Raw genomic sequence first — 72,089 nt, 5'->3', positions numbered from 1 at the left:
ACCTAAGATAATTTCCTAGCAACACACCCACACTAAAGGAAACACTTGAGGGTATTCTTCAGGCAGAAGACAAACAGATGAAATCTCAAAAAGAGTGAAAAGAGAGTATGGAAGAGGTAAATCTGAATAAATATTGGCTATATAAAGCTATAATAATATTTTACAGGACTTAAAATATATATTGAATTAAAATGAATAATTTAGGAGGACAGCAAATGGAATATTATAAAGTAATATAACTGCTAACTTATTTTAGTCAAGAAGAGGAGTTGTAGTCTCTGCAGTACTACTCTCAGAACTTTTTAAAATTTAAATTTAAATAGCCACACATGTCTAGTGGCTGCTATTTGACAAAGCAATTTTAGGGTACACATACGCAAAAGAAGAGTAGAGTAACTACTAAGCTAATAGAAAATATTATATTAAAAAAGTGAAATATAACAAGAAACAAAATAATAAAATATGCATAAAACAATAAAATACAAGGTAAGAGATGAAGGAAACTGGAAGAGAAGAGACAAACAGAAACAAATAATATGATGGTATATATACAGTGAAATATATCAGTAATTACACTAAATGAACAAATTAAAGATTATCAATCTGCATTTAAAAACTATATGTATGCATAGTTGCATACTGTTAAATGAAAGAACAGAAAAGTTTAAAAGTAAAAAGGGTAGAAATAACTGACTATGTGAGGATTAGTTTAAAAAAAAGCTGACAGAGCTAAATTAATACCAGACAACTAGACTTTAAGCCAAAAATATTACCAAAGATAATGAAAAGCATTTCATAATGATAAAATGTTTATTAGGAAGATACAGCAATTCTAAATTAGTATACTTTAGTTTGCACCTAATAACATAGTTTTAAAATATGCATAGCAAAAGCTGACAGAGAGTAGATAAATCTGTAATCATAGCAAATTTTAAGAGATCTCCCTCATTAACTGACAGAACAAACAAGAAAGTGGCAAGGTTTGGAATATTTAAACAATGAAGACAGATCACTTAATCACTTCTGGTGATTAGATTAGATTAGAAGTCTTCCTCCTCTTCCATGTTCCCACATGGTAAATTTTAAGAGACATTTCTTATTTGTAACTGTGAGATTGAAATGGCTTTTAGGAGCTGATATTGGTACTGCAGCTAAATTTTTACAGTTGTTTATTTTTTTTTTTTTACAAAATTCCAGTATCTGTGGTGATTGTCCTTTTTTAGATTAGAAAATGTCATCTTAGATAGACTAAATTCCCATCAGTTCCACAAATGTTTGTGCTAATGGTAAGACTTAAGTCTTCTGACTCCAAATCTTCTGTTCTTTCTCCCAAGGCTTTTAAGAACATTTCATCAGGAACTTTCTGGTTCAATAGTCATGTCACTCTTCATGGGCACCTGCTTCATGCCTTCTTCTGGAAGGGCTGCTGTATAATGGAATAAAGTGGATGTGGAACCTGATGACCAGGGTTTGGGGATTATCCAGTTGCTATAATCAGTACACATAAATCTCCCTGATTCTTGGTTTCCTCATTTATAGAATTATTATGAATCTTAAGGAGAAGACCTATGCATTTCTCAGGTCACACAAGGGGATGGCAAGAATGCCATCACAAATCAACATTTCTCTGACTCCACCTTGCATTGTTTCTGTGAGAATCCTGACATCTTTAGTTCTGGATGCCACTAAAATACCAGGAAAAGGACATAACCTGGGTAGGGATATAAAATAACAATTAAGTAGAATAAAAATATAAAAAGTCACCATATATAAAATGATTTGTGAATTCTAAATCAATGTACTAGAAAGCACTGGGTTCCTCTTTAGTGTTGAGATCCTAGAAGGATACAAAGGATACTAGAAAGATACAGGGCCCTGCCTGCATGAATATTAGCATAATGTTCCATTTTCCTAGGGCTCTAGGTATGAATTAAACTGAAACAAATTTTTGAGCTAATAATATCTGAAGAAGTGATAATCTGTAACTCAGTGTGTGTGCTGAACTTAATTTTATGCTTCAAAAGAGATTAATGCTTTTCAAACATTAATGTATATATGAACCATCTGGGGATCTTGTTAAAATGCAGATTCTGGTTGAGAAGGTCTGGGATAGGGCCTGAGATTCTGCATTTCTAACCAGGTCCCAGGTGGCCCATTGCTGCTGGTCCAAGGGCCACACTCCAAAAAGTGAGATGCTGCACCTTCTAAAGAAAATGATTTTTTTTTCTGGTAAAGGTCTTATTTATTCTGGTTAGGGTGCTTCATTACAAACAATTTCAACCTAACTCTCTCTGGTAATGTTAAGTAAAAAGGAATTTATTGGAAGGATATCAGATAGTTCACATCATTGATAGAGATGCTGGGAAACCATGTTCAAGAAAGTGAGCAGGATAAAAGAGAAGGGAGGGCCATGATCATGTCAGGAAGTCTGCTTAAGACTGTACTGCTAGCACAGTGATGCTGGGTCTTGGCTGCCATAAATGTGGCCACTTCCTCTTTGGTTTTGAATCTGTACATTGCTCTCTGAACAGGTTCAAAGTCACAGGCTTGAGATACTGATTCACTATGCAGAGATAGAATCCTTCCCCTGACTGCTGGTACTGCCCTCCCTTCAAAGTATGGCCTTGTTCCCACCTTAGAATTACCCACAAATGGGAGGGGCCTTTGGATGTTGGCATTGGACAGCCCCAAATGGCAAATGTCATTATACTTTAAAATCTTAGAGAGTTATAATCAATAAGTGACCATGGAGTCCAAATGCATCCTTTTGATAAATGAAAAATGTAGTTCCCAGAGATGATATGAACCTTGCTAAAGTTTTCATATAAAGTTGGAGGGGAGAGATAAGACTAGAATTTTCAAATTATATCCAGTTTCCACTCTGTCCCATCTCCTGAATCCCCTGAGGACTTCTCCTTTGTTGATTTAATTCATACATTTTATAGATGTTTAAGAGAAAAGATGAACAGATGGTAGATTTTAAAAGCCAGTGTCATTTTATAGCTTATGTTGTGGATACTTTTGGATAAAACAGATTAGTTTGTGTTACACAGACAATCAAATAACTATGACGATAGAGGAATAAAACTGGATTTAACTAGACAGAAATTAGCAAGACACTGGAAGAGAGAACAATGGGTAAAGGAAAAGATATTTCTATGTTGCACTGACAGGTAAGGTGTTTTAAATGAATTTGTCTTCAGTGGGGTACAGATGAAATTTTGAGGTAAAAACTTCACACTTTAATCAGAGGGAAAATGTTTTACAGTGTCTCTTTAAGAATTGTCGAGTGAATTTCTTTTTAAAGGTGCATAAACACACACTCACACACAACTATTTCCTTCATGGCTGAGCCTTAGAGATTCCAAGTTATTTTTGGTGCCAGATTTTTAACCCAGAGGAAGTTTTATGCCTGAGTTAAAACCCCCTGAAAGCAAAGGTTACAGTGGAAATGTTGACACAGTCCATGCCATGGCAACATTTGTGAGTATAGTTTTATTAAAACAATAAACAACTTTTGTTCAAGTGCAAGTGAATGCAAAAACAACAGAAAAAGGGCCTCTTCCTGCCGTCTAGTGCCTAATCTCTCTCTGCTATTTCCTTGCTGGGGCTCTGATCTGGAGGTTGCTGGGTTGCAAATGCAATTATCAATCTAAAATCAACCCTTGCACCTCAGCTCCTTATACAAAGGCCAATAAATCACCAGGCAAGGGAACTTACCTCTGTACTCATTAAAGGGGGTACTGAGTGTATATTCAATCAGGGCATTGGGTATATTTATAACTGGCACCAGAATTGGGTTTTTAATTTCCTAATTGACTTTGTATATACTTCTGTGCCAGATTATTATCTAACAAATTGTGTTTGCTCCTTTATTGCCAAGTAACACATCAAGGTCTAAATAATACCTTATGTGGTACACACTGTGCATGCTCAGGGACAGATGAGGAAAACAGGGAGGCCAGAATGCTCACCGCCTTACACAATGCAGTCAGCAGACCAGGCAGAGCCGGTTAATGCTTTTCACATTGAACGTCTACAAAGAGAGTCTCAGCGACCCTGGGAGGTGTGCGGCTGTGGGGAAAATAAGAGTTCTCTAGTCTCCACCCCTTCTCTTTAAAATGATGCACAATGTTTGCAAATGATGTGAATCTAGCAGGAGAATAAGGACCATCCAGAAACATTTTCAAAAAATGAACACAAGGAATAAATATCACTGAAGCCAAACTAAAATATGAAGGCAATCAGATCCAATATGATGAAATTCTCCCAAGAAGACATTAAAAAGAACCTTTGCATTTACAGAAAAGTGCTGAACATAAAAGGGAATGAGATGTTTGAGAAGTAACAGTAGGCTGGAGGCAAAAGGGCAATGGACTGGTGAGCAATTTTCCATTGCCCAGAGAACTGTCTGAACTTAACAGAACAAATGAGCCCAAATTTGCTTTGCTGATTAAATTATATTGGGAGGCTCTGGGCTCACATCTCCCAGCTACCAAGTCCTATCAGTTTAGAACAGGCATTCTGAAGCTAGCTGAAGCTTCGAATCACCTGGGGGTGAGAAGCGGTGGTTAAAAAATTCATGATAACCAGGGCACACCCCAGAACAGTGAAATGAAGAGTTTCTGGGGGCTGTGGGTGAGATGGGCATCAGTATTTGTTAAAGCTCCTAGGTGATTCCAGGGTATAACTTAGGTGGTGGACCACACTGACTTAGCGGAACTCAGTTGCCCCAGAATAAATGACCTTTCAACTGAAGAAAAACTACAGATGTTTGGGGCAGGACGTTTCCTCTAGGCAATTTATTGGGCCCCTTTGTTACCAGTGTTCACAATTTGGTTCTCTGGCTCATAGTCTGTTTGGTAGAATGTCTATAGCAGATGTTTGAATGACATTAACAAATGGAAGCTTCCAAGCCAGTCTCGTTTAACAAGTAACAGCAGGACGTTGTTTAAATAGTGATCAGTAGTGATCATTTAATCTTCTTAAGATGTTTAATCTCCTTAAAATTGCCATTTCTTTCTCTCTTCTATAAGCTAGCTGACCTTTGGATGCACAAAGCCCACATTGTAGACACAGCAAGTTGGTTTCAGTAGTAACTGAGCAGTCAGTTGAGTTGCTACATACTGCATCTCATTTAGTTATTAAGACTGAAATTATGGAAGGTGGTTGATGATACCAGCCATCTGAAAAACTGTGCTGAATTCAATCAACTCTTTCTTCATCAGCCATTCTCAGGGCCAACATGCTGGATAGAGTGGATAACATTTGGAATGTGGAAAGGCCAAAGCAAACCCAATTGGGACTCAGCAAAGCCTGTGGAAAATCTTTTCCTCATGTGCTTTTAATGTTTCACATTTTAGTCACATTTTCGTGATTATAAACTGTTACTTTGGGCAAAGAGTTGTTTCTAAGTAGCCAATGAATCGCATATATGTACACAGGCTGGGATCCTGATTGATTTATAGGAAACATCTTTCAGCCCTCTTGTGTCTTTACTATTCCCTCTGCTCCTTTTTAGTACACATGCAGGAGTAGCATGTGTGGGCCCCCTCTGAGCCAGAGGTTCCCAGCCCTGGCTGCACCCTTAGAATCTGAAGCAGAACCAAGACCTCTTGAGGAATGTTGGTCACTATCCACCTGCAATTGACTACCAAATGCTAGCGTCTAGCAAAGAAGCTGCCCCTTCTGTGCACTCCAATCCAGATACAAGGCTAATGGAAGCAGAATGCATAACAGGTTTGGTTCTCATTCTTCTTGGAAGACATCTCATAAAACTCGGGACAGAACTCCTTTCAATCTCTTTACAAGTAGTTGTTAAGCAGTCAATGGTTCTTGGGGAGAGTTTTTTTAAAAGTGAAAATCATGGCTTCTCTTTTAAACTACCCTAATCTTTGAAGCATAATTTAAGTGAGACAATTGATGTGATAAGTCTGTTTGTTATGATTTATCATTCACAAAATATTTATATATGTAATCTCATTTATTCTCACAACTTTGTGAAATTTTTGGAGCAGAAATTGCTAGCCCTTCCAGATAGATAGGGAAACAACTGATTTAGTAAGAGACTTGCCTAACCAAATATACTTTTAGATGTGCTTTACATATTTTATGAGATTTTTGTTATGTTTTGTTTTCAACAATGGAAAGGTGCTAGCCACTGGGATCTCAGAATATATTATTTTGAGCAAAAGAAACCCAGGTAAAACGTGGTCTCATGACATTTGAATTCCTATTATAACTTTTGAACTTGAGTTGAGACTCCCTGTTTGACACCTGATCGCACCCCCTGGCTAGTGCTGTGGATCACCCAGTTCCAGTCCATGGTCCTGAGTCAGCCTCAGTCCCCAGGAGTGTTCTAAGTTACAGGTTTCCTGCTTCTTTACACTGAACCACCCATTACTGTAGGTGAACTTTCAGCTACATGGCCCAACTTGTTTTCAAACCAAACAGCTCTAAGTGGCTTCACTCTCTTAAGCCAAGGGAAAGCATAGTGGCAGCAAGACAGAGGGTATCATCTAGACCCGTGAGTGGGTGTAACCCGTGGCTAGTGGGTCTCCTTAAAAGCATGTGGCCAAGTAGATCTTGGTCAAAGGAGCAGGGAAACAGTGGTAACAAGGGTGGAGAGGGGAAGTTCAGGGCAGAGATTTGAGAGGGTCTCTTGTTTCCAAGTTCTCAGTATGCATGAGTACAAAGCCCATCCAGAGACCAAAATCATCTGCTCATACCTTGTGTCTTGGAGGGAAGAAAGTCAACTGCAGAGGAGTTCTGGATGAAGGTGGGATGCACACAGCAGTGGGTGACGAGTCTGCCAAGTCATCTGGAAAATGCAGTTTCCATGACTGGAAGTAAGTGGGTGATCTCAGAGGCCAGTACTGCCCAGGCCTCCTCAGGCTCTGCTTGCAGCTGTCTACTTTAACTTATTTTGTCCTTAATTATTTTAAAACATTTCTGATTGATTAAATTTATCTGCAGAGCTCCAAAAAGGGGTGAAAAACATTTTCATATTATCTGGGAAATTATGGACAATGTGTTGCTTGCTGGCGGTGATATGCTAGGGATCCAAAAATACAATATTTTTGGTAATTATGATAAAACAGAGGATGATAAACATTCTTTAGGAGAAATAATATTTTTGGCTGTCATCTTCATGATAATGTTGTAGAAAGTGTACTTTGGGGAGTTCTGGGGCTCCCATATCTTTCTTTTATTTATAATAATACTGTAAATTTTTTTGTATTTTTTCTGTATCAGCTTCCTATATAAATGAGAAAGAGATGACTGAATATTAGAACCAGGCAAGGCATAATAACTAATCTAGCCAAAACTCCAGTTTTTCAGAGAGCAAATTGAGGATTAGAGAAGTTACATGATTTGGCCAAAGTCACGCACCTAGTTAGAGGCAGACCTGGGACTAAAACCAAGGAAAATATGCAGTGGATTCTTTATTCCTATTTATTCTTTTTTCTCAAGTCTTTGCAAATAAACATGTTGGGTGGAAACCATTCATAAAGTAGGTAAAAAAGAAGATGGAAAAGAAAGTTTGAAATACAGGGCTCTCTCAGAATGCCACAGACACTCAAAATCAGCAACGGCCACCTCTGGCTGACCTTAGTCTCCTCCAGATTTTCCTTCGGATGTCTTTTATAATTCTGGTTGGCATCTCTCTGAATTTTTTCTGCATTGTCAGTTTAGAAGTTGATGGAGCACCAGTATTTAATCACTCATTCTCTTCCAGTAAAATTAAAACAGGAGGTATAGGGATTTAAGAATTCTATTTACTGATATGTAGTCCCACTATTCTGTAAGACTTCATGAAAACCGGAAGTGGATTTTCTTGTTCACTGTTTTATTCCTGGGGCTTGGCACATAGTAAGTGTTCAGCAAACACTGGTGCATTTTGGAAGCCTTTACCTACCTGCCTTGAAAGCCAGTAAATAACTGGGCATGCACTTAAAATATCTGAGCACATAAAATATTTTTCAGGATAAATGAACTTTTAAGAATTTTCCTAAAGAGGCTTGCAAAAGCATCTTCCTCTCTGCATTTGTGTTAACGATTTGAGAGCAATTTTTCTAGTAGTGACAAAAATGTTCACTTGTAGACATGACATGATTTCACCTCGAACAGAATTGTGTTTTTGCAGTCATTCAGTAAACACTCATTGGTTATGTTTTCCAAAGTGATTTTTCATGCAACCTCATTTGATTTTTATAAAATCCCTATGAAAGGGATGAGACTGATATTATTTTATCATCATCTTTACGTAAGTAGGAAGCACAGTGACTTTGACCATTTCCTGTCAAAAAGGATTAAAAAAAATAAATTCTTTAGTTGTTGGGAATACAGACACAGACCTTCTGAATCTAAATCCTATATACTTCCCCAAACACCATGATTCCTCCTAGTTAGAAGCTATGGCTTTGGTAAGTTGCTCATAATAATTTGCCCCTTTTTAAGTGCATAGGAAATCATGGTCCTATTTCTTTACCTCCAGGGGACCAGAGAGGTTACTCAATAGAGATCAAACTGTTAGCAGTTTCGTGGGAGATTTCCCCTTCCATATGCAGTCTCATTCATTAATATGAACTTTGGTTATATGTTTTGATGTCAAGTCTATTCATTCAAATTTCACAATCCTAAAAAAATCTCTGGATAATAAACTATGCATTGGTCTTGGGAAAAATTTATTATGACCAAATGCTGAGATGACAATAGAATTTGGACAGTTCCTTTGAGTTTATAGTAATAAGACTTCAAGTCAATTCAACATATAATTGTTGAGTACTGTCTGTGATTATGGTAGACCTTCTGTTTGTAAACATCAGTAAGGCACATTCCCTGTCTTTAGGAAATATGCAGTTTTTTCTACTTAAATAGTAAAAGTCACATTAAAAATTTTCCTTGCAAATATGGTTAGAATGGTATTTCCTGAGAACTGATATTCATAATTCCAGAAAACTATATTTTATTCCAAAAAAACATATTTTTTTCCTAATTTTGATTAAAAAATTTATGAGCAATATTTTAAATTTCTAGCATATTATTGTTTTATAATTATATAAATTATAAAATATAATTATTTTATTATATATTATATATTTTTATTTTGTATATATTTTATAGACATATATTTTATTATATAAGTACATAACTATAATATTGTATTATAAATATAATTGCATGAAATAAGAGCACATATAATTACTTTGGCACATTATAGTTAAAATATTTGAATTGATGGTTTGATTCAGGGCTGAATCTTGCAGGCCACACTGCTGCCTTTCTGAAGGAAGGGTGATTATGCACAGTAGTGTGCTACATACGTGATGATAGTGTTTGTCACCTTCCCCACAGAGCATCTTGCTTCACACTCGGGATGATGAGCTGTGAGGTGCTCAAGTTGCTATTGCTTTCCCATTTTATAGGTGATGAAAGTAAGATCTGGAGAGCTGACATGATTAGCACAAAGTCACAATAAAAAAAGGCAAAGCCAGGGCAAACAGTCAGGTTGTAGACTTGAAGGGCAGTCGTGAAGTCCTCTTTTCTCTAGAACACACTCTCTCAGAGTAGAGGGTTGGCCCCTGTGTGCATGGCCTTTATATATGAGTTCTGAGCACTACTTTATTCCACTAAGTCAGTGATGGTAGACTATACCCCCTGACAAATCTTCTACCTCCTGCAATTAAAGTATCTGTTGATTCAATGAATAAATACTTTCAGAGTGTTTATAAGGAGACAGGCATTGTATTAGGCCCTGGGATATAAGCATAGACAAGATATATTTCCTGTTCCCAAGCAGCTTAACATCTACTAATTCTGGCCTGATACCTGCTTAGAGGTGTTTTTGGACATATGGTGTTTTTTTTCATTGAGGTAGAAAAGAAGGGATCTATTACACACTTGTTTTGAAATCTCAGATATAATTTCACTTAAGAATTGTGGTGATTCATAGGATACAAACTGTCAGGGTACACAGAGCATAAATGTGGAACCCCATCTTGCCAGGCTCTCATACTTACAACGAGTGGAGATGGAAGACAGGATAAAGTAGATTTTCAGAATGTTCTGATATTTTCCTGAAAACTAAGCAAACCCCCCAAATAGATAGCTGCATATCTCTTAATTCAAAGAGTGAATATTTTCCACATTATTATCTTGATAATATTTCTGCTCTAACATTTCAGTTTACGATTAAAGAGACTGGTTCACTTTTAGTACATGAATAGTGACATGGAGTAATGATTTTGTAATGACTGCATAACCAAAATATAGGAAGGCTCTGCAGGGTGCTAAAAAATTATTACAGATTAAGTGAAATGCTATCTCTGAGTTTAAAAAGCATATATGTTCTCAATTCTAAAACAAATGTCTATTTGTTTTAGAATTATGAGTTGCCCAAAATGTGCCAGTTAGAGCCAACTGTCACAGCTACAGCTGGAAAAGGCCCCTGACTTTAACTAATGTAATGATTGATGAGGGAGCCAGTCCTATTTGATTGAAATTCTATTTTCTTCATAGTGATTGGATCTAGACACTGAAATATATTCACTTTTCCTATTTGTTGATGGCTTATATGTCGGTATCAGGAGTTGACTCTTTCACTCAAGGACTATTAAAATGGCTTTATATGAACCAGGCTAACTAAATCCTATTCCAATCCAATGCTTTTATATAGGTCAGAACTGGCTTTAGACTGCTAATAATGCCTGCACAAGGTGTAGTAGGGTTTTTTTCTCTTAAGAATCAGATACATGTTCATTAAAGAGAAATGGGAAATAAGTCATCTTGTTTTCTTCACTGCTTTACCTTTCATTTCGATTAAAAATACTTAGCTAATTTCTAGAGGTCTAAATTTTTAAGGCGAATAGTAAAAGCATATAAAAGATGATGTAAATATTTTCCAGATACAACTTGATTATCAAAATGAACTTTTATGTGGGTGAGTGGAGTCTGTCATTGCATATTCTAAAGATATTACAAGATAACCTTATCATTAAATAATATGATGACTTACTTCAGAAATAATCAGTTGATCTCCAAAGGTACATAAATTAATAAGTACTTTTTATTGTCACATCTCTAAAAACAGGTAGCACCAACTGAGCCATGGTTTATCGCTCACATGCACAACTTCCTTTATGGTGACAACACTTCTATTTGGAATAAAACTGATTTTTGTTGTTATTGGCTTGGGTAACTCAGGACTTTGACTAGTAAGTTACATTGATGTGATTATTTTAGTCCATGAATAATATCCACTGCTATTGGAGGGAAAAAATATTAGATGTACTATCAAAAAGTATTATCTATAATTTAAAATTCTTTCCCAGCCCCTGAGATTAGATTTCAGATTATAAACAAGTTCCACATTTGCCGGCCGTAAGACAGCTTATAGTTTAAATATTCAGCAAAGATAATATTAAGAAGAGTTTAAAAAGATACATTTCCTTTTTTGCAAGCAAATATTTTAGAAGTTATTACTATTGGACTCTCTTATGGAGAAATTAGGTCACTTTTGGCCCATTTGGATGATTAAGAGAATAACTTGTTCTAGTTTTTTCCTTCAATGGGCTAAATTTTCTTCAAAGGGTCTATATACTGTAAACATAAGCATAATTCTAGCTATAACACTAGCTTCTGACATACAGAAAGGTTGATGAAGCCAGAATTCTTCCCAAATCTTTGAAGTTGTTTAGTCACCAACTTCTACAAATGTTTTGTAGTTTCTAGAATAAATATTTTTTGATCACTACAATTTTTTCCCATTAAAATAGTGTAAGTTACTCTAAATTAAAAAAATTAACTGTTTATTTGATTAATAATGAACAACAAAAAAATAAAGAACTTATTTTCAGAGGCAAGGAGAACATTTTAGGCTTCCACTTAAGAGTTCCACTTAGGCAAAGTAAACATCTATACTTCCCCTGTTCTCTCAGTCCAACATTCCTGACAAATATTGGTGAATTTATTTAACAGAATGAGATAATCGTAGACAATAGCACTGGCTAAAAGATAACAGTCTGATTGAGCTATCTATCAATTAATTCGTAATTGCAGATTGAATAGAGGCATGAAAGCTAGATACTGTGTGGTGTCCAGGCCATTGGTTATGAGATCTTGTAGGATCTTATTGCCTCCATCTTGTAGGCTGAAGTCGCAGGTCAAAGAAACCAAATATACGGGTGGTTTTCACTGAAATATGCTAATTAATTTTATGTTGGCAAAATGCTTGTATAATATTCTTGAATTATGTACAGTGGGGGTGGGTGAGAAGGAGGGATGCAAAGTTTTTCCCTTGAATCAAGAATTGGGTAAGGAGATGTTCTTGGATACTAATTGAAACTATTAAACCATAACTCCATGTGTTGGGTTCATCTATATATTTATATATATTTGTGTATATATATATATATATATATATATATATATATATATATATATTTAACCAACTCTTCACTTAATACAACACTTAAAAAGTGCTCAGTAAATATTTGTTGAATTATGTATTTCTATTTACAAAGATAGGAGGAGATTAGGGGGAAAAAAGATGAGAAAGAAAGAACACACATTCTGAAGAGGCTGAAACCCTGGGTTGTTCAAATGTTTGCTCTTTGTGACTTGATTTTCTGAATCTCAGTTTCCTCATTTGAGAAGTGGGGATGACAGGATAATCTCCTTCATATGATGGGTTGTCTGGAATAATGAGATAATACACAGAAAACTTCTTTGTCAGAGTGCTATTCAGACTTAATAAGTAATTGGTGTTATCAAAGTAATGGCAGTTGGAAAAATCTTGGTAGATGCCTCTTTTCATAATGTGTGTGAAAAGCTGCTGTATTAGAGGATTATTTTAAGTACTACCTAATGTAAACATCATGTCAGACCATGTTAACTATGAATCTAGTTCTCTTGGAGGAAGAGATGTACTCTGTATATTATCTCATCCACTTAGGCAAAGTTAGGTAGACAAACAAGCATCTGCTGTGCATTGGAAACAGTTTATTTGGTTTGCTGCCTACATGGTTTACATTCATTGTATTCAGCTTAGTTTTGACCTTTGCCAACCCAAAGACAAGTCTGCTTTTTTTTTTCTTACTCCCAAATCTGCCTTATTTAGATAACAGGCTATTAACCTGAGATTATTGCTTACATTTTTCTGTTCAGCAAGATGTCAAAGAATCCTAAAGAAAGCAGATTCTAGACATCTGAGCTGGTGGAGAGTTTATAAGTAAACAAACACACTCCCACATTATGTGGATGAGACAGCTAGTTGTGCAAAGTTCAAGTTGCTTACACACATTAACACAGTTATGCAATAGAGCTTGGAATAGAATCCAGGTGTATGGACTCCTAATTCATCTTTTCATTAAACTAAGTAAGTTTCCAAAATGATAGAAACCTGGAAATCTTACAGTGGAAAAAGTTAGATACTTGCTCGATATTTGGAAATATAATAGTATCACATTTATCCTTTCTTTTGTTCCAAGACGAGTGACAAAAGTTCACAAAACTTAAAAAAGATATTAACTATGCTTCAGAAAGAGATTATATACCAGCACCTTGATTTTACTTTGTATTATGAATATAAATTTACTCCTTTTGCTATTTCCAATTGTAGAACTAAGTCTAAACATAAAAAGTTCACCCCTGCCACTTGAGAGGATAAGCATTGATGTCATTGGGTATTTGGTTGATACTGACGGACAATACACTCTCAAGTTGCATTTTATTCAACATCTTTCAACCTGAAGACTAAATGCTTGTTTAACTTTGGGGTTTGAGGTCATCCATTGCCCTGATGTGAAAAGTATAGCTCTGTCTCCACTTCACAGATAAACCAGACAGCAGTATATTAGAAATAACTGGCAGGCAGGTTGAGCCCTGGAAACAGCATAGAGGGTGGGCATGTGTTGGAGACAGAGTATGCAGAGATCTTGCATCATGGCCCTGGCACACACTGTTGGCTCAACAGCTCGTCTTGGTGTGGGTTCTGCTAGGCGCAAGCCACTATCAGGGCCCTCTCTCCTTTTTCTGAAAAGCTAATCCTGGAAAACATTAGTCTGGAAAACATTAAAGAAGCAAGATAATTCTAAGGGAAAGAGGAAAAAACAGAATAACTTCAAGTCAGCACTGTGTCTGAGACCTCATCTTTATAGGCACATTATAAAACATCAAAGCCAAAACAGAATAAATGGAAAATGTGGTATTTATCGGTTATAGAGAAATAATTTCTACAATATAAACTCTTTGCACACACATATTGATATTTAAATATTGTTCCTTTTTTGTACCAATGGATAAGTTATAGTGAAATAAAGATTTTTAGCAATAGGCAACATTAAGAATAGCTCCTGAATGATTTATAGGAAAAATAATAATTTACACAAAGTTTTAATTAATGCCTGGAATCATGTTACTTGACATTTTAAGATGCTTGTTCTGAACTAAGCAGAAGAAACCAATTTTTCCCTGAAATATAAGTTTAGTGGGGGCAGAATGGTTTCAATTTTCCAATTAGAAGATCTGAGGCTAATTTTTTATAATTATCTAGTAATAAAAAGTAGCAGTTTATTACACCTTTTAAAAAGTAATACAAGGTACTTCATATACATCGCCTCACCTAATCCTCTCATAAGGATAAAGTAGGTATTATATCATTGTAATTTTTACATAAGAAAACTGAGTTTTATAAAACGGCACAACTTATAACTGGCAGAATCAAGAGTCAAATCCAAGATCCCAAGTTCTAAATTCTAGCTCTTCCCCTTCATTGTACTGATTCAATACCTCCCTTCACATTCAGATAGTCATTGTTCCTGTGATATTCTGGAAAATGTAGGGTCATCGCATCTTCCAGATGCTGTTACCCTAATATGTGACTTCCTTCCATAGTAGAGAGAGATGCTTGACAACATCAGTCAAGTTGTTTACATGACAGCCCGTTCTAGTAAACAGCTGTACTTTTTAGAATGTACGTTTTTAAACAGAAAGAAACGTGCTTCTCAGTAATTCCTGCTGTCTGCTTCCTGTTCTGCTCTCTGGACCAATTTGGGTGAAGCTTACTTCTTCCACATCATGACACTTTAAGGTGATATTATACCCTTTACCCCTTTGAGTCTTTTTTGGGCTTAATATTCTCAGTTCTCCAACTCTTTTTTTTTAATATGACTTTTCACATCCTCTTTTTTCTTGCTATTCTCCTTATATTGTTCATTTTTGCCATTTTCCCTGTAAAATTTGGTATATAAAATTAAGCAAACTACTCAAATGCATCCTAACCAGTAAGAAATCCTAACCACTATGCTGGATTTTTTTTTTTTTTTTGGCCAAGATTTTGAGGTTTAACATTAATGTGGCCCAGGTTTACACTTTGGCTTTTACTGAACTTAGGATTCAATGAAAACCTCAGGTCTATTTTTCATATGAAATATTACCAAACCAAATTTCCAAACATCTATCATTTAAAAATGTCTCTGGGACTTGTACTATTTTAGCTGCCTGAGATAATTTTGAGTTCTGATTTTGCTAACCACGCCCCCACCCCTACCAAATTAAAGAACTCCATATTTGATAAGATATCTTCAATGTCTTTATTCTAGGCACTGATAATAAAGCTGAACAGAAGTGAGGCAAGGTCAGAGCATTCTGACACCATAAGAAAACTGGAGAATCTAGTTAACACTGAGCCCTTCTCCATTCTCTGGTACTTTGGTTCTCTAGATCTCCTTATGGAGGTACTAAGAATGACAGCAATCACTTAATGCTCATTCCTCTCAACTCATTGCCACCTTTAGCAGTTAGCATAAACGCCAGCTTCAGATTCAGTTTTCCTCTAGACTGTAAGTATCTAGCAGAGTATTGACACAGTGTCATTAAATAAATATTTGCAGCTTTGTTCACTCTTATTTTCCCTTACCTCCTGCTGAATTAAAAGATGGTGTATTGGTGAATAACCCAGGAGTCTCTACTTCTTCATATTTCTTCATATTTTAAATAAAATTTTCAAAATTGAACTCATCTTCCTTTTGATTCCCTCCTCCTTTTTGGCCATGCTAGTGCTTGGCCCCACCTTCTCTGGCAGTCAGATTCTAGCCCTTACCATCATTTTGGACTGCTTTCTATTTCTTACATCCAACACAGCCGCATTCCCCAGTTTTATTTCTAAACATTTCCCATGCTGAATCCTATTCTGTATTCTCAATGTCTTTATCTTGCTCGGTTCTTCGTTTCCTTTCTTCTGGATTATGGCAAAACCATTATCTGCACCTGACGTATCTTCTACTTTATTTCCCACTGCCTCTTCCTGAAGCCCCATTCTGATCATGACATGTTATAATCACAGCAGTAGTAATCGCCACTGATGTATTACTTCATCTAATATGTCCCCAAAGCCCCCATGACCTGAGCAGAAGCTGCCTTCCCAGTCTCTTTTCTACTGTCCCCTCCATCTGCCTTTTGTTCTGGTTACTATCTACCCTCTCCAGTACTTCTTCAGATATGACCTTGACTTTTGTCTTTTTTTCTGAAACTTCCTTGAATGACTTTTCAACTTCATGAAAGTTGCATGCAGGACACTATTTGGTTTTAAATGTGAATTTGTGCAACTGAAGATTGATCTACTCAATCTTATATTTATTATGGCTTGAGGCATGTGGCATGGGGCTTGAGAGCACAGACTTCAGATTCAGACATGGGTTCTAATGGTATCTTATCACCTTTGAGTTGTGTTATATTGGGCATGTTGTTTAAACTTCAAAGTCTCAGTTTGTTCACTTGAAAACTTAAATAATTATACCTGCTTCATAGGGTTTTTGAGTTTTAGATGATATACATATCCCAGCATCTGGATTGTGTTTATAGGTCAACAAATGATAGAAATTATTTATATCATTAAGCTTTTACTGCAAGGTAGGCATTCTGCAAGAGACTGAAGAGATAAATAGGAAAGAGTGTTTATTCCTAAGGAATTTGAGACAAGACAGCATTATTAAGTATAATGTAATCATCAGAGACTTTTAAGCAATGTAATCAGGAAACTAATAGAGCTCCTGGTCAGTGCACAGCCCCAATTACAGTGGTAGCTGAGTGGAGAACCCAACCAGTGGCCCTCTGTCTGTGAGCCAACACTGGCCCCATGTGGCTAGGGACCTTAGTAACCAGTTCTGTTTGATGTGGTCTACAAAGAAAAAGAGATTTACTGGCTTTGGGATATGTTCTGCAGCTCTCACTGGGCAGAAAAGCTAATTTACAGCCCTCCACAAAGCAGAATACAGTTTCCAGCCCTGCCTGACTGGGAAACCTAACCAGCATTCTTGGGAATCCACAAAGTCCATCTGAATGGAGAACCTAGCTGGTAGTCCTGCCCATCTGCAGAACCAGGATGGTGACCCATCAGGCCAGGGGACTTGGTGCATAGTTCTGCCCAATTTGATCCCCAAAAAAGAGCCTTGTTGGCCTTGAGGCCTGTACAGTGGCCCCTCCCAGGCAGGGAAACTACTTTGTAGCCCTGTCCATTGCTGAATATAGCTGTCAGCCCACCTACCCAAGAAGAAGAAAAAAATCCTAAAATTTATATGGAACCACAAAGGAACCCAATTCTGAGAAAGAAGAACAAAACTGGAGGTATCATACATCCTGATTTCAAACTATATTACAAATCTATGATTATCAAAACAATATTGTACTGGCATTAAAAATAGGTACATAGACCAATGGAATAGAATTGAGAGCCTAGACATAAACCCAACTAATATTTGAGCATGAATACTCAAGCGGGCCAAGAATACCCAAAGGAGAAAAATTCTCTTCAATAAAAAGGGCTGGGAAAATTGGATTTTCACATGCAAAATAATAAAACAAGACCCTATCTTACACTGCTCACAAAAATTGACCCCAAAATGGATTAAAGACTTAAATGTAAGGCCCTAAAACATTAAATACTAGAAGAAAACATAGGAATGAACCTTCTTGACATGAGTCTTGGAAGTGATTTTTTTAAAATATGATATCTAAAGCACAAGTAATGAAATAAAAAATAGGAGGGATGGGAAATTCTCAAGATGGTGGCATGAGTAGGGTGGCAGAAATCTCCTCCCCAAACCATATATATTTAGAAAATACAGCAAATACAACTATGCCTAAAAGAGTAACCAGAAGATACAGTACACAAGCCAGGCTACATCTGTGAGAACCCAACATCTCACGGAAAAGTGTAAGATACAAAACCGTGACCCAGCAGGACCTGAACACTCCCCAAACCCAGCTCACCAGCAGGAGGAAACAAATCAGAATGGGGAGGGTGTGGAAGCACAAGGCTGCTAAATAACCAGCCCTAGTAATCTCTCCCAGGAGCACAGACACCCATTGAATGGTGCACTGGATATTAGAGGAGCGGAAAAGAAAAATCTGAGATTAAGAAGGTGAACAGGTTCCTACAGCCAGCTGCCCTGGGACAAAAGAAAAGCAGGTGCTTTAAAAGTCTTAAAGGGAAAAGGGTTTAACAGGTGGATGAAATGGTCCTGGCACACTCAGCATAGCAGGCTGGGAACTTTAAGGAACTTCATGTGCCTTAATCCCCTGGATGGCAGAGCAGCTCCAACCCCCCTCACGGCGATAAGTAATTCCTCCCACCCCCACCAGCACTGCAAGCAAACCAGCTGACCCGCCATTCCTGCAGAAAAGCCAGGGAGCAGCCGCACCTGCAGCAACCACACAGCTTAACACAGAGGCTTCTCCCTGCCCACAGCTAACTGGCCCAGACCCAGAGGCTGCTCCCTGTGCACTGTTGACCAGCACAGACAGTGGAGACAGGTGCGGAGACTGGGAGGCACAAAGGGGCTTTGCTCTTGTGGCAGAACATGTGCTGCTGGCCTGCAACGCTGCCATTGCTCTAGGCCATCTCGAAGGCCGCCCTGCCCATGGCAGCATAGGGGATTAACTCAGTGGCTGCTCCCTGTGTGCATTTAACTAGCACAGACAGTGGAGACAGGTAAGGTGACCAGCAAGCAGGAAGGGACTTTGTTCTCCCAGCTGATACATGCACCACTCACCAGCAACAACTCCCATTGCCATGAAAAGGCAGAAGAACCTGGTTCAGTCCAAAATCCCTCACACACCAGAGAGAGGGCCTGGTGAGACTGAAATCACTGGTATTCCTGAAAAAGAATTCAAAATAAAAGTCATAAGTATGCTGATGGAGCTACAGATATGCAAAAGCTAATGGATGAAGTCAGGAGGGAGATTACAGAAATGAAACAAACAATGGAAGGATTTAAGAGCAGACTGGATGAGGTGGAAGAGACTGTTAATGGAATAGAAATCAGAGAACAGGAATACAGAGAAGCTGAGGCAGAGAGAGATAAAAGGATCTCCAGGAATGAAAGAATATTAAGAGAACTGTGTGACCAATCCAAACGGAACAATATTTGCATTATAGGGGTACCAGAAGAAGAAGAAGAGAGAAAAAGGGATAGAAAGTGTCTTTGAAGAAATAATTGCTGAGAACTTCCCCAAGCTGTGGAAAGAAATAGTCTCTCAGACCATGGAAGTCCACAGATCTCCTAACACAAGGAACCCAAGGAGGACAATACCAAGACATATAATAATTAAAATAGCAAAGATCAAAGAAAATAACAGAGTATTAAAAGCAGCCAGAGAGAGAAAAAAGATCACCTGCAAAGGAAAACCCATCAAGCTAACATCAGAATTCTCAGCAGAAACCTTACAGGCCAGAAGGGAATGGCATGATGTATTTAATGCAATGAAACAAAAGGGCTCAAACCAAGAATACTGTATCCAGCAAGATTATTATTTAAATTTGAAGGAGGGATAAAACAATTCCCAGATAAGCAAAAGTTGAGAGAATTTACCTCCCATAAACCACATCTACAGTGTATTTTAAAGGGACTGCTATAGATGGAAGTATAGCTAAGGCTAAATAGATGTCACCAGAGAAAATAAAATCACAGCAAAGAAAGTAGACCAATCAAACACTAACGAAAGGCATAATAAAATCAGCTATCCATAAAATCAGTCAAGGGAAACACAAATACTACAGAATAAAATACCTAACATACAAAGAGTGGAGGAAGAAGAAAAAGAAGGAAGAGAAATAAAGAATCATCAGACTGTGTTTATAATAGCATAATAAATGAGTTAAGTTAGATGGTCAGATAATAAAGACGCTACCCTTGAAACTTTGGTAACCATGAATCCAAAGCTGGCAATGGCAATAAGTACATATCTATTGATAATCACCCTAAATGTATATGGACTGAATGCACCAATTAGAAGACACAGAGTAACTGAATGGATAAAAAAACAAGACCCATCTATATGCTGCCTACAAGAGACTCACTTCAAACCCAAAGACATACACAGACTAAAAGTGAAGGGATGGAAAAAGATATTTCATGCAACTAATAGGGAGAAAAAAGCAGGTGTTGCAGTAATTGTATCAGACAAAATAGACTTCAAAACAAAGAAAGTCACAAGAGACAAGAAGGACATTACATAATGATAAAGGGGTCAGTCCAACAAGAGGCTATAACCATTATAAATATCTATGCACCCAACACAGGAGTACCAGCATATGTGAAACAAATACTAACATAATTAAAGGAGGAAATAGAATGCAATGCATTCATTTTAGGAGACTTCAACACACCATTCACTCCAAAGGACTGATCAACTAGACAGAAAATATATAAGGAGACAGAAGCACTGAACAACACATTAAAACAGATGGACCTAACAGACATCTACAGAGCTCTACACCCAAATGCAGCAGAATACACATTCTTCTCAAGTGCACATGGAACATTTTCCAGAATAGACCACATACTAGGCCAAAAAAAGAGCCTCAGTAAATTCAAAAAGATTGAACTTGTACCAACCAACTTCTCAGATCACAAAGGTATAAAAGTAGAAATAAATTGTACAAGGAAAACAAAAAGGCTCACAAATACATGGAGGCTTAACAACATGCTCCTAAATAATCAATGGACCAATGATCAAATTAAAGCAGAGGTCAAGCAATATATGAAGACAAATGAAAACAACAGCAAAACACCCCAACTTCTGTGATATGCAGTGAAGGCAGTTCCAAGGCAAAAGTATATAGCAATCCAGGCCTATTTAAAGAAGGAAGAACAATCTCAAATGAATAGTTAAAATTCACAATTATTGAATTTTGAAAAAGAAGAATGAATGAGCCCAAAGTCAGCAGAAGGATGGACATAATAAAGATCAGAGAAGAAATAAATAAAATTGAGAAGAATAAAATAATAGAAAAAAAATGAATGAAACCAAGAGCTGGTTCTTCAAGAAAATAAACAAAATAGATAAACCCCTAGCCAGACTTAAAAGAGAATCTACACACATAAAAAGAATCAGAAATGAGAAAGGAAAAATCAAGACAGACACCACAGAAATACAAAGAATTATTAGAGAATACTATGAAAATATATATACTAAAAAACTGGATAACTTAGAAGAAATGCAAAACTTTCTAGAAAAATACAACCTTCCAAGACTGACCCAGGAAGAAACAGAAAATCTAAACAGATCAATTACCAGCAATAAAATTAAATCAGTAATCAAAAAACTACCCAAGAACAAAACCCCCGATCAGATGGATTCATCACGGAATTTTATCAGACATTTAGAGAAAACATAATACCCATCCTCCTTAAAGTTTTATCAAAAAAAGAAGAGGAGGGAATACTTCCAAACTCATTCTATCGAGCCAGCATCACTCTATTACCAAAACCAGGGAAAGACACCACAAAAAAAGAAAACTATAGACCAATATCTCTGATGAACATAGATGCAAAAATACTCAACAAAATATTAGCAAACCAAATTCAAAAATACATTTAGAGGATCATACACCATGACCAAGTGGGATTCATATCAGAGATGCAAGGATGGTACAACATTTGAAAATCCATCAACATCATCCACCACATAAACAAAAAGAAGGACAAAAACCACATGATCATCTCCATAGATGCTGAAAAAGTATTCAATAAAATTCAACATCCATTCATGATAAAAATTCTCAACAAAATGGGTATAAAGGGCAAGTACTCAACATCATAAAGGCCTTATATGACAAACGCACAGCCAACATTATACTTAACAGTGAGAAGCTGAAAGCTTTTCCCCTAAGACTGGGAAGAAAACTATCATGCCCACTCTCCCCTCTTTTATTCAACATAGTACTGGAGGTCCTAGCCACGACAATCAGACAACACAAAAAAATAAATGGCATCCAGATTGGTAAGGAAGAGGTTAAACTGTCATTGTTTGCAGATGACATGATATTGTACATAAAAAACCCTAAGGAATCCACTTCAAAGCCACTAGAACTAACATCTGAATTCAGCAAAGTTGCAAGATACAAAATTAATGCACAGAAATCTGTTGCATTCCTATACACTAATGATGAACTAGTAGAAAGAGAAATCAGGGAAACAATTCCATTCACAATTTTGTCAAAAATGATAAAAAACTTAGGAATAAACCTAACCAAGGAAGTGAAAAACCTATACCCTGAAAACTATAAGACACTCTTAAGAGAAATTAAAGAGGTCACTAATAAATGGAAATTCATCCCATGCTTTTGGCTAGGAAGAATTAATATTGTCAAAATGGCCATCCTGCCAAAAGCAATCTACAGATTCAATGCAATCCCTATCAAAATATTGACAGCATTCTTCAACCAACTGGAACAAATAGTTCTAAAATTCATATGGAACAACAAAAGACCTTGAATAGCCAGAGCAATCCTGAGAAGGAAGAATAAAGCAGAAGGCATCTCACTTCCCAACTTCAATCTCTACTACAAAGCCAAAAGCCACAGTAATCAAGACAATTTGGTACAGGCACAAGAACAGACCCATAGACTAGTGGAACAGCATAAAGAGTCCAGAGCATATATGGTCAATTAATATACAATAAAGGAGCCATGGACATACAATGGGGAAATGACAGCCTCTTCAACAAATGATGTTGCCAAAACTGGACAGCTACATGTAAGAGAATGAAACTGGATTACTGTTTAACTCCATACACAAAAGTAAACTCCAAATGGATCAAAGATCTGAATGTAAGGCATGAAACCATAAAACTCTTAGAAGAAAATGTAGGCAAAAGTCTGTTGAATATAAACATGAACAACTTCTTCATGAACATGTCTCCATGGGCAAGGGAAACAAAAGCAAAAATGAACAAGTGGGACTATATCAAACTGAAAAGCTTTTGTACAGCAAAGGACACCATCAGTGGAACAAAAAGGCCTCCTACAATATATTCATAAATGACATATCCGATAAGGGGTTGACATCCAAAATATACAAAAGCTCATGCACCTCAACAAACAAAAAGCAAATAATCCAATTAAAAAATGGGCAGAGGATCTGAACAGACACTTCTCCAAAGAAGAAATTTAGATGGCCAACAGGCACATGAAAAGGTGCTCCACATTGCTAATCATCAGAGGAATGCAAATTAAAACCACAATGAGATATCACCTCATACCAGTAAGGATCGCCACCACCCAAAAGACAAACAACAACAAATGTTGGCAAGGATGTGGAGAAAGGGGAACCCTCCTACACTACTATTGGGAATTTAAATTAGTTCAACCATTGTGGAAAACAGTATGGAGTTTCTGCAAAAAACTGAAAATAGAAATACCATTTGACCCAGGAATTCCACTTCTAGGAATTTACCCTAAGAATGCAGCAGCCCAGTTTGAAAAAAGACATATGAACCCCTATGTTTATTGCAGCACTATTTACTATAGCCAAGAAATGCAAGCAACCTAAGTGTCCATGAGTAGATGAATGGATAAAGAAGATGTGCTATGTATACACAATGGAATATTATTCAGCCATAAGAAGAAAACAAATCCTACCATTTGCAACAACATGGATGGAGCTAGAGGGTGTTATGCTCAGTGAAATAAGCCAGGTGGAGAAAGACAAGTACCAAATGATCTCATTCATCTGTGGAGTATAAGAACAAAGCAAAAACTGAAGAAACAAAACAGCAGCAGACTCACAGAACCCAAGAATGGAATAACAGTTACAAAAGGGAAAGGGACTAGAATGTTCAAAACAGAAAACATCAAGTTCAGGAATAATGATCAATTTGTAGCACAAAGATCAGGGGCTTTGGAATCAGACTACTCAGCTTCCAATACTTGTTGCACCTGTTACTAACTTAGAGCTATAGCAAAATATCACTGATTGGGTGGCAGTCTGGGAGTCTGAGATCAGGGTGCCAGCACAGTGGGGGCCCTTTTCTGGGTTGTGGACTTTTTATTGTATCCTCACATGGTGAAGGGTTGAGGGAGCTTGGTGGTATAAGGGCACTGATCCCGTTCATGGGCTCCACCCTCATGACCTAATCACCTCTCAGAGGCCCCACCTCCTAATACCATCACTTTGGAGGTTAGGATTTCAACATATGAATTTTGTGGGGGCACATCAACATTCAAACCACAGCAAGCCTTTTGAGTGAAGTTACTTCACCTCTCTGAGCTTTAGTTTCTTCATTTGGAAATTTGAGAATAGGGTTGTTTTGAAGTTCTGAGCATGGCAGTGGGAGTTCTTTTCACACAGTGGGGTTATTACCATGTAGTAGAAAATGAATTGATTTGTATGGCACCTAGGAGTAGACGTCAGAGAAGAGCAGGAGTAAAGGAGAACTATGTGCTCCAGTGGGAGGCAGCATGAGCCAACAGTCAGAGCAGTCTGTGGGCTTCAAAACAGGGTAAGGGGCACAGCTGAGAAACTGATAACATGGCATTATAATCTGCATTATTTATTGAGTGCCTAACATGTACACGACTCTGTGACATGCAATTTTTATAGTTACCCAGTTCCTATTTAGCCCAGACACAAAAAGTCCATTTACTCTCTGCGTTTTCCTCCCCATCTTGAGCAAGTTCTCTGCAATAGTTCAGTTCTTACCTGTCCTTTTGTAGATGAATCTCACCATCACTGCTTTCCTTACCTGGATAGTTATCTTTGCAGTTGTTTAGTTGAGTAAAGCAACAAGACCATACTTAAAATTGCGCTTTTGGTTCCATTATTTTGTAAACTCCTTCAGGGAAAATCGAACCTCCTTTTCCATTTTAATTCTCCATAGTTCTGGTACAGTGAGTTCTTAAGTAGTAATTGACTGACTAATTGAAACTAAATGGAGATCAAAAGAAATGGGAACAGAGAATTCTTTTTCTTCCAATTTCTGTTATGTACTTGTTTGAGGACCTAAGTACCAGGATATAGGCAACATGAACATAAATCACTTCTCTTGGTTTGCAAAGTGTCAGAGATATCACTCCACCACAAGCAAGAAACTACTATTTTGAAAACATGCACTTATGATAGTTCTACCTAGTTTGGGTCCATAGAAATGTGTTTGTTTCATTTTTTACAGGGCTAAATAATAACCTTGGAAGTCTCTGCATTCTGTTAACAGCTCTGCTCCATTAATTTGATGCCTCCAAACATTTAAAAATCAAATCACATCCTTATTGAACAGATGCATCAGATAAATTTAAGGCTGTTCATAGACATTCTATTTACCACTTTTTTATGTGATTTTTCTTTGTTATATGATAATAGATAATCAACGCATCACCAAAATTTGTTAGTTTCAACACCTCCTGACCCAATGGGTGGAAGAAAAATTCCTAACAGGGTGAAAACTCTTTGTTAGGGTTCAGAGAACAAGTAAAAACTGCATAGCCAAGGGTGAAAGAGCCAGCAATTATGATGGGAGGAAGGGTGTATGTGACCTGGTTTCTCCCGTTTGTGCTACTATCTTAACTGACTAGTCCATCACCCTTCATCCCACATACTTCCCCAAGGCCTTTTCTTGGGTTGATTTGCAAAAGAGATAGAGATACTTCCTTCCTAACTGCCCCAAGGTTTCTGGCTTCAGGTTAGTCCTTCATTCACTCATTTATTCATTTATTTTTGAAGTAAGTCGCCTTTCTCCTTCCAGGCAAGGAAAGGGCAAGGCACTGAGAAAGGACTTTTTCCTTTTTGTACTCTGGAGGTTTCTTTTTGTATCCTGTCAACTCCAGGGGAAAGTATCCTCTTTTGAACATGATAAACATTAATCCTAAAAATCTCCATCCAACAGATTGTCTAAGGAAATCTAACTCTAACTGAAAAAGGCCCCTTTACTGTTCAATTTAATTGATCCAAATTACATAACAATGAATATAAACTTTCTATGACACTTTTACTAGCAGATCCTAGGCTGTCCTTGTGCTAATGAGGCAGAAAGTTACTCTGGAGTTCTTTCCAAGCTGTTTTCAGTTAATTTAATGAAAAAAATAAAAACAAAAGAAAACATTTAAGGCAATAAATCTATGTTTCCTGGACTTTATTGCTTAAGACCCTAAGTCGCTGTTTCTTCATCACTGCATGCTTTGGAAATGACAGCTCTGCACAACTCTAAGAAAAGCTATAATACACTAATTAATCAAAGTCAGCAAAGCAGATGCTTTTCCTCTGCAGTAAAGAATGGAGCATTTGCTTGCTCTCTTCTGACCATCTGATGTGTTAACTCTTATTAATAGATCTCCAGATGCAATGATTATCAAACTGGTTCATGAGAAGCAAATCAAGTGTATCAGCAGGGTCAAAGTACTCTTTCAAATCTTATTTAAAATGGGTAGTCAACAAAATGGATCCATTTGAAAAGCAACAAAGAAGTGCTTTTCACTTAGACTAAGCAGACTAAACAAAGACTAACAAACTTGTAAATAAATGTCACCATTTCATTGCATCTTGTCTTGCACACCCATCACCATTTCCTTGTTCATGGAAATGACTACTTTGAAGACCAAATATCTTGTTTCAGTCAGGTTGAATACTTCCTTTCCTACAATTCAGTATTTCAAAAGATGTACACAGCTTTATTTTCAGGGTAAACCAGAAGCACGGAACAGAAGCATTTTTTGGCCACTGTTTGAAAATAGTCATAGTTCTCTTCAGTTGCACTTTCACTCTTCAGATGCTATTGCTCATCCATTCATTGTTGATCAGTGAGTACATATATATCGGGCAGCTCAGGCTGCTGTAACAAAATACCAGACTGGGGGGTGCTTATTCATCAATTATTTCTCACAATTCTTGAAGGCTGAGAAATCCAGGATCAAAGTGTCAGCAGATTTGATTCCCAATGAGATCCTTTTTCTTGGCTGGGAGACAGATGTCTTCCTGCTGTGTCCTCACATGGTGGGGTGGGAAGCATGGGCTCTGGCGTCTCTTCCTTTTCTTGAAAGGGCACCAGTCCTGTCATGAGGACCACTCACTGATGGCGTCATCTAAACCAAAATCACCTCTCAAAGGTCCCACCTCTAAATGCCATCACATTGGGGGTTAGGGCTTCAGCATTATTTTGGGACACAAATATTCAGTCTGTCACAGCACATTTTACTGAGCCCTCCCCAGATGCGGGGTGCTGTGCTAAGGCCATGGGCTCAGTGGTGAGTAAGGCTCTCTGCCTTATCTGGTGGGAAGTTCAGTGGGAAAGATAAGAAATAGCCAAACGTGTAGGATATGTGAAGTGCAGGGGCTACAAACACATACAGCCATGGGATACTACCTCACCTACTTCACAGTGTCTGTTATTTCAATCCTATTTTAGTTGTAAAAATGATAGTCCCCGTGAGGGGTATTATGTTTAGTACACATGGTGTGGGGGATCACGGGGAAACAGTGTATCACAGAGAAGGGACATAGTGGATCTCTGGCAACTTGCTGCACTGATGGACAGTGACTGCATTGGGGTATGGGTGGGGACTTGATAATATGGGTAAATGTAGTAACCACATTGTTTTTTCATGTGAAACCTTCATAAGAATGTATATCAATCATACCTTAATAAAAAATTAAAAACAAACAAATAAATAAATAAAACCTAAAAAAAAATGATAGTCCCCAAATATTTTCCTTCATTTGTGTCTTTGGACTTTTAAATGTATTTCCTAATCCCATCAGAGCAGATGGATTCCAACACAAGGTACCACATTATATCCATACTTTGTGCCCTGAGTTTTCTTAAACCTTGAATATTAAGATTCCCAAGATACAGGCGTGCATGGCCGCCTTTTTGTGTGGCAGGACCATGTAGTATTTCCCCAGACCACAGACTGCCTCCTGAAGAGGCAATAGCCCTTGACTGTCTTGGGCAGGCTCCTGGGGAAGATCTGGCCCGCATGGGTGAGGCACCCACTGCCCCACCCCCACCCCCAGTCCCGTCATTACTCCTGAGAGGTAATATAGAGGTATTTTGAACTTGAAGATTTCAATATGGTTTGCTACAGGGGTTATGATTTTCAGACATGGCTGGGGATAAAGTGAAAGAAGTTATATCTTTGTCTTGTTAAAAAAAACAACAATAATGAATGAGTGCTGTGATAAACATCAACAGAGCCTGCAAATTTTGCTAAAAATAAAACCATAGGTATAGGTTCCTCCTGTCCATTTCAGTCCCTGTGACATCATCGATTGGACTCTGTTGGATTTCCCACTATTAATACGGTTTCTGAATAAAGTGGGTTATGTCTGCCTTAGGGAAAGAGAAACATACCATTTGGTATCTTGACTGTTAACAAAAGGAACAAGGTGAAAGGTGATGTAAGGGCAGAGGCATAGCTTGGTTAAGTGGGCTGACTCTGGACTCAGTCTTTCTATAATTCAAATCCCGATTTCACATTTGCTAAGTGTGTGACCTGTCCCTTTACTGAACTCTGTGTCTCAGTTTGTTCATCTGTAACACGGGACCATGACAGTGCCTATCCATTAGAGTTGTTATCCTACCTTAAGAGGTCCTTGTGAGGATTAAATCAGGTAATGCATGTAAAACATGTAGAGCAGCATTTAGCACATGATAAACATTAAATAAATATTATTTTTTATGCAAAAGAGTTCTAGAACCTCTATAAACATTACCAGAGAATTCACTCAGCCTGGTTTATTGAGGAGCCCTTAGCATCTTCTTTTAGTAATTGGAGAACATCACAGGCTTTCTCATACTACATTAACTAACCTAAATATTTATCTGGGGCTCTCTCTGAACTAAAAGGCTCTGCCCTAAGCCAGTGTATTAAGTAGGGAATATATCCAGAACTACTTTAAGTTACTTTCCAAAACAGCAAGTCTCTGGACATGCAGTATCATTTGAAGCAGCATTTAATCTGTGGGAGGATATGTCAGCTGGGAACTGCAATAGCCATTGAGGTATACGTTTTGTCTCCAAGTGCTTTGGAGTGACTTTACTCTTTTCAAGCCCTCTGTTATGAACTTGGTACATCAGAACCCCAGATAACTGGGGAGAGATCACATTCACTCATTCAGAGCATAGGGAGGCTCCCTCCTCTGACATAAACAACACTTAACAACAGTGAGCCTAGGTCTGGGCAGTAGGAAAGAAAGAAGAAAGTTTGTGATAGAGGGTATTGCCTGAAACAGCAAATCTAAATCACTCTGCCCTCTCTTCTGCCCCAGGCAGTGCATGTGGGGTAAAAGATACTCTTTATGTATTTTTCAGGCATTTGCCATGACTTGTAAGTGTCGCTTCAGGTGGTTAGTAGGTAAGTGGAGGGGCCTCTGTATTGCCCTTGGCTTTCCCTGAAATTATCAGCACAGAGTGCATGGCAGTGAGAAACAGAGTTGTCTTATCGCTGAGGCTGGAACCCTAGATGTCCTCAGGAGGACACTAATTGGGAAAAACAAGCTAACAGCAAGTGCATGTCTGGTTCCCTGGGGTAATTCCTCAAAGCCTACTGACGAGGCGAGTTTATAGGATCCACGCTCCTGAGCCAACCTCTGACACCAACACCTCTGGCAGAGAGAAGCATGGCTGTAACTTACAAGCATGGGCCAAAAGGGCGGCTCAGGAAAGGCTTGATGTGGTTTATCTCATAAGGGAAACAGAAGAGAGTTATGACCTCACCCTTAGCTTGGAGGCTTCACAGTGCCTTGGCAGATAGACTTTGGCTTCGGGGTTAAGCTTGCAGAAAGCCCACGTCAACGGAGGGAAACGCTGTGACCACCTGTGTACTTTGGCTGGAGTAGTGTGTACGCAACAAGTGCATACAGAGGCCTGGGAAAAGCACAGGGAAGCAGAAGTTGGGGTAGGAGAGGCTGAATAAGAGGGCTTTTCTTATAATCCCCATGAACATCACTCAGCCACATGCATATGGCTTGGCTGACCAGGTCAGTTTCATGCTAAAGTCTATCATGAACTTGGAAGAAGGGCAGCTGCCAACTGGCACATAATACAGAGGGATCCTGAGGGCACAGTTGATCTGGATGGGTGGTTTAAAGTGAAAAGAAAAAAAGGGAAAAAGAATCTGAAGCATATTGAGGATAGGTTCCCAGGGGGGTTGAGGTTGAAAGCAAACACGTGAGAATGAGTATTGGGCTCGATTCAGAGTGGTTCCCAATGGGCTGATGTTTTCTGGCAGATGCTGTCAATGTAGGAGGTGCTCCTAACTAGCATGTTCTCATGTGGCAAGGAGGTGGCTGGGGGGCAGTGCCAGAGGCTTAAAAAAGTGTGCAAGCTGCATCACCTCACAAGCCAAAATTTCTTATCTACACATTAAAGATTATTGTTACAACAGAGGTCAGTTAGTAATTTAAAGGTACAGCATGGATTAGAAAAAGAATTAGTTCATTATCATTCAATTCAGCTGTACTTTGAAGAAGTGGAAAGGAAGTCTGACTTTTAGGAACCTTTTGCATTGATACAAAAAAGTAAGCTTGCGTAGCCATGACCCCTTCATTTACGTTTAGCTGGTTGTGTAGTCCTTGACTTTTTACAGGTACACAAGTTACACTGATTTTGGATTAACCAATAATAATAATGCCATTCATTTGTAGAATATTTTATAGAAGATTAAAGTGTTCTCACTTCTGTGATCTCATGTCTCCTAAGTCATGAGCTGTTATTATCCATCTAATTTAGTAGAGGAGGCTCACGTATGGATGGGATCACAGGGCTAACAAGTAATAGACACAGGACTAGAATACAGTACTTCATTTCTATTACAACAAAGAAAATATACTGTTTTCTGAATTTTAAGTTACAACAGCCTCCACCACTATATTTTTGGCCTGTCTTACATACTTTGTTTTTACCCTTTCTTAAAACTACTTTAAGAAGATGTTTGTGTGAGCATATAGAAAAAGAACCTAAGTAGTCTAATTTTATAGTGATGACAGATTGTTTATCAAAATCCTTAGCCTGCAGCTATCCAGGGCTGTTTCTATGGAACTGGAAACATCTTAGAGTCAAATGGTCATTTGGAGTCCATTACCTTTGAAAGCATTTATCTAACATTTAATTTACTAGGCAATGTACTGTTACGTACCAGTGGTCACCTGAGGCTTTGAAGGAATTAATGTGTTCACACCAATTTACTTCCAGAGTTTGCTGATTTTGGTTCCTGCACAATTAATATTCTTTTTCACAAATATGGGTTCATATGATTATGTTTCTTGAGTCATAGCTCTCACATAAGATGTGCAGCCAGAGCCCAAGGGCCCTAAGCCATAAAGAGGCCCCTGTTACTGAGGGGATGTGCATTCTATTCTTTGGTGATATAGGTGGGGTGTGGGGTGCATGTGGGGTGCACTGGTAGAAGGCCAGAAGAAAAGGCAATTATCTCACTGTACTTATCATAGTGGCATATCTGAGTGCTGAGAAAATAATTTGAACCACATCACAAGTAATTTGACTCTTAAAAATTAGATATATGATTTTAGGCTTGATACCAGATTAAGAGAAGAGAGGGCAGAGATGTCTGGAAGTACAAGTAGAAAAAGTTATTTTTAAATTTTATTAGGGAGCAATAGACATGAGCTTTGGGTTTTCCTGACCTCAGCATTCTTCTTGGCATGACAACAACACGATTAAGAAGTTAAGTTTAGATCCCATTCTTAGTGAGGACATTTTGCAGGTGGATAAAAGGTTACTGGGAGCTGGGCATACCTGAAGCATAATTCTAAGCTCTGGAGTACCCAATCTCACAGAACTGTCAGATAAAGGAAGGTATAAATCAAACAATGGGTTTGATTTGAGGAACACATACTAAAATCCTTTGTCCCCCAAATATATCCCTGCTTTATTAAGCCTTAGCATCATTTTTCTTCAGGATTTTTATAGGAAGTTTACTTTTTTACTTGCTTAAGATGTAGCTAATCTTGAGAATGATAACTATTTATCATTTTTGAAGAAATTAGTTTACCTGATTGTTTCACAGACACCTAGTAGTGACTAAGAGTTTAAAAGAAGATACATCTTGGGAAAATTATTTTGAAGGAGTTTTGAGTTAGGCCATTATTTGGGCATAAGAGCAGAATGGGTTTGGAGAAAAAAGTAAGAATCAGGAAAACATAGGAAAACCATGGGATCAAGAGGAGAGCTGGGAAGTGGCATACGAGGGAGTGACAGAGGTGAGTGAAATTTGAGGTAGAGGACAGGGACTTTCATCTTGGATGTGTTGTGTTCAGGGTGGGACATAATATGTCCTGCTGCCAACTTGGATCCTGAACTCTGGAGAGAGGGATGTGCTCACAGGCACAGAGATGGCAGCTAAAGTTAGGATAGAAGTCAAGCCAACCAGGGAATGTCTGTGTAATGAGGAGGCTGAGGACTAACATGTCTAACAACAGCACTATGGGGTGAATAAGGGAGGAGAAAGCATTTCCATGGCAGGAAGACCACCAGAAAGGTAGGGTTTTAAAGTGGAGAAAGTAGTAAACAATGCTAAATGTTGAGGGGGGGGGCTTAAACGAGAGAGTGGCTGATAAGTATCATTTGGATTTGAAAATTAGCAAGACCCTTTGTTTCTACTAGAGAAGGTTTAGTAGACTTTTGAGGGCAGAATCCGCAATTGGGTGGTAGAGGCATAATGGTAACTGGGGAAGTAGAGGAACGGAATAGAAGGTTAGAGTATAAATTCAAAAACCAGAATGCCTAGGTCTGAATCCTTGCTCTGCCATTTTAGTAGCTGTGGCCTTGGACAAGTTATTAACCTCTTTGTTCTTCAAGTTTCACATCTGGAAGATGGTTGTGAGAATTAAATGTGTTATTTTGTTTGTAAAATACATAGAATTATACCTGGCTCATGGTGAATGCTGTGCATAAAAGTGTTAGCAGTTGTTATGCTTTGAAGCTCATCTGAGAAGGGAAGTTGAGAAGTGCATTAGTTTTCTATTGCTGCATAACAAATAACCACAAATTTTGGGGTTTAAAGTAATAGCCACTTACTACCTCACAGTCCTGTAGGTCAGGAGGCCAGGCAGAGCATGACTGAGTTCTCCACTCTGTTTCTCACAAGGGTAAAATCAGGGCGAATTATACTTCCAAGGTCATTCAGGTTGTCAGAATTCAACTCCTGGTAGTTGTAGGATGGAGGTGCTTCATTCCTGGATGGCTATCTCCCAGCATCTAGAGGTCCCCAACATTCCTTTCTAGGTAGCCCTGTCCATCTTCAGAGCCAGCAATAGAGAATTCATGCATCAGTTCTCACTTCAAACTATTTTTTCAAGGAAGAGCTTCATCCCCTTTAAGAGCTCACTTGATTAGGTCAGGCCCAACAAGGATAATCTTCCTTTCTTAAAGGAACTTAAAGTCAACTGTACTACATAAGAGAATTACAGGAGTGATATGCTATTATATTTACAGATCCTTCCCATACTCAGATGGAAGAAGATTATACAAAAGTGTGGGTCACTGGGTTCATCTTAGAATTCTTCCTATCACAGTACAGAAGGTTGTTTTGTGTGAGTTAGACTGGTATGTTTGTAGGTAGAGGGAAAATAACCAGTGGAGAAAGAGACATTAAAGACAATAGAGAAAAAAAGGTGATTTTTTTTTTTTTTGAGAGTAGTATCTGGAAAGGAAGTGGTTACCCATGGATCGAGGACACAGCTGGATGGGTAATGCTGGGGAGGAGCAAGAGCTTCTCTCTGAGGCAGTGGGAACGGCAGTTAGAACGCCTCGTATCACTGTAGTGTTTGATGCGTAGCAAATTATCTCAAAACTTGTGGCATATTGAATTGACCAGTTATTTCTCATGTATCTCAGGGTCCAGCTGATTCTGGCTGGGCTCACTCCTGCATCTGTGGTTTGGCTGGTCCAGTCACGCTGCATGTTGCTCTGCTCCACAGGCCTCCTGTTCTCCTCGTACCAGGAACGCACAGGCAAGTCTTTCTCATCCTGGTGGCAGATGCACAGGAGCACAAAGAAATACACAAGATATCTTGAGGCCTAGGCACTGGTGCCAGCCACTTCTGCCTTATTCTGTTGCCCCAAACTAGTCATATGTCTGGTATCAGAGCCCAGGGGCACCACAGAGATATGGGACAGTGGAGAATTGACATCATCAATGCAATCTGCCAGAATGAAAGGCAAGTTTGGAAGCAGAGCTGTTAGTTGGTGACAAAATTCACCCTTAATATCATCTAAGGTTTTGGTGATGTAAGATGACTATGGAACTTAAGTTTTAATTTGAACATAAGGAGAAAAGGTACAATGAAAATCTCTGTTTAGAGAATCTAGTTTGGCTTAATTAAAGGAAGTGTAAAGGGGATTTGTGGTAGATAAAGTAAATTGGTCACTTGAGGCTAGATCAGAAAGCCATTTAATATTGACCATAATATGCTGGATATCCTCCCTCCAGATGCGCTTTCCACCCTTCTCTACTCCATGCCCCAGGGAGCTTCTCTGTATGGATCGTTCTGTTGGGTGCTGGGTTCTGTTTGGGTTCAGCCAACGGGAAACACTGAGGGTGGTCAGCACAGGGAAAGAAAGTGGGGTCTGGGATTTAGTCTTTGGGTTCCTTCCTGGCAGGCGGAATCTCTGTACATTAGGCCCCAGCTCCTGTAAGGCAGACCTCTCCATATGTTACCACCATTAGGTTCTAGATTTCTCCTCCCTCCTGCCTTTTCAGGATTGGGGATAGTGACGCGTTCCAATTCTCACTAGCTGTAAGGTCCTATATTACACTTGGCTGACTTCCTTACACCCTGCCCACACTTAATACAATTTTTTCCTCAGTTTGACTAGTTATGTTTCCTGCAGAGACTTTGACTATTACAGGTTAGGACTTGGGACTTCCTTTGGTAGGCAACGAGAAACCAAGTGTTAGGAGGGGAACCTGAACTGAACTGTGTCGTGGGAAGATTTATATGGAAGCCGCACATAGACACTGGAGGAGGCAGAAAGCCACCCAGGGGACTCACAACTGCGCAGGTGAAGGTTTTGAGGGAGACAGGGCTGTGGGAATGGAGAAGAGAAGAGGAGGAGAGAGGAGTGGGTGCAAAAGCAGCTGTGGGAGCAGAATGGTTCAACAGCATGGCATTTGGTAAGCATTCAGATGGTCAGAGAGAAAGAGCATGGTATTTCCAGAATTTCCAGCCTTGGGAACTAGATTAGAAATACCATTAAGAAGAATGAGTGATCATGAGGGAATAAAATGTTCTGTTTCTTTTTGGTTTTTTTGTTTTTTGACATTTGGAATTTTCCACGTGATGTGTAGTGTCCTGTATATAATTGGAAACGTTGAACTTGGGAGACAGATCGGGGCTGGGAGTGATTTGGATATTGTCCACGTAGACTCAACAATTAAAGCCATTAAAGTAGACAAGATTGCCTAGAACTAGAATACATTGAGAGGGGAGAGTAACAGAAAATAGAAAAAACAAACAGCAAATAATGACATTAAGAAGTGAGAAGAATAAGCAAGCCAGAGATGAAATAGTGATCAAAATTTAGGTTGTGAAACAAGACATGTTAGTGTTTTGGAGATTTTCAAGAAAGAGTGTGTTGGTAATTTTTTAATGCAGTGTCACTTCAGAAGGCTTGTGGTGGAAACCTGGGCACAGCTGACAGATGAGAGGTAAAGTAGAACAGCAAGTGTGGACCATTCTTTTAGGAAGTTTGCTTGCTCAGGAGGGGTCGCAAGCTTTTTCTGTGAAGGACTAGATAGGAAATATTTTAGGCTTTGTGGGTCCTGAGGTCTCTGTTGAAACTACTCAAGTCTGTCATTGTTGTGCAAAATCAGCAATAGACAATACATCATAAAATGACTCAGGCTGTGTTCTGACAAAACTTTATTTACAAAACTGGATCGATGGTGGAATTTTTTAACTCCAGGGGGAAAATCCTGAAGTAAAGTACCTTTGAAACCGAAATCAATCAAAGGGAGAAATAAAGTGGGAGGAACCCATTTATTGCTTACAAGCAGTCCACTTCTGCTCCCCTGTCTCTCACCTTGCTTCTTTGCCCATACCCTCTATGGACTTCATATGATTCAATCAATCAATATATTCCTGTATAAAAAAATCTAGGTCAATGGCACTTTGTGTTTTAAGTCTACTAGAGGACTAGTTGTTTGATGAATAAGTTTTTAGAAAATTCATTTGTGAAGTGAAATCAAGCCCTCCAGTTCATCTGTTTTGAATGCTTTTTCTATCTACAGACTTTTTAAAATTGGTTTTTCTTAAACTGAGGCACACATGCCCAAACTTTTTGTTTATTTTATTTTTCTCTCTCCCATTATCAGTTGCACAACTCAGGTGGGGTCTAAACAGAGAGGAAATTTAAAAGTATAAAATAAGGAATGAGATCATTTATACCAAACCTTTTAGTTTGTGCTTAAGAATAATTTTTAGCCTTGAATTTCAGATAACTAAATACCTTTGGTTATCTTGGGATGTTATCTGGGACCTTATTCCTCACAGATCTATAGGACATTGCTTGGATCAGCAAATCCAAGATTTGCCTTTTAACTCTTCAGTTCATTCTCATAGGGCAAACTAATCCCAGGCTCCAAGGAGAGAAGAGTCACAAACTGCTGCTCATAGTCCTTACTTGTGTGTCCAGAACAATCAATAAAGGTGCTATGACACACATTCATTTGACTGACGCACCATTTTACTTCTGCCATTATAATGAACTGGCTTTTGTTTGTGTCGATATTTCTTTTCTGGAGTATTGGTTGCCATCCTCCTTTATTTAAGTAAAGGTCTTTACTCAAAATTTAAGTTCTGATTCAGGAACATGGACCCCGTTGTTTTTGTGTTGTGTTTGTCAGTGTTTCTGGCCTCCTTATTTTGGGATCATCTTTCTCTTACATAGCACATGACTCAACTTAAGGTGGAAACAAAGAAGCATTAAACCCTCTGCTGAAAATCCTAACCAATCCAAAAGTCAAAACAAACTGGATGAGGCATTTTGGGTTGGCGTGAGCATCCATCTCATGTGGGAGATAAGGTAATGTTCAATGAATGCTATGTTGAGAGTAATTTAGGCTCATGTGACTGGTTGGATCTGGCAAGGTTTATTTTAAATGTGGAGTTTAAAAAATATATTTCCAGATACAAATATATATAACAGACAATATATCTCTAGCTGTGCTAAAACCATTAGCAATTTCAAAAAATACAAGTTCAAAAAAATACATTAGCACTCTACGGATAGGTGGATTAGAGCAATTAGAAGCAATTTGTTGTTGTGGAAGAGCATTGGGGTAAGTAAGACTTGTGAAATCTGCTCCATGAACAGGAGACAACATTTTGAGACTTCATTCTTTATCCACAGGATGGATGCTGTCTTCCCTAGGTTAATGTGATATAGAAAGGTGAAAATATGATGATGTATTTGACAAACTATGAAATTTTCTATAGTTATTCACTCAGTAACATTTACAGAGCATCTATGAAGCACACCACTAGGAATGATAGGCTTAATATAAACAAGGATAAGTAATATATCCACCTTTTAAGAATGTATGATCTTATGTGGTCAGTGTGTAGGGGAAACAGACACATAAACAAACAAATACAACCTATTGCAAATATGTGTGAAAAAGATACAGTAGAGGTTTTAAGTGCTCACTTAAAATGGAGGAGTCAGGAAAGGATTTCTACAGAGAGTGATGTGAACAGTTGTTACCAGATGGGGAAATGGGAGGCTTGTGTTGGTAGAGATTCTTTCAGGCCGAGGCCAGTGTAAACCAAGGTGTATATGCATGAAACAGCTTGAATCATTAGAGGAACTGCAAAACTATACATGTAGTTTTTGTAGGTTTTCTGTTCTTGACAAATTTATATCAGATACATTAATAAACTAAGTGATGCTATTAAATACCAATAAAACTAAGGGGTGTTGAATTCTTTTTGAGAGAACAAAGAATGTACTGACTTTCATAGCTATTTTCTCTGGATATATTCTAAATGGCAACCAGTAGTGAAAAAAGATTTGGAATGGATTTCATGATATTGTAAGGAATTATGGGTGTGGTCATTTAAGAATGCTATGGTGTATAAAACACATTATTTGTTACATTTGTATAGGAGAGAAGATGTGTTTAGAAAGAATTCAAGGTGATTTTCTTAGGCAATTTTTTGCCGTGACTATATGTAGGGAATTAAAGAACCACCATGGATTTTCAGGAAAGAAACACAAAAAACAAAAACCAAAAACCAAACCAAACCAAAACAAAAAAAACCCCAAAAACCTCAAATTACCAAAATAAACTACTCTGATGAATATTTTCTCCTCCTGTGCAGCTGCTCACGGTAGCTCCCATGAAATAATCCAGATAGAATGTTTTTGGTCAGTGTGTGAAAAAATGGCCTACAGAATCTTGTTCAACTGCATTATGTATCTAACAGGGGGCAGACATTTTTACTTCAAATCCCTTCTTGGGTAGACTATTTCATTTCCTATTCTAGCAAATTTTTCCAAGCCTCAGGGGATTCTATATATTAAGCCAGGGCCCATTTCTCAAAGAACCAGCACCATATTATCTACCATCTGTGTTTATGATCTTCTTTTCCAGAAAATATTCATTTTAATTTGTCCCCAGAGTTTTGAAAATTCTCCAAGAATTCTCCATCCCCTCCTATGTCGACATATTCACTTACTGATACTTCCCTTCTATCACTGATATTCTCTAAGCTCATCCTTTCTAGTTCTTTCCCATGGCTTTTTACTTGTTTGGGTCATGTTGTCATGTGCCCAGTTTTCATCTAACTTGGACTTTGGTCACTTACAACTGAGTCATTGAGTTACTTCCTTTCTTTAAATATTGAAAACAGAATCGTCATTGGAAAGATTATTTGAAAGAAGACGTGTCATTTTCTAAACTGGTAAGGTCAAGCTCTCCCTTAGGATTTAAAGTCCTTCAAATTCTATTTTCTTATTTTGTTCAACTTTTGGTGATAAAGATAGGGAGTAGTACACCTCAAAAATGAATGTTTTGTTAAGCAATAATTGTAGTTTCTCTAATATTTTTATTAAGATCCATTTCTACCTCTATTGTCAAATTAAATTTAAAAATCGATTCTGGAATATTTTGCTTGTATTATAAAATATTTTATCATTTTTTATGTATTTGCTTTATTGAACTTTATAAATCACAGGAATCTATTCAGATTAGTTAAAAATTTTTTTGATCAAAAGATTAAAGATTTATCTAAGAGAACTATCTCATGTAACTCAAGAAAGATCATTTCAATCTCACGAGGGATTCAATCAGGAACTAGAGGGTGTCAAGAATCAAAGTTACTATCTCTGTGGGACATGATTATTTGTTGCTTCTCCTCTTCTTTCTTTCCGTTTTTTAGATTTGATTTAAGTATCTGTGCATATAACTGAAAATGTCTGCTTCAATCCTTATCTCCCATGCCAGGAGCAAATGTGTGTGACCTATGTTACAATAAAAGCTAACTATGTTATTATGTAAACCAATTCCAGTAATGAAATAATGTAGATAATGCAAAGGGAAATCTTCCTAAGTGGGGGCAGAATTGAATATAAGCTGGGAAAACTTTCTAACACAGAAAGCAGCAATAATATGGAATAAATTATACATTTATAAAAAGGACATACTCCCAAGTTGTCATGAAATGTTTGGAACACTAATCAATTTAGATTTGGTTAGAGTAGGGTTCACTTGAAAGGGTTCATACTATAATTATTTACAGTCCCAGTTATAGTGGCATGTGAGCAGACAGCCCAGAAAGTGTGGTTCTGCCTGTCTGCAGAGCAAAGCAGGTGACCCCATCTGGCTAGGGATGTGCAGTTCTGTCTAGTTTGGGTCCCCCATCAATGTACTCATTCTGCCAACCTGCCTGGGCAGTGAAACTAATTCACATTTCTACCTGCTTCTGAGTATAGTACCTAGTCCTGCTTCACTAGGAAGGCTGGCCAGAGAAGTCAGGCAACTGCAGAGTCCATCCTATAGAGAGGTGTGGTCAGGGGATGAAGCTAGCAGTCCTATCTAGCTGTCCCCAGCCAGTGGAAACCCCCTACCTCCCTAGCTCAGAGCTCAGGCAGTAGCCTTGCCCTAAAATAGATGCTGGTAGTAAGCCACACCTGCCCAATGACTTTACTAGCTGATCTGTCCAGAACCCAAGCTGGGCTGACTTGGTGAAGGGATGTCTATGCCAAAGCAGATTGTAAAACCTAGAAGAGGAGACCTGTTACTCCTTTAGGTTTGGTTAGAGTAGGGTTCACTTGAAAAGGTTCATACTATAATTATTTACAGTCCCAGTTATAGTGGCATGCATAGATACCAATGTAATGAACCAAGGATCACAAAAAATCAGGTAAACATGACACACCAAAGGGAACTAAAAAAGTTCCGATAACCAACCCTTAAGAAATGGAAATCTATGAACTACCAAAGAATTCAGAAAAGTCTTCTTAAAGAGGTTAGTGAACTTCTTTAACTAAGGACAGACAGACTAAACAAAATTAAGAAAACAATGCATGAACAAAATGAGAAAAAGGTCATTACATAATGATAAAAGAGTCCATCCACCAAGAAGTTATAACAGTTGTAAATATTTACACACCCAACACAGGAGCACTTTAATATATAAAGCAAATATTAACAAAACTAAAAAGGAAAGTAAACAGTACAATACTAGTTGGGGACTTTAATAGTCCACTCACAACCACAGAGAGATCATCCAGATAAAGAATCTATAAGACATAGCAGGTTTGAACAACACTACAGACCAAATGAACATAATAGATATATATAGAATATTTCATACAAATGTAGAATTTATATAATTCTCAAGAATGCACAGAATATATTCTGTGGTAGACCCTATTTTAGGCTTCAAAACAAGTTTTAACAAATTTAAGACTGAAATCATGACAAGCATATTATCTGACCACAAGGGTATGAAATAAAAATTAGTGATAGGATAAAAGCTACAAAATTCACAAATACATGGAAATTAAACAATACTCTCTTGAACAACCAATTGATCAAAGAAATTGAGATGAGGGAAAATAGAAACACAACATGTCAAACATTGTGGGAGGACACAAAGGCGTTTCTAAGAGGAAAGTATAGCTGTAAATGCATATGTCAGTATGATAGAGTAAATCTCAAATAAAGAATGTAGCTTTACACTTAAAGGAACTAGATTAAGAACAATCTAAACATAAAAATAGCAGGAAGAATAACAAATATTAGAGCAGAATAAGTCAAATAAAGGACTGGAAAACAATAGAGAGCATTAACAAAACTAAGTTGGTTCTTTGAAAAGATAAACAAAATTGATAAAATTTTATCTAGACTAACCAAGAAAACAAAGGGAGAAGACCCATATCAGTAAAATCATAAAGGAAAGAAGAGACATTGCAACTGATACCATAAAAATACAAAGAATCATGAGACTACTATGAACAATGATATGCCAACAAACTGAACACCTAGAAGAAACAGGTTAAGTTCCTAGAAACTACAACCTATCTGAACTGAATCAGGAAGAAAAAGAAAATCTGAATAAACTAATAATGAGTAAGGAGGTTGAATCAGTAATTGAAAAATTCCCAGTGAAGAAAAACAGCCATTACCAGATGGTTTCACTGGTAAATTCTACCAAACACTTTAAAAATTAATGCCAAACCTTCTCAGACTTCCAAAAAAAATTGAAGAGGAGGGAATATATTCAAACTCACTTTATAAGGCCAGGATTACCCTGATATCGAAGACCAGCATTACTCTGAACAACACTATATTGGATAAGGACAAGAAGAACACAGACCAATATCCCTGATGAATATAGACATAAAAATTCTCAACAAAATACTAGCAAACACAATTCAGCATCACATTAAAAAGATCATACACCATGATCAAGTGAGTTTATCCTGGGATGCAAAGGATGATTCATTATACACAAACAAGTAAATGCAATAAACCACATTAATAGAATGAAAGATAAAAATCATGTGATATCAATAGATGTAGAAAAAGGATTTGACAAAATTCAACATTCATTCATGATATAAGTTCTCAACAAATTAGGTATAGAAGGAATATATTTCAACATAATAAAGGCTATATATGATAAGCCCACAACTAACAACATACTCAATGGTGAAGGGCTGCAAGCCTTTTCTCTAGGATTAGTAATAAGACAGGGGTGCTACTCTCACAGTATTTCTATTCAAACCAGGACGATACAGCAAGAAAAAGAAATATAAGGCATCCAAATTGGAAAGGAAGAAGTAAAATTGTCTCTATTTGCAGATGACATGTTTTTAAAAAAAATTATTTGTTTAACATGCACAGCTTTATAATTTGACATCTGTATACACTGCAGAGTGATAATCTACCAGTCTAGTTACTGTCTATTACCATACAGTTGACTTCCTTCACCCATTTTGTCTGCCCTCTAACCCCTTTTGGTAACCACTAATCATAGTGTGTGTGTGTGTGTGAGTGTGTATGCACACACACAAGATACAGATATATATATATATATATACACATACACACATACATATGTATGTATGAATATGATTTTATATATATATAAAATCCTGAAGACTCCACTAAAAAACTGTCAGGTCTAACTGATAAATTTATTTAAGTTGCAGATACAAAATCAATGTATAAAATCAGCACTATTTCTTTATACTAACAATGAATTACCTGAAAAAGAAATAAAGAAAACAAACCCATTTACAATAGTATCAAGAACAGTAAAACACTTAGGAATAAATTTAACCAAGGAAGTGAAAGATCTCTACACTGAAAATAATAATATATTGATGAAAGAAATTTAAGAAGACACAAATAAATGGACAAATATGTGCTCGTGGATTGGAAGAATATCAAAAGGTCCATCCTACCTAAAGCCATCTATAGATTCAATGTAAGCCCTGTCAAGATCCCAACACTTTTCACAGAAGTAGAAGAAACCAAAATCTTAAAATTCATATGGAACCATGAAAGACCCTGAATTGGTAGAGCCATCCTGAGAAAGATGAACAAAGCTGAAACCATCCACATGTCCTGATTTCAAACTTTATGATAGAGCTGTTGTAATCAAAGCAGTATGGTAATGACATAAAAACAGACATAAACTAATGGAACAGAGCTGAGAGCCCAAATATAAACCCCTTGCATATATGGCCATATAATATTTGATGAGGGGGCCAAGAATACTCAATGGAGAGAAGACAGTCTATTTGATATACTCTGGAAAAATTGGATAGTCACATGCAAAAGAATTAAATTGAACCTTTATCTTACACTGCTCACAAAAATTAACTCAAAATGAATTGAAAACCTAAATATAAGACCTGAAACCATAAAATTCCTAGAAGAAAACATATGGGGAGAAAACTTCTTGACACAGGTCTTGGTAATGATTTTTTGGCTATGAGACCTAATGCATAAGCAACAACAAAAAATACACAAGTGGTACCTCATCAAATTAAAAAGCTTCTGTACAAGGGGCGGAAGATGGAGGCGTGAGTAGAGCAGCGGAAATCTCCTCCCAAAACCACATATATCTATGAAAATATAACAAAGACAACCCTTCCTAGAATAAAGACCAGAGGACACAGGCCAATATCCAGACCACATCCGCACCTGAGAGAACCCAGCGCCTCGAGAAGGGGGTAAGATACAAGCCCCGGCCCGGCGGTAGCCGAGCGCCCATCCCCCCAACTCCCGGCGGGAGAAGAATAGGCAGAGCGGGAGGGAGACGGAGCCCAGGACTGCCGAACACCCAGCCCCAGCCATCCGGGCCAGAGCGCAGACACAGTACATGCCCAGGGGGCCCTGGATACTGGGGGAACAGGGCAGCAAGAACAGTGAGTGGGCACTGGAGGCCGGGCGCCGGAGGACATAAGAAAAGCGAGTGACCACTTTTTTTTTTTCTGTTTTGTTTTGGCGAGCGCTTTTTGGAAGTCTTAAAGGGATAGGGACCCCAATACTAGGGAAACAGGGCAGCAAGACAGGTGAGCAGATGCCTGAGGCTGGCGCCGGAGAATAAAGAAAAACGAGTGGCCACCTTTTTTTTTTTTTTTTAATTAAAAAATTTTTTTTTTTTTTTTGGTGGTCATTGTTTTGTTTTGGTGGGTGCTTTTTGGAAGTCTTAAAGGGGCAGGGCGGGACACTTAATCCAGAGGTAGGGAATCCGGGGATCTCTGGGCACCCTAACCCCTGGGATGCAGGGAGCAGGGAGGCCCCTTACGGAGATAAATAGCCTCCAGGCCGCTCCCCCTCCAAAGGGAATCCACCACTTTGGGGCAGAGGCCCGAACCAGGCAACGCCCACAGCAACAGCGGAGATAAACTCCATAGCAGCCGGGCAGGAAGCAGAAACCCTGTCTGCGTGCAGCTGCACAGCGCAAGCCACTAGAGGTCATTGTTCTCCCAGGAGAGGAGGGCCACAAACCAACAAGAAGGGAAGTTCTTCCAGCCATCACTCGTCCCAGCTCTGCAAACTATTCCTATCACCATGAAAAGGCAAAGCTACAGGCAGACAAAGATCACAGAGACAACACCAGAGAAGGAGACAGACCTAACCAGTCTTCCTGAAAAAGAATTCAAAATAAGAATCATAAACATGCTGACAGAGATACAAAGAAATACGCAAGAGAAATGGGATGAAGTCCGGAGGGAGATCACAGATGCCAGAAAGGAGATCACAGAAATGAAACAAACTCTGGAAGGGTTTATAAGCAGAATGGATAGGATGCAAGAGGCCATTGATGGAATTGAAACCAGAGAACAGGCACGCATAGAAGCTGACATAGAGAGAGACAAAAGGATCTCCAGAAATGAAATAATATTAAGAGAACTGTGTGACTAATCCAAAAGGAACAATATCCGTATTATAGGGGTTCCAGAAGAAGAAGAGAGAGGAAAAGAGATGGAAAGTATCTTAGAAGAAGTAATTGCTGAAAACTTCCCCAAACTGGGGGAGGAAATAATCAAACAGACCACGGAAATACACAGAACCTCCAACAGAAAGGATCCAAGAAGGACAACACCAAGACACATAATAATTAAAATGGCAAAGATCAAGGACAAGAAAAGAGTTTTAAAGGCAGCTAGAGAGAAAAAGGTCACCTATAAAGGAAAACCCATCAGGCTAACATCAGATTTCTCGACAGAAACCCTACAGGCCAGAAGAGAATGGCATGATATATTTAATACAATGAAACAGAAGGGCCTTGAACCAAGGATACTGTATCCAGCACGACTATCATTCAAATATGATGGTGGGATTAAACAATTCCCAGACAAACAAAAGCTGAGGGAATTTGCTTTCCACAAACCACCTCTACAGAACATCTTACAGGGACTGCTCTAGATGGGAGCACTCCTAGAAAGAGCACAGCACAAAACACCCAACATATGAAGACTCGAGGAGGAGGAATAAGAAGGGAGAGAAGAAAAGAATCTCCAGACAGTGTATATAACAGCTCAATAAGCGAGCTAAGTTAGGCAGTAAGATACTAAAGAGGCTAACCTTGAACCTTTGGTAACCATGAATTTAAAGCCTGCAATGGCAATAAGTACATATCTTTCAATAGTCACCCTAAATGTTAATGGGCTGAATGCACCAATCAAAAGACACAGAGTAATAGAATGGATAAAAAAGCAAGACCCATCTATATGCTGCTTACAAGAAACTCACCTCAAACCCAAAGACATGTACAGACTAAAAGTCAAGGGATGGAAAAACATATTTCAAGCAAACAACAGCGAGAAGAAAGCAGGGGTTGCAGTACTAATATCAGACAAAATAGACTTCAAAACAAAGAAAGTAACAGGAGACAAATAAGGACACTACATAATGATAAAGGGCTCAGTCCAACAAGAGGATATAACCATTCTAAATATATATGCGCCCAACACAGGAGCACCAGCATATGTGAAACAAATACTAACAGAACTAAAGGGGGAAATAGACTGCAATGCATTCATTCTAGGAGACTTCAACACAGCACTCACCCCAAAGGATAGATCCACCGGGCAGAAAATAAGTAAGGACATGGAAGCACTGAACAACACAGTAGAGCAGATGGACCTAATAGACATTCATAGAACTCTACATCCAAAAGCAACAGGATATACATTCTTCTCAAGTGCACATGGAACATTCTCCAGAATAGACCACATACCAGGCCACAAAAAGAGCCTCAGAAAATTCCAAAAGATTGAAATCCTACCAACCAACTTTTCAGACCACAAAGGCATAAAACTAGAAATAAACTGTACAAAGAAAGCAAAGAGGCTCACAAACATATGGAGGCTTAACAACACGCTCTTACATAATCAATGGATCAATGACCAAATCAAAATGGAGATCCAGCAATATATGGAAACAAATGACAACAACAACACTAAGCCCCAACTTCCGTGGGACACAGCAAAAGCAGTCTTAAGAGGAAAGTATATAGCAATCCAAGCATATTTAAAAAAGTAAGAGCAATCCCAAATGAATGGTCTAATGTCACAATTATCGAAATTGGAAAAAGAAGAACAGGTGAATCCTAAGGTCAGCAGAAGGAGGGACATAATAAAGATCAGAGAAGAAATAAATAAAATTGAGAAGAATAAAACAATAGCAAAAATCAATGAAACCAAGAGCTGGTTCTTTGAGAAAATAAACAAAATAGATAAGCCTCTAGCCAGACTTTTTAAGAAGAAAAGAGAGACAGGAAAAATCAACAGTATCAGAAACAAGAAAGGAAAAATCACGACGGACCCCACAGAAATACAAAGAATTATTAGAGAATACTATGAAAACCTACATGCTAACAAACAGGGAAACCTAGGAGAAATGGACAACTTCCTAGAAAAATACAACCTTCCAAGATTGACCCAGAAAGAAACAGAAAATCTAAACAGACCAATTACCAGCAAAGAAATTGAAGCGGTAATCAAAAAACTACCAAAGAACAAAACCCGCGGGCCAGATGGATTTACCTTGGAATTTTATCAGACATACAGGAAAGACATAATACCCATTCTCCTTAAAGTTTTCGAAAAAAAGAGGAGGAGGGGATACTCCCAAACTCATTCTATGAAGCTAACATCACCCTAATACCAAAACCAGGCAAAGACCCCACTAAAAAAGAAAAGTACAGACCAATATCCCTGATGAACGTAGATGCAAAAATACTCAACAAAATATTAGCAAACCGAATTCAAAAATACGTCAAAAGGATCATACTCCATGACCAAGTGGGATTCATCCCAGGGATGCAAGGATGGTACAACATTCAAAAGTCCATCAACATCATCCACCACATCAACAAAAAGAAAGACAGAAACCACATGATCATCTCCATAGATGCTGAAAAAGCATTTGACAAAGTTCAACACCCAATCATGATAAAAACTCTCAGCAAAATGGGAATAGAGGGCAAGTACCTCAACATAATAAAGGCCATATATGATAAACCCACAGCCAACATTATATTGAACAGCGAGAAGCTGAAAGCATTTGCTCTGAGATCGGGAACTAGACAGGGATGCCACTCTCCCCACTGTTATTTAACATAGTACTGGAGGTCCTAGCCACGGCAATCAAACAAAACAAAAAATACAAGGAATCCAGATTGGTAAAGAAAAAGTTAAACTGTCACTATTTGCAGATGACATGATACTGTACATAAAAAACCCTAAAGACTCCACCCCAAAACTACTAGAACTGATATCGGAATACAGCAAAGTTGCAGGATACAAAATCAACACACAGAAATCTGTGGCTTTCCTATACACTAACAATGAACCAACAGAAAGAGAAATCAGGGAAACAACTCCATTCACAATTGCATAAAAAAAAAAAAAACCTAGGAATAAACCTAACCAAAGAAGTGAAAGACTTATACTCTGAAAACTACAAGTCACTCTTAAGAGAAATTAAAGGGGACACTAACAGATGGAAATGCATCCCATGCTCGTGGCTAGGAAGAATTAATATCTTCAAAATGGCCATCCTACCCAAAGCAATATACAGATTTGATGCAATCCCTATGAAACTACCAACAGCATTCTTCAATGAACTGGATCAAATAATTCAAAAATTCATATGGAAACACCAAAGACGCCAAATAGCCAAAGCAATCCTGAGAAAGAAGAATAAAGTAGGGGGGATCTCACTCCCCAACTTCAAGCTCTACTATAAAGCCATAGTAATCAAGACAATTTGGTACTGGCACAAGAGTAGAGCCACAGACCAATGGAACAGACTAGAGAATCCAGACATTAACCCAGACATATATGGTCAATTAATAGTTGTTAAAGGAGCCATGGACATACAATGGCGAAATGACAGTCTCTTCAACAGATGGTGCTGGCAAAACTGGACAGCTACATGTAGGAGAATGAAACTGGACCATCGTCTAACCTCATATACAAAAGTAAACTCAAAATGCATCAAAGACCTTAATTTAAGTCATGAAACCATTAAACTCTTGGAAGAAAACATAGGCAAAAACCTCTTAGACATAAACATGAGTGACCTCTTCTTGAACATATCTCCCCGAGCAAGGAAAACAACAGCAAAAATGAGTAAGTGGGCCGATATTAAGCTGAAAAGCTTCTGTACAGCAAAAGACACCATCAATAGAACAGAAAGGAACCCTACAGTATGGGAGAATATATTTGAAAATGACACATCCGATAAAGGCTTGACGTCCAGAATATATAAAGAGCTCACACTCCTCAACAAACAAAAATCAAATAACCTAATTAAAAAATGGGCAGAGGAACTGAACAGACAGTTCTCCAAAAAAGAAATACAGATGGCCAACAGACACATGAAAAGATGCTCCACATCGCTAATTATCAGAGAAATGCAAATTAAAACTACAATGAGGTATCACACACCAGTAAGGATGGCTGCCATCCCAAAGACAAACAACAACAAATGTTGGCGAGGCTGTGGAGAAAGGGGAACCCTCCTACACTGCTGGTGGGAATGTAAGTTAGTTCAACCATTGTGGAAAGCAGTATGGAGGTACATCAAAATGCTCAAAACAGACTTACCATTTGACCCAGGAATTGCACTCCTAGGAATTTACCCTAAGAATGCAGCAATGAAGTATGAGAAAGATCACTGCACCCCTATGTTTATCGCAGCACTATTTACAATAGCCAAGATTTGGAAGCAACCTAAATGTCCATCTATAGATGAATGGATAAAGAAGATGTGGTACATATACACAATGCAATACTACTAAGCCATAAGAAAAGGGCAAATCCAACCATTTGCAGCAACATGGATGGAGCTGGAGGGTATTATGCTCAGTGAAACAAGCCAAGCGGAGAAAGAGAAATACCAAATTATTTCACTTATCTGTGGAATATAAGAACAAAGGAAAAACTGAAGGAATAAAACAGCAGCGGAATCACAGAACTCAAGAATGGACTAACAGGTACCAAAGGGAAAGGGACTGGGGAGGATGGGTGGGTAGGGAGGGATAAGGTGGGGAGAAGTACAGGGGTATTAAGATTAGCATGCATGGGGGGGTAGGAGAAAAGGGAGGGCTGTACAACACAGAGAAGGCAAGTAGTGATTCTATAACATTTTGCTATGCTGATGGACAGTGACTGTAAAGGGGTTTATAGGGGAGACCTGGTATAGGGGAGAGCCTAGTACACATAATATTCATCATGTAAGTGTAGATTAGTGATACCAAAAACAAAACAAAACAAAAACAAACAAACAAAAAGGGCAGTTCCTTTGTGGTAACCTCCAATGAGTTCTACACAAGGGTATAAAGGGCATATGAAAGTGTAGGCAAAGGGTCTGTTTGTGTTTATACAGAGGATCAAAGCCTAATTGGGCTACCCCGAAAATGAACTAAGATATGATATGAAAAAGAACTTCCAACATCAGCACTCTCTGGAAGACTCATGCCAGAAGATGATCATCAAAAAACCCCAACAAAGATCCACACACTGCTACAGCTGTAGATGCACTCATCCCACCAGCTCCTGGACTTGCCTCGGGAATGAAGGAGATATATCTAAGCTGGCCTGTGCATACAGTAAAACAACAAATTTAACTGGATCTATACTGTTGGAACTCAACCAAGAATTAGGAGAAGTGCAAATTGTAGCGCTCCAAAATCTTACGTCTACAGACTATTTACTGTTAAAAGTACATAAGGGATGTGAACATTCCCCAGGAATGGGTTGTTTTAATTTGTCTGATTTCTCTCAGACTGTTCAAGTTCAGTTGGACAATATCCACCATATCATAGATAAGTTTTCACAAATGCCTAAGGTGCCTAACTGGTTTTCTTGGTTTCACTGGAGATGGCTGGTAATTACAGATATGCTTTGGTTATGTAACTATACTCCTATTATGTTAATGTGTGTGCGCAATTTAAGTAGTAGCTTAAAACCTATACATGCTGAAGTTACTCTACAAGAAGATATGTCAAAGAAATAATCAATCTTCCCATGTTTTCTTCCGCCTGCTACTTCTATAGCTTTTCTTCTTCCTTCCTAATTACAACCCTTAAATAGAATTCGTGCCTCATATCAAATTTACTGAGTATCATAATTCTTCCAAGTGGTAAAGATACCTCAAGACAAATGCTGGGCATAGAAGCTACAGGGCATAAATATGCAAAGAAATAAAAAGCTAACCATTTCAAACAATAAGGCTTCTCTCTCACTTACCAACTTTACATTTCCCTGTATGGCCCCGGAAGATGACTGGTTAGCCAGAGACGGGTAAGATTCCTCAAGGGAGGAACAACCTAAGACAGGCACAGTCGCAGGGGGGTCATCAGGTGAGAAATTAGGGATCAACAGAGGTGAGGCTTAGAACCTCATCCCCCCTGTTCTGAGAGAAATCTTCTGCATACATGGATGTTTTATTGCCCTTGTCTAGCTTGGATTAACACATAGTCTACAGGCACACACCTGATCATCTACATTTGCTCTCTTACAACACTAAACTATGTTTTCTACCTTTATCTTATATCTATCTACCACTTCAGCATTTTATTAAAAATAATAATAATAAAGAGGGAAATGTGGTATCCACATATAAATCAAGTATAAAAATCAAATGAGTATTCATATTTGAACTGACTGTTTATAGTTCATTAATGCATGAGCAAAACCGAAAGTTTCTGTGATGACTGCCCTTGTACTGTTCACCATGTAACTTATTCACTATATAAGAATTTGTTCTCCATGTAAGAACTTGTTTGTTATGCCTCAGAAGATTGAGACTGATGAAAATTAGGCTTGGGGTGGATTAATGATTGTGCATTGAGCATTGACTCCCCTATACAGAATTTTATTGTTGTTAACAACCATTTGATCAATAAATATGAGAGATGCCCTCACACACACACAAAAAAGTACACACTTCCAATGGTAAAATAAATAAGTAACCGGGATGTAATGGATAGCATAAGGAATATAGTCAAGATATTGTAACAGCTTGGTATGGTGATAGATGGTACCTAGAATTGTCATGTATATAAATGTTGAATCACTATGTTGTACACCTGAAACTAATGTAATGTAATACTGTGTGTCAACTATCCTTCAATAAAAAATAATTATCTACAAAAAAAAAAAAGAAAAAGCTTCTGTACAGCGAAAGAAGTGATCACCAAAATGAAGAGGCAACCTATGCAAAAGGACAAAATATTTGCAAACCACACATCTGATAAGGGGTACTATCCAAAATAGATAAGACACTCATACAACTCACTAGCGAAAAACCAAATAATCTAATTTAAAATGTGCAGAGAATCTGAACAGGCATTTCCCAAAGAAGATAACCTCACATCTGTTAAAATGGTTGTCATCAAAAAGACAAGAGGTAACAAATGCTGGCAAGGATGTGGAGAAAAGGATACTCTTATGCATTGTTGGTGGGAATGAAAATTGATAGTTATCACTATTAAAAAATGAGTATGGAATCTCCTCAAAACATGAAAGAACTATATGATCCAGCAATTCCACTTCTGGGTATATATCAAAGGAAATGAAATCACTGTCCTGAAGAGATATCTGCACCCAGATGTTCATTGTAACATTATTCACTACAGACAAGTTAAGGAAACAACTTAAGTGCCCATTGATGGATGAATTGATAAAGAAAGGTTTTACTTATACACACACACACACACACACACACACACACACACACAAACACACACACATACACACATACACACACACACACACGCTGGAATACTATTCAGCCATAAAAAAGAAGGAATTCCTGCCATTTGCAACAACATGATGGACCTTGAGGGAATTACCTAAGTGATATAAACCAGATAGAGAAAGACAAATACTAAATGATCTCTCTTATATGTATAATATGAAAAAAAAAAAACCCTCATAGAAATAGATCATTTTTCAGTTGCTAGAGGCAGGAAGTGTTGGATGTTAATAAAATTTCTTGTGGTAATCATTTTGCAATATATACATATATCAAATCATCATGTTGTACACATTAAGCTTATATGATATGTCAATTATATCTAAATAAAACTGGAAGTAAATTGTAAAAAATAAGGTCATTGAGTTCAAGGACAGTGACATCCAAAAGAGGAAGAACAAATATAATGCAATAAACACATCAAAACTGTGAACAAAATATTTTACCAGATAAATGCAAGCCAAAAAATGATTCAGATGCCCATATATCTACTAATTTGCTGAAATGTCCCTTTAATAAGTTATGCAAAAGAGATGAAAAAATAACAAAAGCATGCATATTTCTCAGAAGACATTTTAAACATTGTAAATCTCTTTTGAGATGCTCCAACTTTAAGTCTTTTAATTGCACTAGGATCATTACCTTCATTGATAAGGCACCATCATAGGGCCCGATAGCAACTTGTGTAGGTTCAAAATGTTTTCATCATTGACCAAACCAACATTCCTTCTGGATGAAAATATTTTCTTTATTTTCAATAGAATATCAGTGTTTATTATGATGGGAAATTATTTTTCGTTTTAGCTAGTACCATCATTCTAATCTCTTGCTATCATAGGATTCAAAATGAATAAGTAAAATTGATTTGACTTGATGTTAGTGTTTTAACTTTGATTTCAGCAAATACAACACAAATGGGAAAAATAATTTGGTCAAAGGTAGGACAGAAAAAAATAAAAGGAACAGAAACAAGAGAATGTGTTAACTTTTACACCAACAACCTATTCCTAAAAATATGTTTCCTGAGTAAGTTGACTTTCAAAAATTCAGTTGGATTTAATTTGAAATTTTCAGCAGTATTAGATCTTCTCCATTAAATATACTAGGTTCTTAACCATTGAAACAGAAGTTTTCAGGAAATATATAATAAATATTTATATATCATTTATTTAAATATTTTATATATGAGAAAATTTAAAAGGTCCACTCTTCAAGAGTTCCTTAGTTTATTTTGTATGTGACTACTTTCATTTTGATGTTTCTCAGTTTTTACATTGATAATATTCTTTCTTCAAAAGTTTTATATTTGTTAAATTATTTTGTCATCTATTTAATCATATAGTATGACAGAAAAGTTTTAATTTTATCAATTGGCAAAAGGCCTATCTATCTGTCTATCTATAAATAATCCAGGATTCATTTGGCTTAAATCACAGCCCTATTAATTCATCCTATATAGTTAATTTCAAGCTTTTAGATTATATGTAAGTTGAAAATGAGCAACCTTATATATTTTTACAATTTTACAGTAGCTAAAATTTTGCGTACTTTATTATGTATAATTAACAAATATGTGTATTGTATCTATTCTGAACAAAGCACTTTTCTAAGTAATTCAGAATCATAAATTAGACATGGATCTTTCCCTCAAACTACAAAGTATCTTAGGGAAAATAACATCTGTTAGCATTGCCTTGTGAAAACTAATTGTTAAACGTTCAAGAATTTTGTTAGACAGCTGACATCATTTTGGTCACTTAAAATTAGCATGATAGTGGGAATATTTGCACCATGGAAATTATCAAATGCTACAAATCAGGGATGGGATTTTTTTTAAATCTGTAAAACTACTTATTAAATATATACTGGCACATGACTAGATCCAGCTGGCCTTTAATGCCAGATCCTCAGTGTAATTCATTTTATGTTATTGGGTTTTGATATATGTTTTATTAATTTGAAAAAGATACTTTTGGAAAAGATAATAATCAGTTAGGCATAAGAAAGTTGTGTGAAAGCAAAAGCATTTTATTAGGTAAAATAAAAGCCATAATAAATATGTCTCCTATTGAACTAAAGAGTTCCTAAAAGGAAAAGAGGATAGGATTGGTGGTGTAGGACTCATCGACATGATAGGAGAATCTTAATATTATATATGAATATGACAAGCTTTAGCCATGAGCAAAGAGCAATAACTATTGCAATCCATCATAAAAGCCTATGGGTAGGCCAACACATGGTTTATGTCACTGACAGTCTGGGGGTAGAGGTAATGAACTGCTATTAGTTGTTTCTTCCTAATAGTGACTGAAAGAATGGCCGGCATGGTGTTCTCATTCCCTATTGATTGGGGAAGGTGGAGGGCAAGTTTCTGTATGATGAATTGCTCCCATGTACAGCAGAGCTCAGATTACAGCCCTAGAACTTGAAGGATCCCTAGAGGCAAGGTACTGTGTTCCACAGATCCTTTCCTGATGAGAAGCAATGCTTTATTGTTTTAGTCAGGAATGACCTTGTTTGCCAGAGAGGAAGGCATTCTATGAACAGCTTGGTTTGAATGACATTCCAATAACCATGAAATAAGCATGAAGAAAATTCCCTGAAGTCTTTAACAATTGGCTTCAGGTGTTTAGGACTTTAGGCAACAAAAAGAACACAACAAGAATTGCTATCCACTTTGCAACCCAGGGTGAAGATTTTTGATCTGCATCACAGTTGGGCTTCAGGACATGTGTGGACCCCCTGGGAACACAGGCCAAGTTGGCTGTGTTTGCCCATGTATTTTTCTTGAAAGAGGATCCATAGTTTTCCTTTCAGCTTCTCAACTGGATCTCTGCTGAGACCCTGTTGGTCCAATCTGCTATTCTCCCTGCCACCACCCAAAGGTCAGAATCACTGGTTTGGTTTTTCTCCTGGGTATACGTGAATGCTTTTAGGACACAGGAGAAAGATTCATGTCCCTTTACCAAGAAGAGTATTGATTTATTCCCAGAAGTTTCTTTAAGGACTAGATATGAAAAAGGATTTAAAATGTTTTGAGATATGATATATTTCATCTCTCTTGATGATTATGAGACAGAGGAACAAGGCCTTATCCCACCTAGTATCCTGAGAACTGGAGAAATTATGTCTCAGGGCTTCTTAACCTGGAGTGCACATTACCCTGGAGCTTTTAAAAAAGTACTGGCCAGGCTTTATCCCCAAAGATTCTGATTTTTAGTTGCTCTATAGTGCAGCCTCATTATCTGCATGTTATAAAAGTTCTCCAGGTAATTCTAATGTGCAGCCCACTGTGTTGGGGGAATTGGCCTAAGAATGGAATTTGTGTTTGAGAGCTGGGATTTGAACCCCTGCCCTTGGGCATGAGAGGATTATAACATCCACCATACCGTTCTGTCAGTTAGACAACTAAGTAATAACAAGTTACCATATGAGGTTAATAAGACAGAAAGTATTATTGATAGCAACAATTTAAAGAAATTTCATTCTACTTGAGAAGTAATGGGATGCCTTAAAGAGGAATTTTTGGACAAAAATACAAGCAATAAATGACATCATAAAAAAGGAAGAATGACAATTGCTAATACCATTCACTAATTCCAGAAAAAGTTAAGACTTTAAATGTACTTGAAAAGGAAGTCGACATGTAATAAATTCTATATAAATAGTAATTGTCAAAAAGAGCAACTTTATTCAAAACTTTTAAAATACATGGTTTTTATGTTATTTGAAAATCTGCATTTACTTTGCATTGGCTGTGGCAAATATGACTAAATCTGTATCAAATGACAAATAGTTGAAGAAAAAGGAATGAAGAACCTTAGAAAATTGAAAGTAATTGTTGTTTTTGTCTGCTAATTCTAACATCCATGCCAGTTCTGGTTTGGTTTCAGTTGACTGATTTTTCTCCTCATTATGGGTCATATTTCCTTTCTTCTTTGCCCGCCTATAAACTTTGATTTTATTCACACTGTAAATTTTATCTTGTTGGGTGCTGGGTAGTTTTTGTATTCTTATGTGTATCTTGAACTTTTTTCTAGTATGTAGTTAGGCTACTTAGAAAGATTTTGGTCTTTCTGAGTCTTCCTTTTAAGATTTAGTAGCAAGAGCCAGAGGAGCATTTATTCTAGGCCTAATTGTTCTCCATTATGGAGGCAAGAATCTGCTGAGTACTCTAGCCAATGTCCCATGAATTATGAATTCTTTTCCTATTTGGTTGGAGGGGATGAATGCTGTCCTGGTCTGTGTGCCTATGGTTTCTCCTAACTCAACCAATTGTTTTCTTTTCCCAATTTATTCCTCTTTATTAGTATTTATGCAAGCTTCCTTACATAAACCTTTTTAATATTTTAATCTGAAATTCATAATCCACTACTATTTGGCTGTAATCAATCATTTGAGCTTTATCCATGTTATTACATCTTAACACATTCCAAATGGGATTTCCCATTCCTAGAAACTGTTCTTCCTGTTCTCATTTCAGTGTCTTTGTCCTTGCTGTTCTAAATAAGAATGTGTGACCACAACCCAGGTTGTAAATGATAGCTATGCCCCTTCCTCCAAATGAGGCTATCCTTCCAACTGTTTCATCTGTACATGTTGAAATCATCCTTCATTTCAAGATCCAGTTCCTTGGGAAGTTTTCTTCAATGCTTTCAGTTGGAATACATCTCAATTCCTTTTCTCCATTACCTTCTGTATAATATTGATCAAACTATATATTGCACTAAAATTGAGTAATGCTTTAGATAAATATTCAATTCCTCTGTGTTTTCTCCTTTAAGCGATAGTTTGTTTTAAGATAGGAACTCAGTATTACTAATTTTTATACCCCTTGGTTACAGCAAAATACTCAGGAATGCAACTTTTAATAAATATCTGATTTGGTTGTGAGCTGGTATTACCTGGCTGTACTTCCTCTTTTTTTTAAATTTAAAAAAATTTTTTATTTTTGTACTTACTCTTATAACATTCTGACTGGTTTCTCTTGCATTACTCAGGAGCATTATTAATCACATTTCGAAGAATAAATCCCAAGATCTTCTCACCAAGAAGCATACTTCACTGACCATGTGAAAACACATTATTCACAGATCAATGCCTGTATTTTGGAACTTCTGCTCTAATAACTTTTAATGAGTGTTTACATTTGAAATAACTGCTTATCTTTTTTTTTGTCGCCACATCTTAATATACACATTCTGCCTTTCCTGGCCGTCATTTACACAGACATCTTTTTGCACCCTAATTATATTGCTCTAGAGGACAGCCCGTCCTTTTTGATTCTTTAGTACTCTTACTTCCCTATCCTCCTAAGTTGCATAGTTTATATTTTAGATTACCATGACTTACATAGCATTTTTACATGATGAAGTAATAGACAATCAGACAGAATTTTAATATTAATTATCTATAATATAACACAGATACAGCAAAGTCTGTCTAGGGATAAACCTTGTAATTTAACACGAGAACTTCACTTCAAAAACATGGGCAAAGTACAAACCCAGGAGGAGAATGGGAGTCAACCTGGAGCTAAGCAGGGAAACATGTAACATCACTGCTCACTGATTTGATTCCTTAGGGCATTTCACAATGAATCATTGAAAAATTTCCCATTCATTGTGGCTTTGTGACATTTAGGAAAAAACTGGTAATAGGCTTGTAAGTTTTCTATTTAAGAGTTCCCCTCTAATTTTATAAGTTATGAGTTCCCTTACAAATTTCTAAGGAAATCTAAAGTGGGGCTAGTTGAGAAGAAAACGCTTGGAAATAAGACACTTTGGAAATAATGTCTGTGTTTTAGGGACCCATAGAAGAAAAATAGATATAAAATGACTTTGTAAAGATGTTTTAGCACTTTGTAAATAATTAAGTAATTTGTACTGAGAGTTCCAAAAGATAAAAAAATATTTTTGATAGCTAAAAACTCAGATTTGAATGAATCACAAACTGGATTTACACAAAGAAATGAGGAACAGTGGAAATGATAACAAGGGTAAATATAAAAATTATTTTCTTACTATTTATATCTCTTTAAAAGACAATTAACTGCTTAACTAAATTGTGTCAAAGTATTGCAAAGTTTATAACATATACAGACAAACTATGTGTGACTACAAATGCAAAGAGGCCAGGAAGGGGAAGTTATTATAAAGTTCTTTAGTGATACGTGAAATAATCACTTGGAGGTAGACTGATCAGTTAAAATTTATAATATAAATCCTAAAGTAAGCTTTAAAATGACAACAAAGAATGTGGTTATTAAGAACAAAAAGAGGTGCAATTATTTTTAAAAATCTCAGTTAATCCTGAAGGTGGCAGAAAATTAAGACAAACTGAATAAAAAACAGATGTGACAATTAGAAAACAAATAGTGAGATGGTAGACTTAAACTCAACCATATCAATAATCATATTAAATGTAAATGGTCTAAAACCTCCAATTAAAAGACAAAAACATGATGGGTTGGATTTAAAAAAGCAAGATTCAATTATGTACAGCCTGTAAGAAACCCACTTAAAAGATGATCCAAATAGGTTGAAAATAAAAAGAAGGGGGAAAGGTCTACTGTGCTAACATTAATAAAAAGAAAGCTGGAGTGACTATTAATATCAGACAAAGAAGATTTCAGAGCACAGAAATAATACCAAGAATAGGATGACTATTTCACAGTGAGGAAGGAAGTGAATTCTTCAGGGGAATATAACAATCCTAAGTACACCTAATAATAGAGCTTCAAAATATACAAAACCAAAACTGACAGAATAGCAAGATGATGTAGGCAAATCCACAATTTTATTCAGGGATTCTGCTTTTTTCTCTCAATACTTCATAGAATTAAGAGACAAAAAATATCTGTACGGATACTGATGTCTTAATAATAATATCAATGAGGTTACCCAATTGACTTTTAAAGAGTACTCCATGCGAAAACATCAGCACACATTCTTTTCAAGAGCATGCTGAATAATTACCAAGATAGACCAGATCTGAGTCATAAGTCAAGACTCAATAAATTAAGAGATTCAAGTCATATAAAATGTTATATGACCACAATCAGAAATCAATAATAGGAAAATGCCTGCAAAATCCTTGAATATTTGGAAATTGTAAACATAGTTATCAATAATCTGTGGGCAAAAGAAGAAAGGCAAATGGAAATTAGAATATCACTAGCTGACTGAAAATGAAAATACAACATATCGAACTTTGTGGGATGCAGTTAAAACAATATTTAGAACATTTATGGCATCAACTACTTATATTAGAAAATAATAAAGGACTCAAATCAATGATTTCAGCTTCCATTTTAAGAAACTGGAAGAATAAGAGCAAATGAAATCCAAAGTAAGTATTATTTATGTTATGAAAAATAAAGAATAATGACCAGAGCAGAAAATAATGAAGAAATGAACAAAAATGTATCTGATAAAGGATTTATATCCAGAACATAAAAATTTTTCAAAACTCAAAATGAAAAACAAAATTAAAAATGGGCAAAATATTTGAACATACACTTCACCAAAGAAGATATACTAATCACAAATACAGTTAAATAGTACATATCAATATTCACTGATGCAGTGCAAAATAAAAACACTGTAAGATACCACTATACATCTACTATAAATGTCTGATATTAAGACTGATCACACCATGGATTGAAGAGGATATAGAGCAACTAGAATTGTCATACACTGTTGGTGGAAATGTAAAATAATACAGCTACTTTGGAAAGAACTTGGCAGTTTTCTAAAAAATTAAGCCTATATTTACCATATGACATAGCTATTCTGCTCCTTTTTATTTATTTATGAGAAGTAAAAGGCTATGATCATGAAAAGAAATGTACATCAGTGTTCATAGCATCTTTACTTAAAAGAACTAAGAGCTGTAAACAAACAAAATGTCCACTAATTGGTGAATGCTAAATACATGCAGTTTATACAATGGAATGCTCTTCAGAAATAAAAAGAAATGGACTATTCATACATGCAACAACATGGGTCAATCTGAAAATAATCAAGTTGAAAGAAGCCAGGTGCCCCCATACTGAAAAAAGAATATGTACTGTGTGGTTTCAATTTTGAAAAATTCTAGAAAATATAAACTAATATATAGTGACAAAAATAAGATTAGTGGTTTCCTGGGAAAGCAGTGGCAATGGAAAGAGATGGGCAGGGAGGGCAGGAAGGAGAGATTATAAAAGGGTTCTAGGAAACTTCTGGGGGTGAGTGATATGTTCATTTTCTTGATTGTGTGCTCCTAATATTGATTGTGGCAATGATTTTACAGATATATGTCCATGTATACATGTACACATATGTATATGTATATATATATAATTGTATACTTTAAACATGTAGTTTATTGTTTGTCAACTATACCTTCATAAAGGTTTTAAAAAAAAGAACCCCTCCAGGTAATTCTGTTGCCTGCTAAAATCTGAATAAAAGTCTAGTTCACCAGATTTTAGTTTCTCAAATCAATAAAACACAAAATTATTCATATTTACATAATATTGTTTTGATCCAGTAACAAAAAATTAAGACTAAAATTTAGAAAATAATCGATGGGACATTAACTATTTTGGAAAGCCAGTATGGGCAATATTTTGAGGTGACTGCTTCAACACTGTCACATCATTACATTTTAGTGCCTGTATCACCACCATTTCTAAGCTCACCAGGAAGATGAGAGATGGAGGGTTTTCATGGAGAGTTGACCCACCTCAGCTTGGGCTGTGAGAATGGCTGTAGTTGGGTAGGTAAGTGCTCTCCCCTGGTTGCCTTCTGCTTGGACACAGGCCATGCTCACTACTGGGTAATTTATATATGTAATCTGTAAAAACCATGGTGCTGCTGTAAGCATGAATTATGCTCTGGCTAGCCATAGAAGAAAAGAGGAGCATTCTTCTAACTGTCCTTTTATAAAGTTTGGACAATGGGCCATATGCCTATGTGACCTAATTAGCAGTTCTACCTAAGTCTCCAGAGTCATATTATAGTGTTAAAATTTATTTCTTTTAATATGTTTCAATTATTTTTTTTCTCATGTGATGGAGCAAAAGCAGCAGAAAAATAATAAAAGATGTATCTATTAAAAATAAAATGTTCCTCTCCATTTCCTGTGAGATCCCAAGGTCCAAAGACACAGGTGTGGACTTTGGAGCAAGTGGAGAGCCAAGAGAAAGATTCAGAGCTGGGGCAGAAGGTTGGAAAGATCTGGGAGTGCAGCTGTGCTGTGTGGGAAGACAAGTCTTATAAAGACAACCAGCTGTTTGAATCAGACACTGAAACATTGAAAAAAGGAGCAAAGGCAGATCATTGTTGATGAAAGAGGCTATGGCTAGTTTCTTGGGTAAAGGTTCAGTCCAGAGAGCTGTGAAAACTTAGACTGAAGTCTCCGGTTTGAGATTTGAAGGACTGGAGACTGGGAACTTCAATGATGGGAAATTCTCCTGCTTCTCAAAATATGCTTCAGCACCTTTATAATGACTGGTACTATGTGGATGTTACACAATATGGCAGAGAGCCATTAATCTTAGTTTAATATTCACAAGTAGTGAGGAATAAAATCGTGATCTATTATTTTTGATACTCATTAGCTTATGCTCAAAAGAGCTATATACCATCTGTATATATAATACAGAAAATACATATGTTTAGGCTAATAACAATTACTATGATTCCCTCACCTGTGTGAGACACTAAATTGTGTGGGAAGGGAATAGGAGATATTTTAAGCCATTGACAGGTTATTTAAGCCATTGACTTGTTCATCTGGTTTTGAAGTTTTTTTATATGTTGGTCAGCTCTAGTCAGAAGTTACAGGCTATGAATTAGGTATGTACTGGTTATCCCTTGAATTTCAGGTATTTACATGAATTCAGTTGATGGATACTTAATTAGTCCTCTAAATCTTTAACAGGGACTTCTGGTCTCTAATTTGAGAAATCCCAGTAGATAATTTTGTATTTTCCTCAAAGGAAAATAGAGGATTGAAATAGTTCTTCAGATGTCTTAAATGTTGTACTTTTACTGAATTATGTAAGATTTAAAAGTATTTGTATTGCTTTCTCTCCTTTGGCTTCAAAACTGGCATCCAACAGCTTGTAAGAGAACTATTTTTCTATATTATTGAATCCTTTCTGTGATACAGCTATTGGTGAAAACACCAATAATACTCTCAGACCACCTTTGTTGGTCTTTTATATCTATTGTTTTCTAATTACTTTGATATTCTTGCCTTTTTTCTCTCCATTCTCTGCAATAATGCAATTACTATCCTGTTTCCAAGGATAATTTAAGTTTTGACTAACTCATTCTTTGCTTTTTAAATGGACTTATTTGGCATATAATGGGTGCCTTTGAATGCCCAGTTTAACATTTCATCCTTTTAAAAATAATATTTTTGAGTTCTAGTTTTGTTGAATTTACATTCTCAAGTTTATTTATAGCTTGAACTTCTCAAGGACAAGTTGTCTTCTATTCTTTGGGTAGTTTTTCTTCACATTGGGTTCTTTTTATAGTATTTTTCTTTGTTTCCATTTCTTTTCTTTATTCCTATTCTGATTCCTGTTTCTTTTCTTTCCTGTCTTTCCCTTTCTTTTCCATTTAAAAACTGTATACCACTTGTTAAAATCTAGCATTTCTTAATGATAGGACTTCTCCAGACCAGCTATTTACTCTGCTATAGTGTGGGTGATCATTTCTTGACATGTCTCCCCAGCAATGATATTCAATTGATTAAATGGAATACAAGGAGCACAGGGAAAAGCTCTGCCCCCAAGGAAATCAAGGGGCACAACAAGGGATAGAGACTGAGGCCTGTTGTTACCATGCTGGTGCATGCTGCCATCTCTAGGTGTGTGGGGTGAAGCCACTGTAGAGGCCCTGGTCTGCTTATTCCTGAGATCCCTTAAATGCCTTATATGCCTTATATTTTGGACCACTCCCTGCAGGTAGAGTATAACCCACTCCCAGTGGGTTTGATGGATTCCTTCAGGTTAGTACAGTGCCCTGGAAAATGAAACTCAGGCATTAGCAACCTTCCTCTCTCTGCTGAGATTCCGTAACGGTTTATAGATATTTATGTTCTTGTGATGCTTGTCAGGATTTCTCTCCCACACTCCTGTGGGGCCTACTCAAACCACTCGCCTTTTTCCTTTCAAATTGAGGGTCTTAGTAGATATTCTCACAACCCTGTCAACTCACTTTCTTTGTCAAAGTGATAGGAGCTGGGTAAGGAGCTGACTCATCTCTCATCAAAGACTATGGCTTTTCCCCTCACTGTTTAGAAACCACCTGTGAATTTTGGCAGCTTTCTTTTTGTTTTCATTAGCTATTGGGGAAGAGTCTCTGTGACCTGGATTCACTCTACTGTTTTTACTCAGAAGTTGATCTTGAGTTCTTAAATGGTTCTATAGGAACTATTCAGACTTTTCTTCGAGGTTCAACAGGATTGAGTGAGAAAAGCTGCACAGTGGTTCCCTGTCTTCCTCCATGGCTCCCTCTTTCTACCTTAGCAATATTCATTGAGGGTCTACTTATAAGTCTTTTTAACAGGTATGTAATTTTGCCATGAGACTAAATTTTATTAATTTCTTCTTAAGGTTCAAAAATACCCCTGCAGCTCAGAGAATGCAAGAAAGAACCATTTTCAGTCTCACTTTAGGTGTCCATTTCCCTGTTTCCTCATTTTCTTCAGCCAGTTGCTGTGCTCTCCCCACCCCTCCTGAGAACAGCTGCTCTCTAACTGTGGGCTGCTTCACCGTCGGCACCGGCCAAGCGAAGAGGTCAGTGAGCAGCGGGAAGGAAGCCGAGGGTGTGGTTAGATCTCCATGTGGAGCCAATTAATGATGCATGGCGCTCTATTCACCATCCAAACTCAAATAATCTCTGAACTTTAGCTATTACCTTCCTGCTAATTATACCCACATTTACAACTCTAGCACTGACTTTGCCTTGAGAGTAGGTCATTTTCACATACAAGCTCCTCTCAAGAATCAAAGATTATTGCCACGGGGAAGATGCTGAGCCCACCGGGCCTAAACCCATCTTGCAGATGAGGAAAACAGAGATCTGGCAGAATGTTTTTCCTAATGTCACACAGCTGGTTAATGACAGGTGGGCATAGAATCCAGACTGTGCTCTTTTTAGCCCATCATACTGTATCTACTCTTTATAAACTCAACAGTTCAAAATGTAATTTGTATTTTCTCTATTAACTAGTTCCTCATTTCAGCTGTTTCAAGTTATTGACATCTTTTTTGTATGTTCTCCAGTATTTTGATTCTTCCATATATAATGTATATAAAATTACATATTTTGTCTGCTAAATTAGCTGCTTATACCATATTTCACCATCCTCTTTCAGTATCACTGCCTCTATGATCTGAATACCTTATGCCTATGTAACTGCAGAATTGTCCTATTTTTCTGTCCCTGTTTCTGGTTTTTGCATTTTATTCGTATGAAAATATAATCCAGGGGATCAACAGAGGTGAGGCTTAGAACCTCACCCCCCCTGTTCTGAGAGAAATCTTCTGCATACGTGGATGTTTCATTGCCCTTGTCTAGCTTGGATTAACACATAGTCTACAGGCACACACCTGATCATCTACATTTGCTCTCTTACAACACTAAACTATGTTTTCTACCTTTATCTCGTATCTACCTACCACTTCAGCATTTTATTAAAAATAATAATAATAAAGAGAGAAATGTGGTATCCACATATAAATCAAGTATAAAAATCAAATGAGTATTCATATTTGACCTGATTGTTTATAGCTCATAATGCGTGATCAAAACTGAAAGCTTCTGTGATGACTGCCCTTGTACTGTTCACCATGTAAGAACTTATTCATTATGTAAGAATCTGTTCACCGTGTAAGAACTTGTTCATTATGCTTCAGAAGATTGGAGACTGACGAGAATTAGGCTTGGGGTGGATTAATGATTGTGCATTGAGCATTGACCCCCCTATACAGAATTTTATTGTTGTTAACAACCATTTGATCAATAAATATGAGAGATGCCCTCACAACAACAACAAAAAAAGTACACACTTCCAATTGTAAAATAAATAATTAACCGGGATATAATGTATAGCATAAGGAATATAGTCAAAATATTGTAACAACTTGGTATGGTGATAGCTGGTACCTAGAATTATCATGTATATAAATGTTGAATCACTGTGTTGTACACCTGAAACTAATGTAATGTAATACTGTGTGTCAACTACCCTTCAATAAAAAATAATTATCGACAAAAAAAAAAAAAAAGAAAATATAATCCAACATCTATTATGTGCCAGGCACTGTGTATACATGGCAAGCCTTCATATAATTCAGGATGGAAGCATGCATTAAAGAACACACATAAAGACGTGGTTTCTCTGCTTTCTCCCCTCCCACTGTGTCTTAAACCTATTCTGCTTAGACGTTTGACCCCACCCACCATCCAAATTGCTCTTGACCTGGTCACCATATTGACCTGACTTCCACATTGCTAAATCCAATTGGTCAAATCTTGGCCTCATCCTATTGACTAGTTATCAGTTAACAAATATACTGAGCATATGACACATGCCATGTCTGTTTCAGGGACTAGTGCTACCAAAGTAAACAAAAAGAAAAAAATTCCTCCCCTCATGGAGTTGACATTCTATAAATATAATTTGAAAAAGTTGATTATACTATCTTATTAAATACTTCCTTTCTTCCTTGGTACCCTGGGATATGACTTTGATTCTCCTACCTTCCTATCTCTTTTCAGTCTCAGTGGCAGCTCAAGACTCTTCTCTCAACTTCTGAGCTGGGGAGTGCCATACTTTTCAGAACTTGGGGCTCTTCCCTCTTTCTTCATCTGCATCTGTTCCCCAGGTAACATCACATAGCTGCATAGCTTTGAGTAGTATCTAGATCCTCCCCTAAGATGCTGAGTTCTCTATCAACTGCTTCTTTATCAGCAGCTATTCCTTGACCAGTCTATCAAAAATCACATTTATCCATCATTCTCTGGCTTTTTCCTTATTTTTGTACAGTTTACCATTATCTGTCCCTACACATTCATTTGCCAATTTACCACTTTCCTCCTCCTATCAGAATAAAAGCCTATGAAGACAGGACTTTTTTTGATTCACTGTTATATCCCAAGTGCCTAGAATTGTACCTGGCATATAGTAGGCACTGTAAATATTTGGCAAATGAATGAATAATAATAAAGGTATATGGGAGGGGCTTATGGTACAATAAGAGTATATTTGACTTAGAAATGTCAGTGAAATTTCCCTAAGAGGGTAACAAAGTAGGCAATAATTAGGCAAATTGAGAACATTCTACACAGAGGGAAGATGTGCAAAGGCCCTGTGGCAAGAAGGACTATAATCAATATGAGTAACAGCTGACACACTTATGTGGCTGGAGCACACAGTGTGGGGACAGGAGTACAAGATGGTGCTGATGAGATAGGCAGAGACAAGACAACTCAGGACTTTGTAGATAATGTGAAGATTTGTTTTTCATTTTAGAATTATTCTAAAGGAAATGCAGAGTCATTTAAATATTTTAAGCAGCTGAGTGACATGATTAGGGCTGGATTTCATAATCACTCCAGCTGAAGTTTATTGAACAGACTAGAGATAGAAGTGAACACAGAGAAACCATTTAAGTGGTTACTGAGATAGTTTAAGAGAGAAATTATGATCATATAGACTGGATATGTGATAGAGGAGAGAAACAGATAGACTTGAGAGCTATTTAAGAGATAAACTTGACCATAAAAAATTAGATATGTGGAATGAGAGAGAAGTATTGAGGATGACCCTGAGGTTTCTAGCTTGCCTTTTGTTGAGAGAAGGAATTATACAAAAGAAGTAGGCTTGGACTGATGGGGGAATTATCCATGGACTCAATTTTGGACATTCTTTGTCTCTTTTTTGAGATATGTAATAAAATCTTTTCCAATCCCTTTTTCTTTCTCTTTCACTCCAAAACTCCTCCAAATCTTTCCACTTACCTGTCATCTCTTCAAGCTTTGCCCTATCCTTGCTTTTACCCTATCCCAGACTTCTGGAAAGTGGTCTACGTTTGAGATTTCCACTTTGATACACACATATGCTTAGCCCCCTGCAGTCTGGCTTTCCCACTGTGCAATCCATCGCCTCCTATTTTGAATTGAGAGGTTTGCCAGGTTAATGCTGTTTCTTTTCTGACTTCTTTGAGCTTAGTTTCCCTATCATATTCTACAGCTCAACTTTTTCCTGATGCTAATAGGTGTTTTTTCAAGATTGTATCCTTGAGCCTGTCCTGTGCTGTGCCCTTCAGTGATCCCTTCCACTTCACAGCTATCGTCCTCACTTTAACACTGCAGAATCATTTTTCTGAGCTGTAGATGAAAATTCCTAATTATCTATTAAGCATCACCATAGAGCATCAACACCTTCATCTTAGAGTCCCCAAAAGTCATCATTTAATAGCCCAAAATGGATCTCTTGATTTTCTTTTATTGATTAATGGCTTTACCAGCTTCTTAGCCATTTAGGCTGAAACCCACCATGCTTTATTTTTATCTCCATCTTATGCAATTAGTTGCTACATCCTGTTGATTCTCTTACTTTAAATTTATCTTGCATCCAATGTCTCTTCTCCAGGGTTGCTATTGCTCTAATTTAGGCTTTCATTATGTCATACTAGGATTTTTTAAGAATACATCTAAACTTACATTCTTGATCTTGGCTTGCCTTACTGTCTACCATACATAGCTCTGCTAGAGTGACCATTTTTAAAACATGATTTGATCATTGTTATTTTTCTACATAAAATACCTGATAGTCCCTCATAGCCTACAGATTAAGGTTCAGATTCCTTAGCCTGGTAATTTCAAAGTCTATTCCAGGATAGCTTTATCCTACTTTTCCAGCTTCATTTCTTAATTTTGCCTTTGCAAAGCCTTATCTTCTGATCCAACAGAAACAAGACTACTGGTTCTCTTTTCACAATCAACATGAAAAGAGTTTTGGAGTTCATTCCTTTCTTCAAGAAGAGCTTTCCTCTACATCTCTGCATGTCAGAATCTTCCTCATCTTTTAGCACCTTTTAAACACCACATCCTTCCTGGAGTGAGGTACCAACATAAGGCTTGTCTTATTTCTCTAAGACTCTGGTCTTTGTCTCTAAACACATCAATTAATCAAAGACTTGGGGAGGTTGGGGATTTATTCAATATCACAACAATGCAAAAAGAAATGAAATGGGCATGTGACTCATTTCTCCTGAGTCTCAGAATTCTTTATATTCGGCCTTTATCTCAATTGCTAAGTGAACTGTTTGGTGATCTGTATGAACATTGATCAGGCCAGCAAAAGAGAAGTCTTGTTTAAAGTTGTCTGAGTTATCAAAATTAGAAAAGCAAAATTTCAAACCATGAAATTAGAAAAGGACTTCCTTTTACCCATCTCAGCAGGGCTGGAGCCAAACATTGCCTGCTCTGGTTATACTCCCCCTTATGTTTGGCATCCTGGCTGTAGTACCTTTCCAAAAACTATTTACAGCACTACCAAAAAGAGCCAGTTTGTGACTAATTGGCCATGTTTTGAAGAGAACTAATATACATTTGAACTTTGGCAAAGATGAAAATCATGGAAATTTTGGTCCAAATGATTTTCCATTTTGTTCTGGGAACAGTTAGTCAAAAACATTTTGTATAGTTTCTAGGGTACCACCCAATGGCCAAATGAGTCTCTTCAAATTGGAAGCATATCAGTCTTTTCAACATCATTGTTGCCACAGCCAAATTCCTGGTTTTATGTCACTTTGCCCAAAGTTCCAAGAGGGACTGATTTCACTTCAAGCACGTTCTGGGCAACCAGTGCGGTGTGATTAGATTGGCTGACTGTAAATATCCTGGAGGATTTTTGTAGAACCTAAGTCTGTTATTAAAATGAAGCATTTGCTACTAATCAGGTTCTCTCACTATGAAGGACATAACTGGCTCTTCATTTATTTTTTTGAAGTCCAGATCCCCAACTATTTTCTACCTGACCTTTTGCAAGAGTGAGGAAATTTCTGGAGTTTGTATACTTGACATGTATTGAAAAATACTATTTACACATTCACAAAAATGCTTATAAATGCATCTGCCTTGACTTGTTGATATTTCTATTTTTAGATTCATATTTCTAAGACATTTTCCTTAATACTTCCTTTGCAGACATCATGGCACTTCACATTTGGGCTGCAACTGCATTATATATTCCTGACACTTAAATACTTTGAGACTTGTTCTTTCTGATCATAGCTGCCTCTGGGATTCCATACACTTTCTCATTAGTCACTAAAACAATTCAACCAGAAATGTGAAGGAAGAAGGAAATGATTCTTTAGCTGCCAAGGAGGTATGGAAAGAGATAATGAAAATTTGGCAGGCACAGATGGATGTCACAAAGAACCAATACATGTACTCTCAAACTATATAGGTCAGATGCCAATGTATAATTTAAAATGACTTTTCTTTTATGCTCTTGCCATCTGCCATTATGAGACCTGAACTCCCTTTCAGAAGTGCACAAAAAAGAGCACTTGGAGCTAAGCAGGGAAAGATTTGAGGGCATCTATATAATGTTTGGTAACATATGATTATAAAAACTAAAATACAAACTTTTAATGAATATATAACTATTGAATTGTGATAAAATGTCACAAGTTTTGTAGAAAATCAAACTTTCTTCAATTTATATTTTTGATGGGTTATATAATTCCTGTTTCAATGATTCTCTCTCCAAGATCCTGAGAGATACTACCATTGAGAAATTGTTGGAATCATAGTTACTAAATTTAAAAATATTTTTGTCAATCATGTAAAGATTTTAAACTGAAATTATATCTTATATTAAAACTTCTTTTTCTTTCATTGACAAGTGTGATGTTAAAGGTTCTTATATAAATACAAATTGATTTTGGATCTAATTGGCCTTTTCACATCAATCATTTCAAATTCATGGTGAATCTGTCATTTTCATGCATGCATTACAAGGGCAGTCACCCTACAACAAGCCTTCAATGCCTTGGTGTGGTAAATTAGCCAAAGTGCTAAGATCAACATCTGGGGCCACTACCTGTATCCATGATTATGGGAGGTCAAAAGAGGCTCCTTTCCATCCTCCATGCCCCAGACCAACTCTCCCTGGGCTGCATACATACTCTTTGGGCACGTGAAAGAGCAGCTCTGTGACCCCTTGCCCACAATGGCAGTACTGCATACCTGGCCACTGAAACGGGTGCCCAGGTAGAACAGCACCTTCTTGGTTCACTCAGAACCTCAGTGCAGAGCAGTAAGAGCTATATTTTGCTGCCAGCAGGAATCACTAGCAGCCTCTCTAGAGCCCACTCCTCTTGGGGTGCCCTCTTAGGATCCTCAGGAGAGACTGCTGGAAGCAACAAGATTTTGCCCCTATTTCCCACACCCCTTGGTCTCAACTTGGCTACTGACTGTTGAGTGGGTCATTTCTTTGCAGCAACCTGTTACTCATTCATGGTACAGGTGGTACTAGTTCCTTTGAGAGAATATTCTCAGGATAGAGAATGGAAAATCAGAGTCAGGTCTATTACAAAAGCTTCAGGATATAAATTTGAATCTCATGGCTCTAAGCAATGAGGTGCTTTACCTTTCTATACACTACTAGCCTGCCATTGTCTACCAGTGATAGCAAAGACCTTATCACCATTTGGATGCATCCCTTTCCATATTTTCTGAGTCATTCAGTATTTTCAGGTGTTGCTAATGAGGCCAAGGTCATCATCATTTCGCACCTGGATGCCCCCACTTCCTACCCTGCGTGCTTCCCTGCACCCCAGCACATTCTCTACACTGCAGCCAAACTGATTTTTTACAAATACCAACTGGATTATAACATACTCTGCTTAAAACTTTTAAGGTCTTACCTTTTTGTTTTTTAAGAACAAAAATCCTCATTGTGGCTTTAAGATCTTTATGTTTCAGCTTCTGCTTAATTCTCCAGCCTCCTCCCTGATCTTTGCTTTGTAGCCACCATGATCCCTTCTTGCCTCTCACTCCACCCAGTCTCCTTAATGTTACCTTTTAGAGCTTAAAACAAATGCCATTTTAGAAAATTTCCCAGCCTAATCAGATTCCTCTGCTTTATATTTTTAAGAAATCATATGCCTTTCCTTCAGGAAACCTTGTGTTGTGCCCAAAGTCGTGAATCCCAAGGAGACCACCAAGGAGCCAACACCGATGCAAAAGCAAAGAGCCTTTATTCGAGCTAGCCTGAGCTCAATCTCACACCCGTGCCAACACAGTGGCCAGGTGCCAGAGAAAGAGAGCGCGTTTTCCCCAGAACAAAGGTTTTATGGGTTTCCAGGGCGGTTTGGGGGGGTGATGGCCGTGGCTCTGGCTGATTGGCTGGGCCTGGGGTTAGTTGGGGGGTGATGAGTCATGGCTTTGGTCAATTGGCAGGGTCTAGGGGTGGTGGGTGTACTTCTTGCTGACTGGAGGGGAGAGAGACCAAGCTCCGATTGGGTGAAATAGGA

The sequence above is a fragment of the Manis pentadactyla genome, chromosome 3, assembly GCF_030020395.1.
Source record: "Manis pentadactyla isolate mManPen7 chromosome 3, mManPen7.hap1, whole genome shotgun sequence".
Taxonomy (NCBI): domain Eukaryota; kingdom Metazoa; phylum Chordata; class Mammalia; order Pholidota; family Manidae; genus Manis; species Manis pentadactyla.
This window is presented reverse-complemented; position numbering follows the sequence as displayed.